Source organism: Centruroides sculpturatus, unplaced genomic scaffold (genome assembly GCF_000671375.1).
Source record: "Centruroides sculpturatus isolate CEXI.00-Female unplaced genomic scaffold, Cexi_2.0 scaffold1749, whole genome shotgun sequence".
Taxonomy (NCBI): domain Eukaryota; kingdom Metazoa; phylum Arthropoda; class Arachnida; order Scorpiones; family Buthidae; genus Centruroides; species Centruroides sculpturatus.
Genome location: NW_019392626.1, coordinates 73383 through 134912, shown reverse-complemented (window position 1 = coordinate 134912; position 61530 = coordinate 73383). Strand labels below are relative to the sequence as shown.

General features: G+C 31.3%; 3 protein-coding genes across 5 annotated transcripts in view; 2 read left to right on the top strand and 1 right to left on the bottom strand.

Moving 5' to 3' along the window:
* Positions 1-5362: 5362 nt before the first annotated feature.
* Positions 5363-33864, top strand: LOC111617769. The gene is made up of 4 exons (XM_023359057.1): positions 5363-5678; positions 24235-24575; positions 29785-29961; positions 30683-33864. The coding sequence occupies exons 2-4, from the start codon at positions 24243-24245 to the stop codon at positions 32201-32203; spliced, it is 2031 nt and encodes a 676-aa protein (XP_023214825.1). The 5' UTR covers positions 5363-5678; positions 24235-24242; the 3' UTR covers positions 32204-33864.
* Positions 12185-13121, bottom strand: LOC111617770. Its single transcript, XM_023359058.1, has one exon. It carries the CDS (start codon positions 12870-12872, stop codon positions 12381-12383), a length of 492 nt encoding a protein of 163 aa, XP_023214826.1. The 5' UTR covers positions 12873-13121; the 3' UTR covers positions 12185-12380.
* A 23672-nt stretch (positions 33865-57536) lies between the features above and the next one.
* The window catches only part of LOC111617767 (growth arrest-specific protein 8-like), a 71985-nt gene continuing 67991 nt past the window's right edge, over positions 57537-61530 (top strand). For all 3 annotated transcript variants that reach the window (XM_023359056.1, XM_023359054.1, XM_023359055.1), the window contains exon 1: positions 57537-57618. In XM_023359056.1, the coding sequence (XP_023214824.1) occupies positions 57616-57618 (3 nt within the window). In that variant the 5' untranslated portion in view covers positions 57537-57615. The remainder of the gene's footprint in view (positions 57619-61530) is intronic.

Genomic DNA, 61530 nt, shown 5'->3' with positions numbered 1-61530 from the left:
AATGAGACTTAATTTTCTAATTATGAGTGGTTGTTTGTTTTTTGAGCAATAAAATAATTTAAAATTAATATTTAACGATACAATAACGACGATTATTATTTTTTTAAAAAAATTTTGTTAGGCTTAACATCGATGAAAATTCAACGCGAAGTTGGTTAACGATATACTAATGTACTAATTAATAGCGATTTACTAATATACTAATTACATGGAATATACTAATATACTATACTAATAATGTATTTTTTCATTCTTTTCGGTTATCCGATTTTTTCAGTTATCCGACCAACCTGAATCGTTGACGTTGGGTCGGCTAATATTTATCATTTAGCGAAATTTGTTCAGAAATTAACTTTCTTCTATTTTTTTTCTGTTAGATCTGTCAATGTTTTCCATTGATAATATCATTGTCTTATAAATTTGACGAGTTGATTTTGAGTTTAAAACTAAGTAACATGATAAAATATATGCCATTATTATTGTTAAACCTTTTCTGAAGTTGGCATTAACGTAGAACCAAAAATCTGATATATCACATAGCAACAACCTCATATCCTTGGGAATAATATTAGGAATGGTAATTAAACATATACACCACGATAATGATAATACAATAAAACTTTTCTAGGGACATCGGCCAGGATAATAGTACAGCCCAACAATATATGCCGAAATCCGAAATGGTCGAGAGAAAGCATCCACATCCATAAAGTCGGAACTAGGACCCGTTGGGCGACTATTCAGCGTGATGAATCTATTATTTTTTGATCACCGTGAACATACTCCATTATTTTTATTTACGATTAAACCAGCACATTCTATAATTAGTTATAATAAAATTAAATACTGTATAACTAATATTAATTAAATTGAAATGTTATAAAATTTAATACTGTTTTTTGCATTAATCAAGTTCTTTATATTATTGATTATAACGTTAAAAAATGCTCTAACATACTTACAACTAATGGAATTTTCGTCGAGTAAACAAAGGAGGAGATGTTAGCTAAAAATGCAAAAATTATCAACGAAAATATAATATTACTGTTGAAGTTATTAATTACTGCAATAAAAAAAATCGTGAATTGAATTCCTAAAAAACATAACATCTGCAAAAGATGCAAAGATTTCAAAAGTTTATTAATCCAATAGATAAAGTTGAAGGAAGCTGATATAATTTTCAAAAAATCACGAAGTCGTATTTCTTCTTTCCTCAGTAATTTTTTCTCGAGGTTAGAATGAAATTGATTTAACACCACAATGCTTAATCTCGTTAATAAATATTGAAAATTTAAAAAGTACAATACAAAACTACATAAAATTGTCCCTACTGAAACTGTAAAAACACAACAAAAATGCTGATGAAGTGTTAAAGTTTCCGTATAATTAAGTCTTATTATCGTAGATATGATGGAAATTGTGATGGAAAACAACGCATTTATTATACTAACACAAAGAAAATATTTATCATTTAATGAAATTTGTTCAGAAATTAACTTTCTTCTATTTTTTTCTGTTAGATCTGTCAATATGTTTTCCATTGATAATATCATTGTCTTATAAATTTGTCGAGTTGATTTTGAATTTAAAACTAAGTAACATGATAAGATATATGCCATTATTATTGTTAAACCTTTTCTGAAGTTGGCATCAACGTAGAACCAAAAGTCTGGTATATCACATAGCAACAACCTCATATCCTTGGAAATAATATTAGGAATGGTAATTAAACATATACACCACAATAATGATAACACAATAAAACTTTTATATATTACGTGCAGTTTTCTTTTAACAGGATGAATTTCTTCAATAATAAATATTCCTATCATTTTCAGCGATTCCAAATTCGGTTGAATTAAATCCGATAAGGTCGACATAGAAATTTTTAACGTTTCTTCTTATTCCGTTTATATGGGCATTTATTGATCAGAATTCTCACTTATTTATCATATTATCTATAGGCTTCTTTATCTAGATATCGATTATTGAAACTTGTTTACACATAGTTAAGTACCTGGATGATTCTACTTTTAAAATAAGGGAAGATTATCAGTAAATTTTATAAGGTTAAAAAAAAAGCGAATAAAGTTCTACGCTAAACAGAAAATGCGATAAATTTTAATTTGGACATATTTTTTTATTTTTGGTTCTTTCTGTCATGTGAACAGTTCGAGAACCTTTTTCATTAACCGTTGTGGATTCAGTCAGGCTCACAAAGGGCGCAGCCGCGTGGCGAGGGATTGGATCCGACATATCCGGAACAGACTGCCCGTGAAAAATTCCTGGGGGTTGTCATTTCTCAAAGTGGTAGGTTGACGCCTTAATTAATAAATTCCCTTTACCTAAGCCAGTCATGAGTAATCCGTGGTCAATCCAAAACGTTCACATTAAGCTCACTAAACCATTCTATCATACTCTAAAAATCGTTCACGTGAATCACAAACGTTCTAGACCCTGAGTGAGCATTAATGTCATTAATTTATTCCGTACCGTGGCGCATATACAACATCAGCTTTTTCCTCCATGTGGCCAGCCCGTCCGAGCTAGGCGCGAACCCACGACCGAACTCCAAGTATTCAGGAACGAAGACCGCTCGGTCACTGGTGGGCACCAGGAATGTTGTGATTGTCGTTTATAATAAAGCCATAGACAAAGTTTAATATATTTATCTTATATATATTTATTTAAAGTTTTCAGTAATTCATTTCNTTTTTTTATTTTGTACAAACAAAATAAATATATTGAAAAATATAAAAACAATAAAAAATTATACTTCAGAAGTTAATTTAGTATCAAAAACGTAAAATATTTGAGTAGCCCAAGATATAGCCAAAGATTACAGCGCCATAGCACTGGCAAAAATTTAAATCTGTCGACTGGAATTCCTTCGGATAACCGACCTTCGGATAAACGACGCTCTACTGTATGTAGTGCTCTTTGTAGTATTTGTGTTTAGTAGTAAAATTATTTTGACCCAATTGAATTTAAATATTTTGGATCATTCCTTTATTATCTTAAATTAATAAAATAAATTAATTTTCTATTGCTATTTCTGAAGTTACATTTAAATGTAAGGTTTTAGTTTCAATTTACTAACGTAGGATAAGAAGGCAAGAGGTTTTCTATTTTTTTTTTTTTCTCTTGTTGTACTTACGTTAGTTTAGTAATTCACATCCACGCACAGAAACAACGACATGTTCGTCGCACCCAATCACCAACCATTCCATTCACATGCATTATAAACAACACCGTTTACAACCCTAACACGCTAGGCCGGATGGCCGAGCGGTCAAGGTAGCAGCTTACCGCTCTGGGGGACCCGGGATCGAATTCCCAGGAACTTTTCAAAGGGTGGTCCGTTCGAATATGTCGGGCCCCGTCCCTAACCACCCAGTCGCCCCATTGTGGGCCTGGCCGAACCCATAATGGGCCTGCTATAAGAGGCCCTCTTAGTGCCCACAGGGCGGAAAGAGTAGGGGGAAAACCCTAACACGCTTCCCAAAATTCAACCTCTGGGTCCACGTCCCGGGAAGCGGTAACATCGGTCGCAACGGCCGATGGCCAAAGAGATATTAAAATCTAAATTTGAATTGTTATAACGAAATCATTTATTTGCATCCAAATATTTTTTTACTGATTATATTTAAATGTTACTGTGAATGACCGCTATCTGGTGAATGTCAACAGTCTCCGGTGAATGTCAGCATTCACACAGTTGTTTCGTGTATGTACGAAATATTTGCTAAATATCATTACAGTATTTCTCACTTACACCGGCAAATGTCGACATTCAGCATGCGTTGATGGTAAATGTTGAATAAAAATACAGTATTTTTTGTTGAATTTTTCCGTCCGATGGTTGGATTATTATTAAATATATCAAAGACAAGTCTGTCCAAGAGGAATCACCATTTATTTTGCATTCCAGACTACACATACACATTAATGGCGACAGGCCTTCCTTTTTAGGCTTCATGCCGCCAAAAGGTAAAAAAAAAGTCCTTTAAAAAACACAAAACATCCAATTAAGGCTGCGTACACACTAGGCGTTTTTAAACGCGCGTTTAAAAACGCCTAGTGTGTACGCAGCCTAAGATAATTAACATTTCTTCAGGCATTGCAGTCCAACGAGATTTGCTGTTGCGATCTGGTTGGACTGCAATTTGAAATAATTGTAGACCCATAAATTTCCACTGTCGTCCATCCTCCATTAGATAGATGAGGATATGGAAGCCCCAATTAACTATATACAAACTAAACGAGCAATTAGGAACTCTACCAGTTTAATTATTCAAAATCAACACTTAAGCAAATGGAATACGGCTACGCATACAGAATGCTGTTTTCGTTAATTAATAATAACAATATAAATAAATTGCAAGTAACAGCACGTGTTCGATGAGAACTTTACAAGTTGCAGATAGATTTTATAAAAAAATAAAGCAGAATTCCTCGAATTGTAGCCAAAATTATTTCTAAAGTGACTCAAAAAGTAGTAAGTCTCCCAAAAGTAGTAGCCTAGAACCCTTCAAATATCTCAATCTGCTACTTATAGCCCAATTTTTGAGTCCCGAAACCCAGCCGTATTTTATGAAATAAGAGAAAAAAAAAAGAGGTAGTCCACATGTAAGCTGACATCCGAAAATGTGCTAACGTAAAAGCAAAGACATATTGACCAGATTAAAGTTTTTCTTGGTCTATTGTTCTCTTACAGCAATGTAAGCTCTTCGATCTAAACCAGGGTCACCAAACTTTTTTCACAGTGGGCCGCATAACTTATTTTGGTCAATACATTACACTGAATACACAAAAAATAAAGACAACCGACATATTTATTTACCAATACACAAACACGATCGCTGCAGCAAGCTCGTAATCTTAGAAACTTCCTTGCAGGTAGTTACACAAAAAGCGATCTGATATCCAAAGTCGCCGAATATTTTACAGTATAAGCAATTTTTGAATAAATTCTCCCTTTTTCTCTTGTATATTTTTTTATTTAAGTCACTTTTTAAAATATAAAACTCGTGAAAATAGCATTTAGTTTTGATAAAAGCACTGTCAGAGAATAATATAAATATTTATAGATGAAAATACATACACGAACCTGAACGAAACCTGAAAAATATGATTTTTCTTTCCATCCGAGTGGTATTTAAAATCTCTTTTATAACGCACATCCAATATTACGTTGGAAAAGAAATATAATTTTAAAATATTCTATTCAGATTTTATTTTAAAATTTTAACATAATTAATATAAGCCATTGTTAAAGTTACATACGTTTTAACTTTTTAAGCTGTTTTGTATATAATAGATATAAAAATAGTCTATTTACTCATAAGACTATGTATTGGATTTCGAAACAATTCCAAAACACTATTCTTCTAATGCGCATGTCGGAGGAGTTAGCATGCTATTTCGTATCTGAATATTTGCGGATTGTTAATCATTTTGCGATTTACTCTGTGATAACGAAAAGGGCATGCTACATCGATATAAACTTCATAAAATTATAATTATTATTCCAGTGAAACTTTAATGATTTCGCCGAACGAATATCTTTAGCTCGACAGTAACTGGTTTGACTTTTCTACAGTACTTGAAAAATGAGGGAGAAATATAACTAGGACATTCTTTTCTCATCAAGCAACATTCTATCTCCTGCATAAATGGTAAGTGTAGCATCTCACAATTAACATATAGTAAAATGCTATGAAATTATAAATATATATTCTATTGAAAAAAATACATTTAAAATTGCTATTGTAATTGAGTATTATATATACTCAATTACAATAGTACTTCCTTAGTAATAAGTCATCGTAGCGATAAGTTGACGTCGTATTAATTTTTAAACTCCATATATAACCGATTATAGCAATGTTTTCAAATAAATTTCTATATTCAGTATTAATATGAGCAATGTCTGAAACATATATATGTCAAAATAAACCTTCAGTTTTACAAAAATAAATTTTGTAATGTGTAATATATTAAATTATGAAATGGACAGTACAATTATTTACTTAGTTATATGTGTTATTAGGTTAAGTTTTTATAAATGAATTGTTGCTAATTTGAATAGATATTGACAAAAATATATGTTGTTTATATTTATCTCTGTACAGTGTAGTAATATATAAAAACAATAAAACTTTTGACATTTTAATATAATTTTCCTCATTTAAATTTGGTGAAGTATATGATGATAAATTATTTGCCATTGTATCATTCTAATATATTCTATATTCATTCAAAATTATTATTATTTTAATGAGAAATAATGTCTGTGCAGATTCAAAACTTTTCAAAAGTAAATACTATATACTTTTTATTTTGTTGTTGTTAAAATTGTAATTTTTGTTTATAATCTTTAAGCCTGTTTCCAGTTTTATTGTTTAATTTAATAGTAATTAATTTTATTTTATAATAATGAAATTATCAAAAACATTTTTTATATTAGTTATAAACTTAGAATTAAATTAGAAAACTATACATACATTTAAATATGAACATATTACAACAAAGTTGAAAAAATGATAGAAAAGAAATAAGGAAAATATATTATATGAACACAAATTCTACAATTGAATTTAAGAAAAAATATTTTCAAGTGTTTAAACTAAGTTGTCATGACATTTATGTTGTCTATATCTGCAAATTATAATGAAAGTATATACACATGATAACTAGTTGAAAACTAAGAAAGTAATTAACTAATATTATTTTAACTTTCAAGTTGAAAATTTATCGTTTTATTATAGTTTGTAGTTCTTGACAATGTGAATATCATGACAAGTTAGTTCAGACACTTGGAAAATTTTTTTTCTTAAATTCATTTGTAAAATTCATGTTCATATAATATATTTTTCTTATCTAAGTATAAAACTGAGAAAAAAGTAAATAAAATATAAAATTGAGGAGCATAAGGAACTTAAGATTTATACATGAGGATATCATTGATATTGATAATCTGATGATATAAACATTTTATGTCCAATCAATGTAAGAGCTAAATTTCTGTGCCATTATTTACTATTGAACTGAAAATTAATAATCTATTTTATACACATCTTTTGTTGACTATAGTAGTTTTAATGTACACAATAGAAGACTGTATTAAGGAAAATAAATTGTATTTGATATTAAACAAATCAAATGATGAAAATAAAAAGTGTACACCTCCTTATCTTGTTAGCATATAGTTTAATTTCCTCTATGGAATCGGTAGAAGTTAAGCAAGAATGTATTTTAATTCAGCATAGACTAGCATTTTAATAAATAATGACTCTCATTTCAATTAAATCATGTACTGTACTATAAGACATTTATGAAGTGAAAATGAAGTAATTGAATGCATCTATTTTTGTTCTCAGCCACTTTTGCTTTAAGATCTTGTTTTCTCAATTACTTATAATATACTGGATAAATATTTCAAGCCTTTCTGAATGAAAAATCTCTTTTACAATTTTTAATGCAAGAACTAAAAAATGACTGAATTAGATTCTCTCCTTCCTGTTCTTTGTCTTCTGTTGTTACTTCATTGTTGTCTTCATTGTGTTGGAATTCTTACTTAAACTATTTAAAAGTTATATTTCTCTTTTCTTCAATTCTGATTATTTGGTCAAAAAGAATGCAATCTTTGGAATTTATGTTCACTTCTGCATCTTCTACAATGACTTGAAGTTGCTGCTGGGGCTGAAGATCTTTGTCTTCCTCAGAAACTGAAAAGCTCTTCAATCAAGCCTTTTTAAAGCATTTTAAACAAGATTTTTCTACTGCTTGAGTGATACTATCAGTTCTTCAGTGGTATCCAATACTGGTTGCATTCAGCAGAGTCAACAGTTGTAACTGAACAAAGGTCTTTCAATCAGTAGCTGTTACATAGTTACATCTGCTGAACAATGAGTGACGTATGCATTGGAACAAAATGCAGCCATCATTGGTCAGTTTCAGGTAGCAATAGGTAGCATAAATGGAAGACATTACTAAATATGACGTTAAAATACCAAACATGTTCTGAAATAGTGCTACTGTAGAGGGCATTCAGCAGAAAAATACTCAACAGTTCTGAAACTGTTCAGTTCACTGAACATAGCCACTGAAAACATTGCAGATGTTTCCAAATTTCGGGTGTTGCTTTCAGCCTGAATCATCAATTGTTGATAATGAGCTTTAATAATGATCCCTTAATCTAAGGGCTGAAAAATTCATATAGTGTTGTTGGGAAAAAACACCGATTTAACATTTGTAATTGTTATGTGAGGACGAATGTAACATTATCCAGAAATAAAATAAAATTTATATTTTTCTATTGAAATTATGTAGCCAGTTTTCCATTGTGGTAGCTATCATCCAGGCATTTGCATTAAATTCCTATATCACTGACATTTTTTTATTAATTTTTCCAAAATACCTGGGTGATTTTAATTTTTCTGTGACTAATGGTTTTTCAAATTCATCTTTATATTGCAACATAGAAAGAGTATCTGTCTTTCTTTGGACATCATTCCTCCCAAACATTTTTCATGTCTTAGCACAATGTTGCTTGGTAACAATTCTCTAAAATAGTGTTGTCTCATTACAATTGTACAAATCATGGAGATCATATCTAAAAACAATTTAGTATTTTTTCCAAGTTGTCATAATTTCAGGATCAATATCTCTAGCATCTACACAAATTTTTAAAAAGAGTTCCATGTCTGTTTCTGAATTTTTCTTGCCATTTTGTAGAAACCTTAAAATCTGTCAAACCTTATTAATGAGCAGGCTCCAGAGCTTTTTTCTGTAAAATAGGTCCTGACAGTGGAATGTTTTTTGTTCTCATTGCTATGGACCATTCCTGCACACTGTTGTTCAGATCTTCATATAGCTTGGAGTGTGTTCCTATTTTTGACCTGCTAATTGAACTTTGTTTCCATTGATTTCAGACAGCTTCTTTTTTAGACCGAAGATTGTACTATACGTCTTGGTTTTATCAATTCTGTACTTTTCACATATTGTTTTTATATTAAATCTAGAATCTTTTCATTGAGTGTTAGACACACTGTAAATTATATAGCACTTATAATCTGAAAATGTTTTAAAATATTGTACATTACACTGATTTATAACTAAGAAACATTCTGTATTTACCTTTAAGTCAATGAAGTTATATAGTTCACTTGATGGTTCTTTAACCATTTGTAAATTAGTCTTGATCCTTTCCTCTGTTTCTTACAAAACGTACCTCTATAGCATTTTTATGTCAATGTGCAAGGCCTCCAAAAAGGTAGCTTTGATGAGTTTCCTGTCCTTTTATACCCTCATCCCTGGTTTTTTATCGTATTTCTAAGGACTTTCCTATCTCTTCCAATGAAAAGGGCTGAATAGCCAAATTACTTTTGATCCATTCTGTGGATGCCACTGAGTTTTCCCCTCTATCACCTGTCATATCTTTCTCCATATCATTACCCAAGTAAGTACAACATACCCTCCACTGGTCATGTTCCTATATGTAACATTAGTGGTCATGAGGGGTATATGTAACTCCTTTGTTATAATTAAAATATTTATCCATCTGTTTAACAGACATATATAAAATTTATTGTAAACATATGTCTATCAATCTTGAAATCATGCTGTCTTTCTTTCACTTCAGTGTGTTAATATAACTTTGTAAGAGGGTTGAGAAACAACAAGAACACTTGTTTTTTTAAGTTGCAGAGGCCTGTTTTTAAAAAGTAACCAAATGATTGAGATTATAAAATTTTTTATTTTATTTTTGCTGTTTAATAGTTTTTTACATTTAAAAGAAACTGAAAATTATAAAGCAGAATGTGTATGAACAAAAACATGTGATTGTTAGCAACATCAATTTTTATCTATTTATCACACACAATCATGGTCTGAAGCATTATCTGGTTTATCACTAGCACATTCTTCACAACAAGGAATAATATGATTAAGGCATACAGGTGGCCCTTGACTTTTGCACATAATTGATTCCTGAAAGTGTGTGTGAATGTTGAATGTTCGAAATTAGAGGGATGTAAAAAAATATGCACCAAAAACTGTTTTAAAGTGTTTATTTATTAATACGTATGCATAATGAAGTTAACAAGGTGTGTTTAAGTGCTTTTGGGCATTTTCTTTATAAACTTGTCAAGAGTTAGTTGAATACCACCTCTTTTTTTTCTTTTCTTGATAAAAATTTCTATAACATGCTGTGATATTTCTCATTCGCCCTACTTACTTGAGATATACATTCTCCATTGGGATCACATTCTTCCATAATAGTCAAAAATTTGTCAGGATGCATAAAGGCTTCATTCATCCTGACAAATGTTCAAAATAAAGTATTCATTTGACAGAGGTACTGAGTGAGATTCAATCAACTCATTAACATCTTCATTGTTGACGTCCAAGTTTAGTTCATTCATTAGGCTAACTATTTCATCTGTGATAGTTTATGGTATTTCTTCAAAATTTATAAAATCACTCATTATTTGTGGGCATAATTGTTTCCAGGAACCTTTCATTGTCGACTCTTTTATTTCAGCTCACGAGTCTCCAATATTGTTTATTGCGTTCCATATCTTATAGTTCTTCCAAAAATCTGTTAATGTTGGCCCATCTTCCCTGTCAGTTGCTTTGATGGCCTTAGTCAATATTGTCCTCATATAATATTGTTTAAATGTGGCTATCACCGTTTGGTCCATGGGCTGTATGAGGAAGGTAGTATTGGGAGGAAGAAACACAACATTGATTTCCATGTATAAATTCTGCAGAGATTTTGGGTGTTCTGGAGCATTGTCTAAGATTAATAATGCTTTAAATTGTAAATTATAATTTTTACAATAGTGCTTAACTGTCTGCATGAAATGTAAAGGGAATCAATCTTTAAATATTAATGCAGTAACCCAGGCATTTTATTTGATTTCCAAATGACTGGAAACAATTCTTTATCTTTACCTTTCAATGCTCTAGGATTTTCTACTTGGTAAACTAACAATGGCTTCAATTTTAAATCACCAGCTAAGTTTTCACCAAGAAGCAATGTCAATCGGTTTTTGGAAGGTTTATGTCCAGGAGCAACTGATTCTTCCTTCGATAAAAATGTACAATTAGGCATTTTTTTCAAAATAAACCCGTCTCATCTACATTGAATATTTGGCTAGGAGAATATTCTCCATCTACAATAATTTTGGACAATGAGGAAATAAATTTTTTCACAGCATCTTTATCTGCATCAGCCGATTCTCCAGTGAATTTAATATTATGCAAAGAATATCTCATTTTAAATTTGTCGAACCAGCCATTACTTGTTTGAAACACCTTGTTAGAATCTTCATGCAAACTAAGATAATTAGCTTGAATAATTGAAAAACTCAGAGGTACATTATTTTGATGTTGATCATCAATCCATGATGACAAAGATCTTTCATTTCATCCATTACTATGCCGTGTCTTTTGGAAACAATCTTTGAAGATATATTTCCACAATTTTGAACATATTCCTTAATTTTACTCTTATTTTTCAAAATTGAGCATATTGTAGATCTGTTTACATCATACAAATGTCCGATTGAAGCAAAAGATTTACTGTTTTCAGAACGTTTAATTATTTCCATCTATGTCTTGATCGTATGAAGTTTATGAGTCCTTAATTTCTTTTTGTTCGTATCAATACTGCAGTTTCTCTGTTTCTCACTGATGTTTATCAATTTATAAGGACGAAATATTTAAACATAAACAAATAAATTGGCAAAACACACAACATGTTGATGCACGCTCTAATGCAAGACTGAAACTGTTTTGACCTCTTGCTCGGATACAGTACCGTACACAACAACAACATAGTAGTAAAAAGGACAACAACACAGTAGTGATTACGATTCCAAGAAGTCCAATATTGCAGGAAGTAATGTGTCTGAGAATGTGGAGCAAGCTACCACACTTTATAGTGTATGAGTGTTCTGCATGAAAGCAAATTTTTTCATTATTGGCAAAAATATATTTAACCTATTCGATGTTAAAATTTTTATTTGTTGCCTGTGACGCCATGTTGAATTTTTGTCGATGTTAAGCCTAAAAAAAAATTTTTTTTAAATAATAATCGTGTTTACTGTATTGTAAAAAATTTTTTTATGTTTCACAAACAAAATAAATATATTGAATAATACAGAAACAAAAAAAATTATATTTTAAAAGTTTGTTTTAATATAAAAATTGTGACGCATAGCGACATCTAGTATCAAAAACGTTCCAATATAAACACGAAAATATTCGGGATCGCCCACGCAGGTCAATGAGGTCAGCACGAATATTTTCGGGAACAATGTAGGATAGGTTAAAAAGTTGAATTTTAAAAATGTGCCAAATAGCGAATTATGCTAAAGTTGAGGGCCTCCTGTAGATACTTTTGACACTTGTTGCACTGAAATCTGTTTTTTCTGTCTTTTTTCTTGGAAACGTTGCTTTTGTGATAATTTGGCAGGAGGTTGGTCATCTCTGCTTTGTTTTGTTAAACGTTTCAATCTTAGTTTCAGCTCAGTTGTGAGATGCTTGTTGCCTTGTTTTTGCAAATTATAAGGTTCAATAAGCTTCAGGCCCATTGCTTTGATGAAGGCCCTTCGGATCATTCCAGTTGCTGTATTATTTTCATAAACTTCTTGAGCATTTATTCCTGCTATATTCATCAATGCAGAAAACAAAGTCAAAAGCCAGTGCCTGCTGTTTCTGGCTATGCTATATGTAGCACATAACTGACCAACAGTATCTACACCACCTTTGGTGATATTGTAAAGAAAAATAATTTTTGGTTTTCTTTCATCACCTGTGATCTCATCAATTTTTGCATCATAATGCATGCTTGAGAGCAGCATCACTACTATTCCATTTTTTTAGGAACATAAGACACCAAAGTTATATCCTTTTGGAATCCAAAAAGACTTAATTTTTCTGCTGACCTTTTGCCTCTTTGAAGTGTGTTGGAATTTCTCTTTTGATTTTTTTCATTGTCTCAACAACCTGTCAGTTTATGGTCGTTTAGTAGACTTTGTACAAGTGGATAGCTTGTAAACTGATTGTCAAAAATAATGTTCCTCCAAGAGTCCTCTATAGGTGAGATCAATCTTTTTGATGAAAAACTTAGAGCACGTGATATTTGTGGTTAGTTGTTTCCAACTTTATCATAAAGATCTTCATCATTGGCAGCATCTTCTGATTTTGAATTGTGTTCACTAACACTTTAAAAGCAACATATTCACATTTGTATATTTCCATTATACTGTATAGAGAAAAATAGGATGAAAATATGGAAAAAATTTTTTCTGTTTCTGGATAAGAGAGATTCTGTGAAATAGAATACAGACAGATGAAAGTCTGAAAGTGTTTACTTAAAAGTTAATTTAAATTAAAATATGCAACCAAAAAACCAAAATGGAACTTTAATGCAGAAACAAACATTTTCTACCATTTTGGTCATCATCAGGTTAATTTAGTTTAAAATAGAATAAACATGATGAAAGATACAATTATAAAAATTAGAACATTGCCATTGATTGGTAATTTAAAAAAATTGAACTCCATTAAAGCTATATATCTAGCTGGTAGAAATGAAATTTTCCATTATGATAAGATTTCCATTGAATGGAGTGTCCATTACATGGAGATTTTATTGTATTAATTTTAGTGATTTTGGAAAAATAAAACTCATGGATTGTATTTTTGTAAAATTCATTTTTGTATTTATTAAAAAAAAAGAACTCCTTTGAGTTTTTTTTAATAAATACAAAAATGAATGTTCATTTACAATTAAGACTTGGTCTACTCAAATATGGAAATACCCTTTTTTAAAATGTCAAATTATATATTCTGAAATTTAATATCTAAGAGAATCTTAAAATCCTAGAATTTAAATATTATAGAACTTATTATATAGATTAATAGTCTCAATTTAGAAATTTGATAACTTTTGAAAATAGATTAGATATTTAACTTATGATTCTATTAAAAAGAAACAATCAACTATAATTTTTAAAATTAAATATAGCCTACTTATTATTTCAAAATCTGCAAAGAATATTTTAAAACATATTCATTATTATAACATATAAGAAGTACTCGCTCCTAAGACTGATAGTGATTCATTTATGTCAATATTAATATTTCATACTTGTCATTGTATATACAGAAATAGCTCAGATTAGAATTAGACATTTACTAGAATGGCATGAAATATTCTGTTATAACTGTTATTAGAGAATTAATTAATTAGGATTATAGTTGATAATTAATTAAGTGTAATAAGTTGAATAATAAAATCTATACAACAAGAATTTTATGCTATTAGTCTATAAAATAGTCAACACATTAGTAATAATATCTTAACTCACTATTGCAGTATTATTTTACACTTCTTACAAATTTAAAAATCTTCTTACGTGAATACTGGAAAGCATATAAATGACCACTCCTAAACCTTAAAAGTCCAGTAGTAAACGTTTAATAGCAAACAAACATTTTCGACCGTACTTTCAGTCTTCTTCAGGTTTAAAAAACCAGTGAGATTCAAACAAGTGAATGTGTAGAACAAAGATTATGAAATTATTTTCACTTCTACCCAAGCTAAGAGCCCTATGTTTAAGAAAAGCGATACGAACAACAAGAAGGATCATATTTTCCAAACTCAATGGCGTAATTAAAGTGGAGAATCAGCTGCATGACGGAAATCCTGCATTACTTTAGGAAGTCGACAGAAGGGTAACCATCTTTCAGGAAATGCTCGAATGAAGCCTTACCAAAAAGTATCAGAAGAAATTGGCATGGATTCTGGTAAACAAAAACCTCAGGATGCGTTACATAGCTGCTCCTTAGTTTGCTGGGACAACATTTCACCCCCGAGATTTCTCATCTGCACTCTAATGCATAGTCCTATGTACACACCGGGTGATTCCATAATACAACCTGAAAAGGTAATGCCTGACATTGAAAACCTCATCACAAATATGACTGCTGTCCACAAAGAATATTATAGATGGAAAACTGCTTTCAAGATCCAATCATCCAACAACCAGAACCAGAATCACGGTTTCTGGAATCTGCTCTCAAGATCCAAGAAATGGTTAGCAGAACAACACATCATCGTCCTCCAGGCAGATAAAAGCAGGGCCCTTGTCTTATTGAAAGAGGACACTTATAACTTGTTAATGCAGACATACATAGTGGACACTGACTGTGAACCCATTGATGAACTGTATGTAAATAGGCTATAAGCACAGGTATCCGTTGCTTCCGCCCCAAAAATACCACAGTTCTTCTCGAGCCTCCATGTTTCACAGAGATTCCAGGCTGGGAATCTCTCTATCATCCTATTATGTATTTTTGAAGCGTCAGTCCCAATTAACATCCACCCTTACCAGTAGCTGTTCACTAGCTCATCAAAGAGTGCCCTATATTCACCCTGATGGCTAAGGTTGACTTTCTGATAGGCTGTGATATTTAACTTTTGTTGGATATGTGTGGTGTTAGTCAGGACCCTCCTTTGCCAATGGATGAGGGTGGTGGATATACCAATTTGACTCAGGTATGAGAAAGCCCAAGACACATAGGGCTCCTGGAACCAGCTCCAATTATAGTACCCGAGGCACTTTGCAGTTGAAAAGAGCCTATAGAGGGAACTGTAGGGGCCGTGCGAAATGTGAGCTGTTTTGTGAGTGACCGTCCGTAGGTACTGTACAGCCTAAGCTTAAGGCCAATGTACCCAGTCTCGGTGTATAAGGATAGAAGCGGTGTGGTTTGAGGGATCCCAAGGGCCATGCGAAGAGTGGCATGAATTGGTTTTTCTATTCTTTGGATGGTCATTGGAGGTGCATCGTCCAAGAGCGGCACTCCAAATTCCACCATCGGGAGGAGGACCATATTGACTAACTGAAGTAATTCTGCTGTGTGGGCCCTGGGATGTGAAATACCTTAGATATGACCCCGCCCTTGTGAGCTTATTCCATAAGAACTGTTTGTGAGAGTGCCACGTAAATGTGTGGGAAAAATGAAGCCCCAATATCCTGATTTAGGTCTTCTGGGGGATGGTGCCTGAGAGAAGCTGGAGTGAGACCAGCAGCCAGTGTCTCTTTGGAGAGAAATCTATTGTCGTGCTTTTAGTAGCCGAAAAGGCCATACTCCACTGCATCGCCCAGTGTTCTAGATGTTCAAGAGCTCTTTGAGCTCTGTAGGTTGCCATAGTTGGCTTTGTACTGGTGGCAATCAGGTATAAGTTGTCAACGTAAAGAATTGCTGTGATATCTGTGGGAAATGCTGTCCATAGGTCGGCCGTGAACAGGAGAGAGGCTAACACACTCCCCTGCGGTACCCCTTGGAGGAATGGGTGGGGGAATGATTTCACACCGCTCCACTTGATCTGGTACTCTCATTGTAGGAGGAAAGAGGACAACCACTGATAAGGCTTCCCTGCGATCCAATTATGCTCCAGTTTGGCAAGCAGAACGAGCTGATATACTGAATTGTACGCCCCCTCTAGGTCTATGGGACCATGTACACCCATTTCCGTTGAGCTCTAGCTACTGCTATGGTATGGTGAATCAGGATTATGGCATCCTCTACCCCCTGATAGGGGATAAACCTGAAGTGGTTCCTGTGAAAAAGGGTTGAGGCCACCAAGGAATTTTGTAGACGATTTAGGATCATACGTTCGAACAAGCTGGTTTGAGGATCGGTATCATATACACAAGTTTCCACTCAGAGAGACACTGCCCCATGGTCCATATCTGATTTATAATACAGAGCAGGGCTGCCTGGCCCTCCTTGGGAAGTGCCCTCAGGGCCTGTGCCGTTGTGCCATCCAGTCCCAGAGTTTTATTCCAGAGGCCACGGAGGGCACACTGAAGTTTTATTATGTGGAAGTCTGCATTGTCAACCCGAACATTTGTTGGGTGTGGGGCCCAGAGAGGGGCAAAAGTCCCAATCCGACAGAGCGCCCAAAATAGGAAGCCAAGGCTTCCGCCTGCTGGTCCGGAGATGTAAGTGTGATGTCAGCTTGAATGACATGGTGGGAAATTGACGGGCCAAGTGGGACCCGCAATCACCTAAAAATGCAGTAGATCATAGACCGTGTTGGGAGATGCGCACACTTTCCCCCACCACTCCCTACATGCCTGGCAAGCGGTCCACCTAAGTAAAGCTCCTTGCTGTTTATATTTGTTCCATCAGAGAAGAGATCCATGTTGACATGCCTTCTGGAATGCTCTCTTCCTGGCTCGGATTAAGTTGCATTTTGGCATCCACCTCCCTGAGCTGGCCGATGAACATGTTGTACTCCTTGGCCGAGCACTCTCTGGTGCCCAGCGGCGTTCTAAGTGCACCTGGTACCTGCCCCATTCCATTCTCCTTAGTATCTGGGGCTGCGTCTGTGCTCCATTTTGGTTTGGGAATGTCAGTGTGAGTAGAATAGGAGCGTGGTCGTTTGTGAGTGTGTCTTGACTCATCTGCCAGGTGGCGGAACCAAGTAGGTCCGGAGAGCAGAGCATCAGGTCTATGGCCGTTGTCCCCAAGGCATGAAAGTAGGTAGGGTCTCCCGTATTCCAGCAGCACAACTCTGCTGTTGTCAGCCAGTCAAAGAGTACATGCCCAGATGCGTCAGGGTGGGTGCACTCTTTATTTCAGAGGGATGGTGGGCGTTCCAGTCCCCACCTATGATCCATGGGCTATAATTATCTTGCGTAAGAACGTTGAGCTGAGTTGGCTCCTGGATCCCTTTGGGGGCATACACGTTGAGTAGGGAGAGGAGAGTTCCTGAGAAGTACACCCACACTTCCTGGATTTCCATACCTGTTATGTCTGGACCTGGCATGAGGAGCCTTGCTGGCCACCAATGAGCTATTGCTGAAAGTGCGGTCTGATCTGAAAATCATGAAATTTGGGAGGGCAAAGGCACTCTCTGAAGTGAGCCACATCTCCTGGACCATTATGACATCCGCCTCTCTAAACCACTTGCAGCCTTCGATCTAGGAGAACCCTCCTAGATCGAAGGCTGCAAGTGTTCCAGTGCACTATCCAGATTTCCTTCATACCGCTAAGGGAGTCAGGCATTCTGTGCGGTGTGCATTGAAGAGCACTGGTGAAGTTTGGCCTGTTCCGCCTGGGATGCAGCGCAGCTATCCACTGGGAGGTCTATCTGTGTTTGGCCTATCTTGGTGACAATTTCCATGTCGGAGGGCTGGCCTTCTGAGTCCGATGTAGCCGAGGGAGGCTCTAAGTTCTTTCTCCCCTGTTTTCTTCTTGGAAGGTCTAGAAGACCGTGCCTGTCCCTCCACGAGGGGCAGGCATTTGAAGGTTGAGAGAGAAAGCACAGGTTGGACCCAAGGACCCTCTGTGTCCGCCTGCGGCAACTTGGGAGCCTCCGTTGGGGGGCTAGGCCTGTTGGGCCTTCGGAGTTGTTTTTGACTGTTCTTCTGTATCAACATTTTTGAACTGGGGACCCATGTCTTATTGCCTGTCACTTATTATCTTGTCCAAAACTGTCAAGACTGAATTTTGTGATTATCACTGAGCTTCTTTGGAGCCCATTGTACACAAACTTTGCTATACTCAAACTTTTCTGTTACAATGTGGTAGAGAGCTGATCTTGATATTTGAGGGAATTTATCAGACAGTTGGAAATCATGAACTGGTACCTTTCTCAAACTACTTGATCCACTTGGTCAACATCATTGTTTAACATCACAGATTTTCTCCTTTGATTGTCTCATCATGAACATCATTACATCCTTCTTGGAATTTCTTGTACCATTCTTGAACACAGCCATTGCTCATGAAATTGGGACCATACACATTACTCATCCTGCAATGAATTTCTGCTGCACTATGTCCTTCAGCTTGGAGAAATTGAATGACAGGATGCACTTCACAACTTGGAGGGCAAGTCAATTGCACTGGACATGTTTATATGCTTGCTTCTCAGTGAGAAATGACTAGAACAGTTTGCAGATAGGCAGTGCAGTGTAGAAAGAGTGCTGAACAGCATTGCTGTAACCTCATTTCTGTATTACATCAGCTTTTTATTTGCTGGCTTAAACTAGAGGTTGAAAAAATATATCCTTCATACTTTTAATTTTTATATTATGCTATAAAATAAAAATAGGTTGGGATGAGAGACAATTTGTTAGTACAAAAATTTTGGGAGGCTATGTCCTCTCTGTCTCATATCGATTACTGATTACTCATGTCTGTATATATGTATATAGTTCTCATGCTAATAGAGATCAATTTCCTTCAACTTGTATTCCTTCCTTCCTTAAGTAAAACATCCTTAATGGACACTTCTGAAAATTAATGAACAGCCAGCTTCATTAGACTACATTAAGGCTAATTAATTAATTAATATATTAAGTAATTTGGCTAGAGGTAGGTGGTTAAGCTGCCATTTTATATTAAATTTAATAATTAAAATAAGTAAATTTTAAAAGTAAGTTTTGTACTATTAAAAATATTTGGTTAAAGTTTAGAATTTAGTGCTCATTTTTAATCTATTCTATTATACAGATATCTCTTGTATAACACAGTAGATACATTCTGAAAAATTGCCATGCGAATCTGTGCTACATGAAACAAAGAACTAATGCAAAACAGGTTAGGTTCCAGAAGTTAACAAAAGTATACTATTCTTTTTCATTACTAAGAGAAATATGTTTATTAAAGCAATCAATACTTCATTTCCAGTCGATAATTAACTAACAAGCACAATTAAAATTACTGTTAATATAGTTAAACAAGAGTGTTTTCTTTTTTTACAAAGTATTATTGTAATCTGAGCTGAGTTTTGTTGATCTTATCATAATTTTCTATGGATGACAAAAAAAAATAAATATGTTATTAATCAATAATTTGTTCTAGCAGGTTGCATTTGTTCAGTTGAGCACCGAGTGATCCCCCCAGAATTTGTGCTCAAATGTCAAATTGTTCCAGTTGAGAACAGTTCGAGTACTGAGATACCACTATATTTTGTTCATCATTTTTAGAAATGATTGCTTACCTGCAGTTAAAAAAATTTTAATAGCATTTATCTAAAAATGTTTAAATATACTTTACTAAATACAAAGATTAATTTATAAAAATAAAACATGACAGTCTTAAGGGTTAAAGTCTGAAAGCAGCAATAATGACACCTGGTTGATAGGAAAGCTAGTACAAGGTAGAAAAAATTCTACCTTGTACTAGCTTTCCTATCAACCAGCTGTATTATCAGTTTTCATTAAAGTAAACCTGACAAAGGACACAAAACAAATTGAAAAATTCAATATTCTAAAATCTGTGGGCAAATTTTGGACAATAAGCATGCTTGCTTGAATAAAAAAAAATACTGAATAACAAAGTTTACACTTAAAATTTGTGAAATTTTGTACAGAGGATTTCCAAAACCGTGTTAATCATGTTATTTGAGGATATCCCCAATTTTCAAACCATGTCAGAGCAAAATCATGTTGTATGGAGGATACCTGTATGATATAAGATTATTTTACCACATCCATTTTGTACCTTTGATCATTTTGCACTCATTATACTAACACAGTGTAGTGTAGAACAGCAATTTTCCTAAATATAGGGTTGAGACACCCAAGTGGGGTAAAAAATTCTGTGGTTGCATAAACACTTTTTCATAAACATTATTTCTCTGCTTAACACATTCACGGCGTTGGTAGATAAACATTTAGGCAGCTGCTGGACGTTACGAGTCACCCGTGACTCGTAGTCTATTTTAATATAGGGAGGCACGAGTCACCTGTACCTCTTACTATTAAATTAATATATTTTATTGCAACCATACTTAATATATTGATATTATTTTATTAATGTTTGTAGAATTATGTAATCAAAACATATGCACCTCCCCACAGAAAAACTAGCAATTATGTCTGTAGCCCTAACTAGACATGTGCATACGAGTCACATGTGACTCGTAATGCCATGAACGTGTTAAAATATCATCAAGAGTGTTGTGTATATATGTATTTTTTGACAGCCAAAGAAAAATAAATAACACTTGATTGAAGAATATTGACAATTAACAACAAAAGAAAAAAAAAGGATTACTGGATTCATATACAGTGGTACCTCAGGATACGAAATTAATCCGTTCCGACACTCAGATCGTATCATGAAAATGTCGTAAGGTGAATCATTTTTCCCCATACGATTACATGTAAAACCAAATAATTTGTTCCAACACAAAAAACACACTCAAATTAAAGCTAAAGTAATAAATTAAAAAATAATAATAATAACTATAGTAAGGAAAATACTAAAAAATGCGTTTTGTAGTTGTAAATGTATAAATAACTGTAATAGAATAATAATTGATAAAAAAAAAAATGTAGTTTTATTTGCACTTTACCTTTGAGGAGAGACGACGATGGAAGTGTAAACTAGTGGCGGAGGAGAGGGAGAAGGGAAATGATACTAAAACTTAACTTACATAACATAATGTAACAATAACTTAAAAATAATAGGCCTATAACACTAATTTTTTTATCTTTTCTGTTTTATATATATATTTTTTAAATATTTTATTCACTGCTTTTTGCTTTCTTTCCTTCACTTCCACCAACACTTCCACTGGATACAGGTCGCTTGGTAAAATATCTATCCAAAGAGGTTTGGCTTTGCCTACTTTTTAAAATGTTTCTAAAATGACTTAGGCAAATGTCATTACTCTGACCAGCAATACGGCCAGTGTGAACCTTTCCGGGATGTTTCTTTTCAATAAAATCAGTCACTTTCTGATAATACTTCGAGATTTCCTTTATCGAGCGAGATCCTTCCACGACGAAGCAAACACGCGGACTGAGACCGATGAACAGAAGTGAATAAAAAATGGCACTGAGAACTAATGTAATGTCGTATGGTGAGTTTTTGTTCGTATCGTGGAGCAAAAATATGTTCAAATTTCATGTCGTATCCTGAAAATTTCGTATGCTGGGGTGTTCGTATCCCGAGGTGCCACTGTAATTGTATTTTCACATATAATTTCATACCTAACAAGATAAAATCCAATCATCCAATCGTTTTTTTTTTTTATTTTAAATACATAAAGGATTCCTTCTTTATGTATGTTTGAGACATTCTGAAATAAAAGCCTGTATCAGGTGCTTATAGTTAAATAGGCCTATTCTTGACTGCACTGTAAATACTGTCAGATTTGTATTTATAAGTACCATTTACAATTACATCATCTGTTTTTGGTTTAAGTAATTGTAAATGATAAATTTTGCAGTTTATATGGTATACAGTCAAAATAGGGAGATGAAAATTCCACCTTATTGTACTGTTCTCCTAATTAAAACAAAAATTTGGCACAAAATCTCATGAATAATGGCAGTATTTGCATTTGTAGATGATGCCTCCTAATCCATTTAGTCAGTGATCACTTACAGTAATAAGATGTCAAAATAATTCCTTAAAAATCTCTTCCGAATTCGGTATAAATTTTCTAAATATGGATTTGTTCATCAAAAATGTCTCCCTGAGTTCCCAGGTAACACTGGACATTCTTCACTAGTATTTTATAAAATAACAATACCAACACTATTACTAATAAAGGAGTACAACTTTAATAATGATATGATTGATAAAAATGTCTTTTATGATTATTTATATATCATTGTCAGTATTCAAACAACTAAATTGAACATATGTTTAAACTAGAATTCCAATCCTGCTCTTTTCAAAACCACCTTTTGAACATCTCTGTTTTTATCAATTCTAACATTATTAAAGTTGAATCCTTTATTATTAGTAATATTGTTGTTGTATAAGTGTAACAGGATTGATAGTGATTAATTAAGGACAAAATTTATAAAACAAAATATACAGTATTTAAAAATTAATGGCCATTACCCCAACACCATGTTTAAATACATGAAAAAATAAATTGATAAGGGTTTTTGGGGTTAACTAATACTTTATTAATTATTTAAGAATAAAAACAGCTGGCAAAGCTCTTGCTTGACTTAGCCAACACTCAAACAGGAGGTTAAGTAGGTCAAGAAGTCTGATTATTTTCAATTATACTATGGTATAAAATTTAAATAATAATAAGAAAAGATGTAATTTTGTTAAATTACTTTTACATCCATATTTAAAAATAAAATATTTAAGTTTAAAAAACACTAAGGCATTAGCACAAAGTTAAACTTGTTTGTGGGTCTTCTATTATGAGATTTTATTTTAAAATATTTATTAATTTTTTATTTTTATTAATTATTTTAAAAATGCAACAGGCATAATTTTGAGGATAGTGATGAGTTTTAAAAAATCGTAAATGTCAATAATGAGTAAAATTTTCATTAAGTCTGACCCTACTTGAGACATGACACAAGATCTCTCTATCTCTCCATTCCCTTGAACTTTTAACCACAAAAATTTAATAGCATTATGGCCCATATATATAGAAATAATTCTGCCAAGTTTCAAAATTTTGGTTCATCCAATCCTGAGATATAATGCAAAATAGATACCCCATATACACACAATAAAATATCGTAAGGGATTTTTTTTACATTTTTGGGCTCCTGGAGTGTTAAAATGCTGAGAAATCAAAAACAGGGGATTAAAATATGGCTGATCACCATACTTTATGTATTATATAACAGCCAGAAAAGTAAATGATGAAATAATTTAACAATAATTTTTTTAGGAAAGCTAGTACATAATAGTAAATTTTTCCAGTCATTGAAGGAAGACACAATCATTTATGAAAGATAGTCTAGCAGTCCAATGATAAGGGCATGACAAAGAAACGTTAAAATTAATAAACTTCAAATTTTTTCTGACACATTAACTATCATTGAGTGCTAATGACAGTACTTTGTGAAGGAGTAGACCTTAGAGATATATCATTTGATTTGTAACCATGATAATTAGTTTTTTCATTTTTTTAAACAATAATTGAAGTGAAAGAGAAAGTAAAATAATATCTGATGTGTTTTAAATTTAAGTTTTATGATTAAGAAAAACTTTAAACTAAAAAAAAAAAAATAGGGAAGAAAGCAATTTTTGGAGCTTTTTGCATAAGTTTCTGCAATAGTTTTCAAAAGATGGCTCAGATAATAGCTTTTTTAGAATAAGATATGTTATAAATTGTTGTTATTTCATTTATAAATTATATAATATTTTGTATTTTCAACAATTATTTTAATTTCATTGAGCTACAATTTCTTAAATTATATTTTACAGGCGTGGTAATGTCTCATCAAGTTAACTACTTGAAGATGTCTCGAGGTGAAGAAGTACGTCAGCGAATATGCCAGAATCATTTGGCGTATCTTAATCAAGAAGAAACACCTACAAAATTAGAACAGAGATGTAATTTGGAGGGCCTTATTGCTGAATTTTTGTCTTTAGTGCCTCATAACCAAAAGTTCAGTTGTCCAAAAATTGGAGATGTTTTACATCGGAGTATTCAAGAAAATCCAAATTTTAGTATTTATAAAGGAGCTACAGCTTTTCAAGCCTTAGAAAAATATGCTACTAATTTATTAAGTCATCCCTGGAGGAAGGAATATAAAATTGTTAAGGTGAATTTTTTCAAACTTCTAATTAATTCAATAAATTGAAAATAAAAGCTTCGGAAGTGTGTTTAGTAACATTCAGATTTAACTAAAAATTCCCAAACAGTAGTAGTATTTAGCTAAAACAGCTTGAGTTACATTAAATATGTGAATAGCAGTGTTCCAAGTGATACAATACAAGTATTGAAATCACATTGTTACTGATATAGATTGGAATGATCATATGATATTGCCAATATTTATATTCCAATGATTGTGTTGTAATTTGCTAATTGCTGGAAAATACTTAAAAATTATTTCTGATTTCTTTTAACACTTTTATTAACCATTTATGAAATTATCTAATTAAATTAGGAAATATATCTTGTGCATCATTGTTTAATTCAGGGGTGTCCAACCTTTTTGTTCCTCTGGGCCACATTGGAAGAAGTCATGGAGTTTTGGGTCACAAGTATATATAATATATTTGTGACTCAATCCTTAAATATACAAGTATATTTAAGGATTAACAAGTCTAGATTATAGTAATAAGTATTAAAACTTTATCACGAAAAAGGATATTTTAAAAAATTACTTCTCCAAACACTTTCAATTTTTACTTAGAAATAAATAAATTCATTTGTTATGAAGGAGATAAACAAAAATTTATTTGAAAAAAACAAATATTTGCTTTATTTGGGTCTCTAATTAATAAAAAACGACGAAACACCATTTTAAAGTGCATTTTTATTTGACTAATATATTTATAAATAATATGTAGCCTAGAAAGTAGCCAATGAGCCAAATGATAATTTTTACGCCAAACTAAAAAAAATGGTAGCCAAATTTGGCACAAAGTAGCCAAATATTGCAACACTGGAAGGAATACTAAATAATGCTGGAGTTGGAACTCAAAGGATTATAGACCCAAATTTGAGAAAAGGAGAGAAAGACCAAAAGATAAAAAGTAGTGAGGAAGGTTGGAAAATTAAAGGTCAATATTTGCATACCCTTAAATTAACATTTAACCTTTCTCACCTCCTTTTTATCTTTTGGCCTTTCTCTCCTTTTCTCAAATTTGGGTCTATAATCCTTTGAGTCACAACTTCAGCTTTATTTAGTATTTCTTCGTCATCCACACATCTCCAAGTATTTGAAAATATTTCCTTTTCACTCAAAAATAAAATATGTATAAAGTTTACGGCTTTGTGAAACTTCTTTTTTGAGTTTATGCCGTTGAAATAAAAAAATAAAACAATTTGTTGGTTTTGTTTACACATTTATTGGGCCGCATGCGGGCCACAGGTTGGACATCCCTGGTTTAATTCATATATAAATTTATATTATGTCATTCATTTTAAAATATCTGATACAAACTGATTTAGATGATGAGTGGTCAAACATTGAAAAGATTATATTTGTTACTGATAATCAACATTTGATTGTTTAAGCAGCCTCCCTAACCAATAAAAGATCATAAAATTCTTATGGTTATCAGAAATTATTTTCAATATAGCTCATATGAATTTTATTTATTTTTTTATATCCTTCCATCATAAATCACTCAAATCAAGGACAAGTTTTTTTTTCATTTTTTGATTAAGTTATATTAAAAACCTCCCTTACCCACCATCTTGAATTTACCATTTTTCTGTTCCCTGTCTTTAGATGATCTGATAAAATGACAGTAAAAGCTGATGATTGGTTAGCTGAATTATTATTGAAAGTTGAAATATTTTCATCTACCGACAAAATAAATTCAAAACTGCCACTTCATATCTACTTTATAGCGATTTGTATGCTTGAATCCTGGTATGAATCTAGCTTTATCTAAAACTTGAAACTTTTTAACTGCAATATTAGTAATTGTATTGGAACAAAAGAGGTGTGTCTCTTAAAACCTTGATGAATATTGTTTAATAGATATGAAAATAACCATAATTTAAAATAAGGATCTGAAACTCAGTCAGCCAATTGCAGAGACAGAGTTTACGTTAAACGACATTTATCAACGGTCTATAGAACGGCCTATAGACATTGGCTGGCTGAACCACGGTTTAAAATGCATTGCAAAGATGACGATCATCTATTTCTGACTGTTCTCTAAATGAACTTTGGCAAAATATTGGCTCTTACTTACTTCGCTATTACTCCCCTGTTTTAGTTGTTCGGCCAATCGGGTTATTTGTTTGTGATGTCAGAAATGGTCGCCAGCTATGTTCTGAAAGCTTCCAGAAAAGCCATCAAAACCATTGTTCGGCAATTAATGACAATCTTTTTCCATTTCGATATTTAATTTTGTCGCCAATACAGTTTAAAATATGAACAAATCCATATTTAGAAAATTTATATTGAATTTGGAATAGATTTTTAAGGAATTATTTCGACATCTTATTACTGTCGAAATGAATAATTTTAAATATTTTATTATTAATATTACATTTTTTTATATCTATAAACAGATTTCTGTAATTATTAAAATTGTCTCATTTGTTTAACAGTACAATGACTCCAAAATGCATTAACGTTTTATAACTGACACGATACTCAAATTGTAAATAAATGTATCTGATTTAAATTAATTGTAGTTTTAAGTCTTTACCCATTTGAATATTGGAATTGGAACATTTAAAACAAATTTAAAGTATTTAATTTTGTTATTTTTGCTCCAAGCAATTAATTAATTAATAATTTTGTCGAATCGTACCGTTTACAACATTTATCAAAGGAACGATGTCTATTTTTATCTAAACTTTTCCACGAACAAAGCTATCACTCAAATTGAAAAGCCCGCTGTCGAGTGAGTCTAGAAAGTAGGTCAAATAACTTGTTCCTAATCGCTGTCTACATTGTGGCAGGCGAGAAACGCCATCTCTGCAATGAAATTTTTCTGAACAGCGGCCTACCCGATCTGTAAACTGCCGTCGGCCTCTAAATGCTCTCTCTGCAATCGGCTGAGTAAGTTCAGTGACAGAATACTGATTATTAACTTTTGATCATCTTTCTAAAAATTCCTAACATATATATTCAGAATTACCAAATATTTAATTTAATCGCTAATGTCATGGAGGGAAAAAAATTTAAGATAGGAATCATTCTTAGTAATATTATCAGAAGTTTATAAACAAATTTATATCTTATATGAGGCAGCAATAGAATACGAAAACTGAAAGTAATTTATCCTGTAAAAAACATTTATTTATAAAAGCATGCATATTTGAAGAATTTTAAACAAAAATGAAAATGATTTCTTTATTACTTCTAGATGCAAACATAAATTGTGCACTTAGATGTTACAGAAATTTACAATAAGAATATTAAGAAAACAATGGCTAGGCTTATTTTCATGTTATTTTTTTTTATAATTTTGGTGATGTTAAAAAATTAAATTTAGAGTCTGTGATTTTTTTAAAATTGTATTTCATTAGTAGAAAAAATAATATACATTAAAAATCCCAATAGATAAATAAGAAATAAAATATACAAATGCAATATAAGTTAACTTAAAAGCCGCTAGTACTTACAGGAAAACAAATCTATCATTGTCAGGCAAAAATGGAAAAAACTAGGGTTAAGCATAAAGAATCTAAAATGATATTAGAAGATAATAATTTTAATAAAATTTGATTACAGTTTTTATTAGAAAATTTACATATTTATATATTTTACACTTTTTCTTTTTACATACAATCATTTTCAAGAACTACCTGAACAATCTGAACAAAGAACAATTTGAAAACTACCATATATAAAAAGAAAGATTCAAGATGCACAAAAATATCCAAATATTTTCATTTTAAATATCTGTCAGGAATCAAAAATTCTTATAATACACAAACATCCAGAACAACTTAAGAAAAACTGTTCAAAAAGGTAAAAAAAAAACACTCAAAATATAAAGTTAAACAGACAATAACATTAAAAACAAGAATGAATTACTATGATGATAATTAAATGATAAATGGACTCAAGATGTTCATCAAATTTGTTGACAATAAATATATTATTGTAATACAGTATTATGTATAAACATGTATAAATATCCATTAGAATATCTACTCCCTTGAAAATATTTAACCAAGAATATAACTATCCATCTACCTTCTCAGCAATACTATCTATTTAATAATAAACCACACACACCTGATTTGTATTTGCCAAGTTATTTTCTTTATTCATTCAAATGTTTTCGGCCAATTTGTATAGGACATCTTCAGGTTTTAATGTTGTTCGTTCCAATGGAACCAATAGTTCGAAATTCATTTGAATTTGATTACATTTAAGATTATATTTTATCATATATTTATTTTAATTTACGTTTTTCATGTTACTGTTAAGTTGCAACAAGTTTTTGATATTATTCTTAAATATTTATTTATACACATACATTGTAAAAAGTTCAAATTCAAATGAATTTCAAACTATTGGTTCCATTGGAACGAACAACATTAAAACTTGAATATGGCCTATACAAATTGGCCGAAAACGTTTGAATGAATAAAGAAAATAACTCGGCAAATACAAATCAGGTGTGTGTGGTTTATTATTACAAGAATATAACAGAACAGAAAATTGCAAAATAGTTCAAAATTGTTTTAAATCTTTTTAAAATTTTATATTTTTTAAAACATTAACATTAAAAGCTTGTTGCTTTTGTTTAGTAACATTTACTGTTTAATCTGTAAGGATAATCATAAAATGGTTCGAAAATAGATAAATAAAAATATTTTTTAAATCTTATCAATATTTCTTAATTCTAAGTTATTATTATAAATAATAATAATTTAGAATCATATTTTTTCTAATTTCTGTTATAGTAATTGATTCTTTTTGTTATATGATAGAAATAATATAATTGTTTTTGCTAATCATTTATCCTAGCACATGTTAATTTTAATTGTTAATGATGGGTAGCTGATTTTGCACAATGTTCCTATGAGTTATAAATTTCATATGAAATCTGAAAGTCTGCATCTTGCAGTCTACTTATATTGTTTTGGAAACTATTTTAAAAATGTTACTTTTATAATTAAAATAGTTCTAAATTAACTCTATGGAAAAAAGGCAAATATATTTTCTGAATTTAAAATTTATTTTGTTCTAATTGTATATGACTATTTCTTTTTTATTTAATTTTATTTTGTACATAAAATTAGCATACATGATTTCAAATTATAATACATTATCTTTATCTTTTAATTATTGCTTCATTTATAAAAAAAATTTTTATTTACAGTTATACAGTGGATATTTTAAGCACACTGTTGACACACAATTACTTAATGCAGAATCAATTTTTATTTTATTGGGATATGAAAAACATAATGAAGTCCTCTTTTTTGATGGTCCTATTGATCCTGATCATGTAACTCAAGTTGCACTTGATTGTTTAATTGCATATGTGGAATGCCAGGTAAAGTCATTAATGTTGTTAATACAATTTTTTTTATAATGTGGAGATCTCTGAATATGAGTGTTTGAATATATTATCAGTTAAAGATGATTCTAGTTAATGTAAGTTAATAAAATACTCAATATATAGACACTGTGGAGAAAATTTTCATTTTTCTCTTTGCCTTTGTTTTGTCTTGCAGATAGAACATTCAGATTTAAAAATGTTAGATTTTGAATAAAAGTGAAAACTATGATAAAGGAGTTTGTCAAAAATTTTCTTATTTTTAACAAATTCTGATTATCTTTGTTTTTAAAAACATATTATTGTGAAATATGTTTTTCCCACTGATATTAATTCATAATTTTTATAATATATCAGTGTAAAACTACATAGTTTTTCCAGTTGCCAGAAAGACTAATATTTTAACTTTTGAAAAATATTACTCTGTAAATATAAGTACATTTTAAAAAAATAATGATTCTCACATACTTAACATATAGGTTAATATGGAAATATACTGTATATGTAAAGTTGTAATAACTTTTTTATTTTAAAATAATTCAACATAATGTTCTTTATTCTTTTGTTTATAATCCATTATGCTATTTATTTCTATATTATATTTTGCAGTTTAATATTTACAATTATATAAATGAATTTAATAAATTACTGAAATAAAATAAGTTTCTAAATAATTTTTTATGTATTATATAATTATATGTTTATTTTCTTTCATTAGGTTATGATACAGATATGTGAAAAAATTACAAATTACAAGTGTACTTGGGATGAAGTACATCAAGTACGTGAAGATTATGTTTGTGGAATAGATGAAGCTGTTCGTATTTTACAGCAGTTAAAACGAGCAGAAATGGCAGAAGAAAAACATTCTTTTGAAAGACAGCAGTTAAAAAATGCTTCAAAGGACTATACGTTGTCCAGTCTTAATGTTTCTCAAAGTATGCCACATACAGGAATTTTAGTTGATTTATCAAATACTTGGCCAAATCTTTCTCATTCAGATATGATTCCGCCACCACCTTCACTACCACCTAGTCAGTTTGATAGTGTTTCTCATCCTACAAAACAAAAAGCTGAAAGAACAGCTGTTTCTCATTTAAGGTCACCTTCTTGGAGTGAAGGTGTTTCTTTACAATTGGATAGACAACGACAAGTAAGGAGAAAAGGTTCACGATCTGATGAAATTGATGACTTATGGAGCCCTATGTCAAGTTGGTCAGGCCCTAATAGAATAGGAGATTCATCTATGGACAGGATAGATGATTCTCTAGATCTTTATATGCCAATTCCGAAACCAAATTTTCAAGAAAATAATTACATTTCAGGATTCACAGATTTTGATAGAAATGCTGCCAGAATGAGTTATAGTCAACCACCACTTTTCAAAAACGTATATAGTAATCCATATGATTTTATGCCTCATTTTCATCCTCATGCTAATTTTTCATTTATGCCTCATCCAGATATTTTTATGAATAATACTAGGCAGTGTCAATGTTATACATGTTGTGAACAATCAGCAATGTATTCTCATAAAGATAAATTAGGAAACATTGAAGCAAAAGAAAAATATAGAAAAATGGAAAAACAAGCATCACCTTGTGTTGCAGGAGCTTTTCACCAGCTATCTTTAGATAATTATCAGCAGCTATCTAAACCTTGGAAAATGCCTTCTGATAAATTGCAAAAAATTGAAAACCATAACACAGTTGAAAGTATTATTAATGATGATAATTCTATTAATTCTGATGTAAATAATCGAAAAATGCATAATACAAATAAAAGAACAAGTTTCTATGATAATCTTGCTCATGATGCAGAACTGTCATTTACTGATATTATAAGTACTAAAGATGATGATGGTGTTTCAACATCTCATACAAAAAATGTATCATACAAAGGAATTTCTGAAAAATATCCTAATTCAAGAAATAATAAAGTGGTTTCTGCAGTAGAGCTTCCAAACAACAGTGTCTTGCAAAATACGTTGGATTCTAGTTCAGTTCCTCAAAAAGAATTGGATTCAAATAAATGGTCATGTTCCTTTTGCACATATTTAAATTCATCTGGTAAAAAAATCTGTGAAATGTGTGGACACAGCAGGTTTACTGGAGCTGAAAGTATGCCCTTAGTAAGTGGTGGAAGAGAATGTCCACAATGTACACTAGTAAATGATAAAGATGCTAAAATTTGTTCTGCATGTGGTACAAGTTTAAAAGATTCTCCAACATACATATAAAATAATAAATAATTTACTATTGGATTATAATTATTTAAATAAAATCATACAAATAATATTTCTTAGATAAAAAAAAAAGTTGCAAAATTATTCATCTCATTTTGAGAAGAAAAATAAAAAAGAACAATATTTCTTCATTATCTTCAACTACAAAGTATTATATGTGATGTAAAATTTCTGTAATCAATAAGTAATGCAAGACTCAAAACAAATTGTGATTTCATTCATTTTTTATTTTTTTGTCTTGTGAAATTTTAAATTATTTTGTTCCTAAAAAAGATTATAATTAGTAGTTTATTTTGGAATGTTTGCACATGAATATTTTTTATTTGTATTATTAAGTCTTCCATTGAGTGTCTGTTGAGATAGTTGAATGATTCATTGTCCAGTATTGAGGCACAAAACTTCTCTACAATAAAAGAGTGAAATATTTATTAGAACTAACAAAAAAGGCCCTTAATATTAGCAGTGCCTTTTTGTTAAAACTTCAGAATATTTTTTTGTGCTTTTAACAGGCCAATAAAATTATAAAAAGTTGTATTATTTAACAGAGATTTTTAAAATGTAAAATCTATTTAAAAAATGTTATGAATTTATTATGAAAAGTAAACTTTGTTGTAATTGCAATGTTTTGTTGTTATGCCAAAAGAAAATGTTTAGATAGTTTTGTTTATATATTGTATATAAAAATTTAGTTTGATTTATGAATATTAAAAAACAGTGATTTCTCTCTCTTGGAAAACAAACTGTTATAATAATATATTGCTTACCATCTCAAATTCAAACTGAACACACAATCAATGAATCAAGATGTGGAATTTGAAATGTTCTCTCACGTGAAAAGTTTAAATAACTTATTTCAGTTACATGTGCAATTAATTTTGCCATAATATACACTTTCATGTTGTGTTATGGCAAAATACCAGGCACACAATAGATATAATAAATATCTAGAAATGTTTAAGGTATTTAACTAATCTTTAAATATTGAAGTACAGCCAAGATGGTATTAAATACAAGGTGTTCCAAAAAAGATGATAAAAAGTAAATGATTACCAAACAAAAACAACAGCAAAAAACCACACAAAACCAAATGTAGTGATGATAGAAGTGATATTAGCAGGTGTTCAGAATATTTGCAATTTATAGTTAGTTTTAATCAGGTCCAAAATTCTGTTAGTACACAATAGATGTCAGAATTCAGTGCATTAATCTCATGTAATGATTAATTTGAGATCCTCAAGTGAATTGGGGGCATTCTGATAAACTATCTTTCGGATAGTCGTGCAGATTAAGGTCTGGGTTGTATGGGGCCAGTAAATTCCACAATTTTTTGGAATCCAATGTAATGGTGAACTCATTGAATGCTGTTTTCAGCCACAAAAAGACATTACTCTCCTGTGGGGATGAATTCCATCCTGTGTGAACCAACATTGGCGAATCATGTTGTGACAATAAGTTTCAGATGCAAAGTCTTGTTCCAGCAATGCATGATATTTTTATAAGTAATTGTACCATCTATGAATGATGGACTAACAATTCACTTTGATGAAATGGCACTCCATAGAGTGATCCCTTGTGGATGAAAAAGCAAGACAAAAATTTTCTTTAAATAATCGTTCTTCCAGAGTCCGGGATTCCATCTTCAAAATTATTCAAACCTGAAAAAACAATCTAGCAGAACTAGCATCTATCAATAAACATGTAAATTGTGAGGATCACATAGTTTTTATCATGTTTTTTGGACCACCCTGTAAATATACAAAAAAAAAATAGCATTAATTACCTAGGGTAACATATTGGGTCACGTGAGCAAAGTTTAAAAAATATTTCTAATGGTTCCGCGACCCGAATGTTTATAATATAAAATTAAAAAAAAAAAAACAGGTAAACTATAGTCACTGTTGTATATTATATAACGAAATACAATTATGCATTATTAATGATAGCATAGGTGTGAAATAATGTAACATTAAGTACATTTCTGTTAAGAGCATTTTACGCCAATTTCGAGCAGTTATTTCTTAACTTACTTCAATTTCAGTTACAGTTTTATTATTGAAATTTAATTAAAATCCAGCAACGAATTGTTTAACTTTTTCGGCAACATTTAAACTGCGTATGTAACATCTGGTTATGATATNTATTATTAATCTCGTTTTGCTAAATTTGTCTTTACTAAGCATTAATGAATCATATAGCACTCATAAGCATATGTTTAGTTGTTTCGGAAAATCATGATATTTTGGTCAATAATGAGATTCTGTAAATTGAAAATGAATCAATCTTATTAATAGATGGAAGTTCCATTGTGGAACATCATTAACTTCTAAAAGCTATATTTTCTATCTTTATAAGCCTAGTATCTGACAAAAATGACTTATTCTGTCTTCTGATAGAAAAATAAGTCTGTATATTTGACGTTTTGTTACAATGATCTATGTTTTTGGTTAAAGTCCAGATACGTATACCGTCATGCGGCTCATCTCTGATTCCAGCAAACAGTGGGGACGCACGTTCTAACCTAACCTAACCTAACCTATTCTAATAAATTACCATAATTATTACCAACCAAATTATTAGAATAGGTTAGGTTAGAACGTGCGTCCCCACTGTTTGCTGGAATCAGAGATGAGCCGCATGACGGTATACGTATCTGGACTTTAACCAAAAACATAGATCATTGTAACAAAACGTCAAATATACAGACTTATTTTTCTATCAGAAGACAGAATAAGTCATTTTTGTCAGATACTAGGCTTATAAAGATAGAAAATATAGCTTTTAGAAGTTAATGATGTTCCACAATGGAACTTCCATCTATTAATAAGATTGATTCATTTTCAATTTACAGAATCTCATTATTGACCAAAATATCATGATTTTCCGAAACAACTAAACATATGCTTATGAGTGCTATATGATTCATTAATGCTTAGTAAAGACAAATTTAGCAAAACGAGATTAATAATATTCCTGAGAAACAATTTGTGATTCAACTAGTCAAATTGAGTATACATAAATAAGCATTACACACAAAATCTATATCTAGCAAGAAACTACAAAACTATATAAAAGCAAACACTTTCATCCATATTAAATAGTCATCATTCATCATTCAACACAGTTGAAAATGTTTGCTTTTATGTAGTTTTGTAGTTTCTTGCTGGATATTAGATTTATGTGTAATGCTTAATTTGTGATTGTTATTAAATTTGTCTTCTTTAATAAAAGCTTCTTGTCCTGGTTGTATTGACGTCTTCTATGTGAGCATAAAATTCTATAATGGACTTGTACAGAAAAAATTTCAAAATGGTGTAAAATTAAGTTTTAATTAAACAGAATATACATTTTGGGTATTATACCCCACTGTTTATGGTGTATCTGGTAGTACAAAAATAGTCTTAAATTATGCTATTTTTACAGTATTATACATTTAGAATAATAATTATGGTATAACAACAATTATAATTAGAATAGTATAGTCTTATGACTTAATAATTACCAGATATTCAAACCGAAAATTTGTTTGCTCGCATAGAAGACATAAATCTATTTTTTGTTTATTGATAAACAAACATTAATAAGAATTGTGAAATAGTATGTGCCACAATAACTTTTGTAATTCTTCAAACATATTTTATTGATAAATTTCAACATTATGCATAACAATAAAATAATAAGCCATGGTAATGAGTCTTGAAAATTTTCTTGGAAATTTATGTGAAATTATATTACCTGAAAAATTATTTTTGTATTTGTAAATAAAATAGTTTAAAGGTTTAGAGAGGATATCTTCACCACTTTCTTGACTCAGTCATAATATACATACACTGTTTATCAGAAAAGTTTTAGGAAGAAGCTCGTAAAAAATAGAGAATTGCAATTACCAAGTAATGCTCCTGGCAAAGTAGTCTCCTCAGCTATCTATACACAATTTCCAATGTTTCTGGAGGTGTTGGAAGCAAGCAAAGAAAGCTTCAAGTGTGATGCTTGTTAGCTCATTTGTCACATTCTGTCGGATGTCTGCGATATCTTGACGAAATGTCAGTTGCTTTTTCATTCACAGAAACAAGAAAAATCACACTTTTCTGACAAAGGGTTGCAACTGAAAGGGATGTTTTGTCAAGATATCTCAGACATCCAACGGACTGTGACAAGTGAGCTAACAAGCATCACATTTGAAGCTTTCTCTGCTTGCTTCCAAGACCTCCAGAAACATTGGAAATTGTGTATAGATAGCTGAGGGGACTACTTTGCCAGGAGCTAGGATCATTACTTGGTAATTGCAATTTTATATTTTTTACAAGCTTTGTGCTGGAACTTTTCTGACAAAGGGTGTATTTCAATTTTAGGAAATATTCTTCAAGCAAATACAGAATGGAGACAATTTAATTCTTATAAGTAAAGAGAATTAAGTTATATTAATTCTTACTTGCATAAAATAATTTACTAAAGATGTTTAAAAATATGTAAATAACTTCAATATATATTAATAACTTCAATAATATTAGGCATGTAAAATGACAGTTTACATGCCTAATATTACAAAAAAATTTGTGAAACCATTTTAATATTTAGTCAATTGATTATTATCAAACTGCAAATTGTAGACATTAATATTAAAATTTATTTTATGAGTAGCATAATGTATAACATTTGCAATCTCTAATACTGTGTTATTTGTGAATTACTGTGTTGCCAATATATTTTATTGTAAAATGGAAGTAGATTTATATAATTTTTTTTTAAAAGTAACTTATCAATATCCTGTGGCTTTTATTTTTTTATAATCATTTGTTATAAATCTTTATTTGTGGGTAGGCTTATTAAAACAAAATGTTAGACTGTCTGAAAATTAATTGAGAGATCAATTGGACCTTTGTTGGTAATAGGAAAGTGTAAAAAATCTATTTGTTTTAAAAATGTGAAATCTCTGTTCAGTACAAGGCAAAGAAAAAGGTACAAATGATGATGATTTTGTTTGAATTGTACATTTAGAAGTTATGTTGATGGTAACAATGACAGAATCAATTATTTCACAATTAAAATAATAATCAATATATTTTATGTTTATTTTGAAATATTTTAAACTTAACATTTAAAAATTTGTATTAAATATGTTAAAAATAAAAATCAGAAGTTATTAAAGTATTCCTTTTAATCTTTAGATAAAGGTTACATAACACAAAACAGAGAAAATGAAACCAAAACATCACAAAACTTCAGAGCACCATCTGAGCTCTAAGAAATATATTAAAATACAACAAAATAATGTTGGCAGATATACAATCAAATTATTCAAAAAAAAAGTTTAAGATAAAGACATGTTCAAATACAGGAATTAGTTTTAAGATTTTTTTGTATGCTTCTGTACATATAACTGTAGGAAGTGGATTTTTAGGTTTTCACATATTTTTTTTGTGCAATGGCCTTGCATTGAAAGTTCCAAATCTGCGATTATTTCATTAATATGGGCATCTGGGGCTGAGTTATAAATACTTTGGTAATAAAGCCTAAAATGCATATTTGAGAATATTTTGGTATAAAAAACCCTAAATTTGGCATATTTTACCAATTACCAAATATTTTACCAAGTTGCTTCTCTGTATTCCCAATTAATTTACATAAATAATAAGGCACTTTTCCTCAGACAAAATTATAAATGAGCCAAGAGACTGAGACCATCATCCTGAAACTGGGACTTTCCTGGTCCTAGACAAAACGTATGAAGATAATCAAACTACAATCACCAACAACTATGACATCTAAATAAACTTAAAAATAAAATTATAAGTATATATTGTATATATTTGGCACTTTACATGAGTGTTTAATATTTAAAATTAGCTTATAAAACTTGATAATCCTTAGATTTTATATTTCTTTTTAAAAAATCTGTACTGTATTTTAATAAGTCAAAGCAATTACAATATTTTATTATTCATTAATTTTATTCTTTCAGCCTCCAAAAAAGAAAAAAGGAAAAAAATGGGGAAAAGAACAGAAAAAATTGCTAACTATAGATGGAATCCCTTTAGCAGATATGACAAGAGAGGAGGTATTTTCATAAAAAAACTTTTTTAATAAATAATATTAAATCCGAGTTTTTGTAATGTGGAAAATTATTTATCTAATAGTATAAATGATTTTACATATGATACAGAACAAATAGCATAATGATAAAAAAAAAATACAATAATAATGAATATAAAAAAAATTTGATATAAATTTTAGTATAGTACAATTGAGTCCACTTAACAGAGCATTGTATACATTGAACAGTTTGCTTAAGAGAGCACTCTTCTGTGTTCTTGATTTTCTCCTCTATGTTTTATATTAGGTGGATTCCTGTTAACAGAACAATGGATGATAGAGCAGTCAATTTATGAGTGCCATCTTGGTAAAATTTTTAGAGCAGCAGTCAGCATAAGGGAGCAGTATTCTAAGGAAGATTTATAAGGGTCTATTTTTAACACATTAAATGCCATGTGTTGCAAAAATGCAACACACGCTATACATTGAAATCCGTACTGTGTTACTTTGGAGTCATATAAACAAAGTGGAAATAGCTAGAGCAGAACCTGTGGTATTGGAAATTTGCAATACCACAGGCTATGAACCACAGGCTTAAAAATTTATTGGAAATTGACCCAATAAATTTTTAAGATAGAATGCTAATAAAAATTTAATTTTTTCTCCTATATGAAAAATATGCAAAATTTGCCTTTTCTAATGTCTTGCACAGTGAACATGAATAAATAGAATGTCATGAAAATATAAAGCATAAAAACAAATATTCAAGAAACTATCTTTATTTTTAATGAGTGAACATAAACAGTAAATAAAACAGTAGGTATATTATTGATATTTTAGTGATTATTCTGTTTTTCTTAAATTTGTATCAGTCCATTTATGCAATCTAGAATATATGCATTTATGTGGTAGAAGTTCTGTTGAATTTAAAATCTGATGAGCATACAAGATGGCATAACATGATCAAAAAAAAAAATCATTTAGACCACATTTTGCAATTCTGCAACTGTCTAAAAATCAAGAAGAAAATGTTTTTTCAACAATGAAGACAAAATTATATTAAGTGGCCATAATTGACAAGACTATGTCTTTTTTATAAGTGCCTTCGGCTGGAGTACATGTCAGGAGTTGCAATTTGGCACAGAGTATTTGGTGCCCAAACCATGCCCACATTAAAAAAAATCCAAACTTGTAGGTAGTCAGAGGACTGAGAACTGAGTCAAAATAAAATACAAAATGGTGACATCTTTCTACAAACAGCTACTTGTGCGAGATTTATGCATGCATTGCTTGTTGGGAAGTTGGAAGTGTGAATGCACAAAATCAAATTTTGACAAACGAATCTATGAAAAAACCCATTTATCTGTCCTGTGTTATTCCCGTCATATCTCTGGTTGTGACCAGTTAACCTAGACCAGTTGACCTGAGATATCTCATTTCAGCATCAAAATGTTTTTGAAACTAGATGGCACTAGTTGTTATAATTTTATATTAAAACGAACTTCCGAAATATAATTTTTTTTTGTTTTTATATTTATTAATATATTTATTTTGTTTGTGCAAAATAAAAAAATAATAATAATTTTGGGCGATACAATAGCCATGATATTTTTCAAAAATGGGAAATTTTTGTTAGGCATCAGCAAAAATTTAACCCGGGGCGACACGCAACTGAGAAAAATTTTGACATTGGATAGGTTAATTTAACCAAAAATGCCTTGTGGACAACCTCATGGCCATGACTGGTGAAGTTTGAATGATCACATTCAAAACCAGCAATACCAAAGAAGATTGGAGAATGAGAATGAGATTTGCCGTGAGCATCAAAGTGATCCCACTTACCATAGCCAAGAACAGGCCATGACAATACAACCTGTTGTAATCACTGTGGCAACAAAGCCCACTATAATCTACGCCAGGACCCCGAGTACTGTCGGCTTTTCCTCATTGGTTAGTGCTCATTTTTCTCTTTTCCTTAGAAAATGGTGCCTGAGTCTCTGAGACATAGTCTTGTCCCAAAAATGGCTTTGGTGTTTTACTTGTTTTTGTGCTGTTTTGTCCATAAAAATGAGCATGGCCCAGTAGAGCAGTCCCCCACCCAAGTGCATGTTGACAGGACTCTTTATACTATAATATTTGTTGAGATTTGGTGTAACCTTCCATTGGTGTGTTTTTTAATAAATGGACATTCAAAAAAATCATGATGAACACACATGAGAAGCAATTACATATTAAAAAGATATATAAACAAACAGTGCAAATTGTAAAATGCATGTATGTCTCATCTTGGAGACAGGGCAAGAAGTGATTAGTGACTATATTTTAGAGTTCATGTGATCTTATTGTATTTACTTGTTTTTATGCTATACGTCCCATTAAAAAGCATTCAGAAGTTTTGGAGTGAGGATGTTCACTTCCAGCTAGGCCTCATCCTGTATATTTGGGAAGAAATGAAAGTAATATGACTGGTAAATATACTTTATTTACTGATCTGTAAATTTTTATATATTAAATGTAAATAACGCTGGCCATGAATTTTATTATTTTTACTTAAAAACTATTGTATGTATTAGCTGCATAATGACATAAAAATTGTTCTTATATATGTTTAAATTCAGTAAGGTATAAAAAAAGTTTAAAAGTGAGATACCATATAAATTTTTTATATTTGTAATTTTTAATCTGAAATGATTGTAGTTGTTCATATTATCTGAGTTTTCAGTTATCCAAGTATTATTGGTCCATATTACCTCAGATATAAATGATTTTACATATGATACAGAACAAATAGCATAATGATAAAAAAAAAATACAATAATAATGAATATAAAAAAAATTTGATATAAATTTTAGTATAGTACAATTGAGTCCACTTAACAGAGCATTGTATACATTGAACAGTTTGCTTAAGAGAGCACTCTTCTGTGTTCTTGATTTTCTCCTCTATGTTTTATATTAGGTGGATTCCTGTTAACAGAACAATGGATGATAGAGCAGTCAATTTATGAGTGCCATCTTGGTAAAATTTTTAGAGCAGCAGTCAGCATAAGGGAGCAGTATTCTAAGGAAGATTTATAAGGGTCTATTTTTAACACATTAAATGCCATGTGTTGCAAAAATGCAACACACGCTATACATTGAAATCCGTACTGTGTTACTTTGGAGTCATATAAACAAAGTGGAAATAGCTAGAGCAGAACCTGTGGTATTGGAAATTTGCAATACCACAGGCTATGAACCACAGGCTTAAAAATTTATTGGAAATTGACCCAATAAATTTTTAAGATAGAATGCTAATAAAAATTTAATTTTTTCTCCTATATGAAAAATATGCAAAATTTGCCTTTTCTAATGTCTTGCACAGTGAACATGAATAAATAGAATGTCATGAAAATATAAAGCATAAAAACAAATATTCAAGAAACTATCTTTATTTTTAATGAGTGAACATAAACAGTAAATAAAACAGTAGGTATATTATTGATATTTTAGTGATTATTCTGTTTTTCTTAAATTTGTATCAGTCCATTTATGCAATCTAGAATATATGCATTTATGTGGTAGAAGTTCTGTTGAATTTAAAATCTGATGAGCATACAAGATGGCATAACATGATCAAAAAAAAAAATCATTTAGACCACATTTTGCAATTCTGCAACTGTCTAAAAATCAAGAAGAAAATGTTTTTTCAACAATGAAGACAAAATTATATTAAGTGGCCATAATTGACAAGACTATGTCTTTTTTATAAGTGCCTTCGGCTGGAGTACATGTCAGGAGTTGCAATTTGGCACAGAGTATTTGGTGCCCAAACCATGCCCACATTAAAAAAAATCCAAACTTGTAGGTAGTCAGAGGACTGAGAACTGAGTCAAAATAAAATACAAAATGGTGACATCTTTCTACAAACAGCTACTTGTGCGAGATTTATGCATGCATTGCTTGTTGGGAAGTTGGAAGTGTGAATGCACAAAATCAAATTTTGACAAACGAATCTATGAAAAAACCCATTTATCTGTCCTGTGTTATTCCCGTCATATCTCTGGTTGTGACCAGTTAACCTAGACCAGTTGACCTGAGATATCTCATTTCAGCATCAAAATGTTTTTGAAACTAGATGGCACTAGTTGTTATAATTTTATATTAAAACGAACTTCCGAAATATAATTTTTTTTTGTTTTTATATTANAAACTGCGTATGTAACATCTGGTTATGATATTTTATTATTAAATTTTTTATTTTTAATTATTATAAAATGGTAAAAAGCTTAATTTTGAGGGTAGGAATGGGTTTTATAAAAAATTTAAATGCTAATAACGAGTAAAATTGTCTTGGTCCGACTCTACTCGAGATATGACACAACCCCTATATCTCTCCAATGCCTCAACCTTTGATCACCAAAATTTATTAGTATCAATCCCCCTAAAAAACAAACCTTCCTGAAAAGTTTCGGAGATTTTCGACAAAAAGCAGAGGAGTTATTACAGTAAGCTTCAAAGAGGGTGAACAAAACCGTGCCTGCCACACACTAACATCCATACATTTAGCGGCCGGATGGCCGAGCGGTCAAGGTGGTAGCCTACCGCTCTGGGGGCCCCGGGTTTGAATCCGAACGGATCGAAAATCCCCAGGAATTTTTCGGGGGTGGTCCGTTCGGATATGTCGGGCCCCGTCCCTCACCACTCGGCAGCCCCATTGCTGCCGGGTGGCCGAACCCATAATGGCCCCAGGCCTGGTCGAACCCATAAAATGGGCTTGCAAAAAGAGGCCCTCTTAGTGCCCACAAGGCGGAAAGAGTTAAAAAAAAGAAAAAAAAAAGCTCGTAAAGATCGTTCTCAAACTGTTATACAACACTACATAAGTTATTTAAAAAATTATAGGAAGTAAGAGTGAAAAAACGACCTAGAAACCAGTGGCGTTCTGTCCATGGACGCTGTGGAAGCACCACTTCCCTTGTATTTTCTAAAATATAAACACATATTGTACGATTATTTTCATATTCTAACGTGCTTTGTATTACTTAAAATTAATATTTATTATAACCACATTGTGTATTTTATTACGAATTTCTTTACATGTGAAAAACAATGATAAGATTGCTATTGTATATACAATATAAATTTGTATATGCATATTTCCATTGGAAGCACCGTATTGTCGAATACAGGACAGCTTCCACGGCGAAAATATCTGAATCCTGTAAAGCAGCCAGATTGCACGCATTCGCCATAGGTTCTAACATCGCAGGTGGGTTATAAACACCAAAATATCATATAACGCTTCCAAAAGTAAACACACCCATAGATAAAAGAAGCTGACTAGCTAGAATTCTGGCGGTGGGAGGAGTTATGCATTAGCTAGAAACGAGTTCAACATCGCAGCATAACTAGATTTAGGAAGAATTCTGCGTTACTGAACACGGCCCTGTTCGGGTCCCGAGAAGGTTCGCTTCGGAGAATTTACCCGACACCATCCGTTAACTCTGGACAGAAGGTGTTGATGGGACTTTGAACTTGCGCTCATTTTACATCATTGTTGTCTAGTTTATGACATCTTAGAATTTTAACGACCTGACGCGATGTCCCCTTTTATAATTAACCTTTCCCCTCTTCGAAATTTTCTATGTTCTAATTATTTGTATACGGGCCATCTCAAAGGTTCATCTCTATTGGAGGACGTCGTTTACATTTATTGCGTCATGTTTTACATTAATTTTTACGTACCATCTACGAGTGCGACTGTTGAGCGCAGTTTTTCAACCATGAAGCGAATTGGTACATTCGCAAGAGACAATCACAAGTCAATCGGAGGAAAGATTGTCATCGATAGCGTTGCTTTCGATAGAAAAAGAGTTTTTAAATAATTTGATGGAATCGACGACGAGCGATTTTTATGATAAAGTAATTAATTAACGAGTTTGCGGAAAAAAATTGCCGAAGCGAGTTAGTTTATAAAAAAGAATAAAAACAAGTTTTTATATCTTTGTTTCGTGTCAATTATCTATTTTAGAATTAAAATAAATAAACTGTTTATTTTTGTCATTTACAGTATTTGTTTAAAATTTTCATGGAAACACAGATTCCCTATCATCAAATGTCACGGCAAGCCACTGCTAAAAACTCTCTCAGCGCCACAAATGCAAATCTACATAAACACCACATCAAATTTAAATGTGTCTAAATCAGCTTTACCAAATGTTCATACACCTAGAAACCGATTCTGTAAGAAGTTACATTTACCTAAATTAACAGCGTGATATAAAAAGAAACGAATGACAAAGAATTGTTTACATTACAATGACGAAAACATTTAACCTCGACGGTCCAGATGATTCTTGTTAATATTGGCGCGATTTCAGGATAAACCCACAGACATTTTCCAAGCATCAATATGGAGGGAGATTTTTTTTTCATGGTATGGATATTTTCATTTAGCTGGAATGGTACAACATTTGTAGCCTTTATCAAAGGATGAATGGTTGATCAAGCCTAATAAAAAGTCTTCTCTGAAAATCTTTTGTCGCCTGCAAAGAAATTACTAATATTCTATACCTTTTTTTCTTTTTCCGCCCTGTGGGCATTAAGGGGGCCTACTAAAGCAGCCCATTATGGATTCGACCAGGCCCACAATGGGGTGACCGGGTGGTGAAGGCCGGGCCCCGACATATCCGAACGGACTATCCCCCGAAAAATTCCTGGAGATTCTTTGACTTGTCCGGATTTGATCCCGAGTCCCCCAGAGCGGTAGGCGGCCACCTTGATCGCTCGGCCATCCGGCCTAAATATTGATACCATGAATATTTCAATAAGATAATGCTCCTGTTCATAAGGCAAACAGTACGAAAGAATTATGATCATTGCTTTTTGTCCTTATTTTAAGTATTCTAAAAACATTCATTTAAGGATTTGTTACTTCAAGGAGAAGGAGCGCACAAAAACTAGAGGACGACAATCGTTTTTCAGGGATGGCCGGATAGCCGAGCCGTCAAGGTAGCAGCCTACCATTCTGGGGATCCTGGAATCGAATCCAAACGGGTCGAAAAATCCCCAGGAATTTATGAGGGGGAATCCGTCCGGATATGTCGGGCCATGTCACTCACCACCTGGCCGCCCCATTATAGACCTGACCGAATCCATAATGGTCTTGTTAAAAGAGACCCTCTTAGTGCCCACAGGACGGAAAGAGTTTTAAAAAAAGTGTATTAAATGTAAAAATGGGGGGGGTCATTTTTTGCCGGATCGCCATACTTTTCCTTCGTATAACAGCCGGGAAAGTAAAAAAACGACTTATTGGCAAATTTGAAATGATCTATTTGGTGTTAGCAATTAAAAATATTCGATTAGAACAGTTTAAAATATTTTCATATTACTGAATATGTATNTGAAATTTTTTCTGTACAAGTCCATTATAGAATTTTATGCTCACATAGAAGACGTCAATACAACCAGGACAAGAAGCTTTTATTAAAGAAGACAAATTTAATAACAATCACAAATTAAGCATTACACATAAATCTAATATCCAGCAAGAAACTACAAAACTACATAAAAGCAAACATTTTCAACTGTGTTGAATGATGAATGATGACTATTTAATATGGATGAAAGTGTTTGCTTTTATATAGTTTTGTAGTTTCTTGCTAGATATAGATTTTGTGTGTAATGCTTATTTATGTATACTCAATTTGACTAGTTGAATCACAAATTGTTTCTCAGGAATATTATTAATCTCGTTTTGCTAAATTTGTCTTTACTAAGCATTAATGAATCATATAGCACTCATAAGCATATGTTTAGTTGTTTCGGAAAATCATGATATTTTGGTCAATAATGAGATTCTGTAAATTGAAAATGAATCAATCTTATTAATAGATGGAAGTTCCATTGTGGAACATCATTAACTTCTAAAAGCTATATTTTCTATCTTTATAAGCCTAGTATCTGACAAAAATGACTTATTCTGTCTTCTGATAGAAAAATAAGTCTGTATATTTGACGTTTTGTTACAATGATCTATGTTTTTGGTTAAAGTCCAGATACGTATACCGTCATGCGGCTCATCTCTGATTCCAGCAAACAGTGGGGACGCACGTTCTAACCTAACCTAACCTAACCTATTCTAATAAATTACCATAATTATTACCAACCAAATTATTAGAATAGGTTAGGTTAGAACGTGCGTCCCCACTGTTTGCTGGAATCAGAGATGAGCCGCATGACGGTATACGTATCTGGACTTTAACCAAAAACATAGATCATTGTAACAAAACGTCAAATATACAGACTTATTTTTCTATCAGAAGACAGAATAAGTCATTTTTGTCAGATACTAGGCTTATAAAGATAGAAAATATAGCTTTTAGAAGTTAATGATGTTCCACAATGGAACTTCCATCTATTAATAAGATTGATTCATTTTCAATTTACAGAATCTCATTATTGACCAAAATATCATGATTTTCCGAAACAACTAAACATATGCTTATGAGTGCTATATGATTCATTAATGCTTAGTAAAGACAAATTTAGCAAAACGAGATTAATAATATTCCTGAGAAACAATTTGTGATTCAACTAGTCAAATTGAGTATACATAAATAAGCATTACACACAAAATCTATATCTAGCAAGAAACTACAAAACTATATAAAAGCAAACACTTTCATCCATATTAAATAGTCATCATTCATCATTCAACACAGTTGAAAATGTTTGCTTTTATGTAGTTTTGTAGTTTCTTGCTGGATATTAGATTTATGTGTAATGCTTAATTTGTGATTGTTATTAAATTTGTCTTCTTTAATAAAAGCTTCTTGTCCTGGTTGTATTGACGTCTTCTATGTGAGCATAAAATTCTATAATGGACTTGTACAGAAAAAATTTCAAAATGGTGTAAAATTAAGTTTTAATTAAACAGAATATACATTTTGGGTATTATACCCCACTGTTTATGGTGTATCTGGTAGTACAAAAATAGTCTTAAATTATGCTATTTTTACAGTATTATACATTTAGAATAATAATTATGGTATAACAACAATTATAATTAGAATAGTATAGTCTTATGACTTAATAATTACCAGATATTCAAACCGAAAATTTGTTTGCTCGCATAGAAGACATAAATCTATTTTTTGTTTATTGATAAACAAACATTAATAAGAATTGTGAAATAGTATGTGCCACAATAACTTTTGTAATTCTTCAAACATATTTTATTGATAAATTTCAACATTATGCATAACAATAAAATAATAAGCCATGGTAATGAGTCTTGAAAATTTTCTTGGAAATTTATGTGAAATTATATTACCTGAAAAATTATTTTTGTATTTGTAAATAAAATAGTTTAAAGGTTTAGAGAGGATATCTTCACCACTTTCTTGACTCAGTCATAATATACATACACTGTTTATCAGAAAAGTTTTAGGAAGAAGCTCGTAAAAAATAGAGAATTGCAATTACCAAGTAATGCTCCTGGCAAAGTAGTCTCCTCAGCTATCTATACACAATTTCCAATGTTTCTGGAGGTGTTGGAAGCAAGCAAAGAAAGCTTCAAGTGTGATGCTTGTTAGCTCATTTGTCACATTCTGTCGGATGTCTGCGATATCTTGACGAAATGTCAGTTGCTTTTTCATTCACAGAAACAAGAAAAATCACACTTTTCTGACAAAGGGTTGCAACTGAAAGGGATGTTTTGTCAAGATATCTCAGACATCCAACGGACTGTGACAAGTGAGCTAACAAGCATCACATTTGAAGCTTTCTCTGCTTGCTTCCAAGACCTCCAGAAACATTGGAAATTGTGTATAGATAGCTGAGGGGACTACTTTGCCAGGAGCTAGGATCATTACTTGGTAATTGCAATTTTATATTTTTTACAAGCTTTGTGCTGGAACTTTTCTGACAAAGGGTGTATTTCAATTTTAGGAAATATTCTTCAAGCAAATACAGAATGGAGACAATTTAATTCTTATAAGTAAAGAGAATTAAGTTATATTAATTCTTACTTGCATAAAATAATTTACTAAAGATGTTTAAAAATATGTAAATAACTTCAATATATATTAATAACTTCAATAATATTAGGCATGTAAAATGACAGTTTACATGCCTAATATTACAAAAAAATTTGTGAAACCATTTTAATATTTAGTCAATTGATTATTATCAAACTGCAAATTGTAGACATTAATATTAAAATTTATTTTATGAGTAGCATAATGTATAACATTTGCAATCTCTAATACTGTGTTATTTGTGAATTACTGTGTTGCCAATATATTTTATTGTAAAATGGAAGTAGATTTATATAATTTTTTTTTAAAAGTAACTTATCAATATCCTGTGGCTTTTATTTTTTTATAATCATTTGTTATAAATCTTTATTTGTGGGTAGGCTTATTAAAACAAAATGTTAGACTGTCTGAAAATTAATTGAGAGATCAATTGGACCTTTGTTGGTAATAGGAAAGTGTAAAAAATCTATTTGTTTTAAAAATGTGAAATCTCTGTTCAGTACAAGGCAAAGAAAAAGGTACAAATGATGATGATTTTGTTTGAATTGTACATTTAGAAGTTATGTTGATGGTAACAATGACAGAATCAATTATTTCACAATTAAAATAATAATCAATATATTTTATGTTTATTTTGAAATATTTTAAACTTAACATTTAAAAATTTGTATTAAATATGTTAAAAATAAAAATCAGAAGTTATTAAAGTATTCCTTTTAATCTTTAGATAAAGGTTACATAACACAAAACAGAGAAAATGAAACCAAAACATCACAAAACTTCAGAGCACCATCTGAGCTCTAAGAAATATATTAAAATACAACAAAATAATGTTGGCAGATATACAATCAAATTATTCAAAAAAAAAGTTTAAGATAAAGACATGTTCAAATACAGGAATTAGTTTTAAGATTTTTTTGTATGCTTCTGTACATATAACTGTAGGAAGTGGATTTTTAGGTTTTCACATATTTTTTTTGTGCAATGGCCTTGCATTGAAAGTTCCAAATCTGCGATTATTTCATTAATATGGGCATCTGGGGCTGAGTTATAAATACTTTGGTAATAAAGCCTAAAATGCATATTTGAGAATATTTTGGTATAAAAAACCCTAAATTTGGCATATTTTACCAATTACCAAATATTTTACCAAGTTGCTTCTCTGTATTCCCAATTAATTTACATAAATAATAAGGCACTTTTCCTCAGACAAAATTATAAATGAGCCAAGAGACTGAGACCATCATCCTGAAACTGGGACTTTCCTGGTCCTAGACAAAACGTATGAAGATAATCAAACTACAATCACCAACAACTATGACATCTAAATAAACTTAAAAATAAAATTATAAGTATATATTGTATATATTTGGCACTTTACATGAGTGTTTAATATTTAAAATTAGCTTATAAAACTTGATAATCCTTAGATTTTATATTTCTTTTTAAAAAATCTGTACTGTATTTTAATAAGTCAAAGCAATTACAATATTTTATTATTCATTAATTTTATTCTTTCAGCCTCCAAAAAAGAAAAAAGGAAAAAAATGGGGAAAAGAACAGAAAAAATTGCTAACTATAGATGGAATCCCTTTAGCAGATATGACAAGAGAGGAGGTATTTTCATAAAAAAACTTTTTTAATAAATAATATTAAATCCGAGTTTTTGTAATGTGGAAAATTATTTATCTAATAGTATAAATGATTTTACATATGATACAGAACAAATAGCATAATGATAAAAAAAAAATACAATAATAATGAATATAAAAAAAATTTGATATAAATTTTAGTATAGTACAATTGAGTCCACTTAACAGAGCATTGTATACATTGAACAGTTTGCTTAAGAGAGCACTCTTCTGTGTTCTTGATTTTCTCCTCTATGTTTTATATTAGGTGGATTCCTGTTAACAGAACAATGGATGATAGAGCAGTCAATTTATGAGTGCCATCTTGGTAAAATTTTTAGAGCAGCAGTCAGCATAAGGGAGCAGTATTCTAAGGAAGATTTATAAGGGTCTATTTTTAACACATTAAATGCCATGTGTTGCAAAAATGCAACACACGCTATACATTGAAATCCGTACTGTGTTACTTTGGAGTCATATAAACAAAGTGGAAATAGCTAGAGCAGAACCTGTGGTATTGGAAATTTGCAATACCACAGGCTATGAACCACAGGCTTAAAAATTTATTGGAAATTGACCCAATAAATTTTTAAGATAGAATGCTAATAAAAATTTAATTTTTTCTCCTATATGAAAAATATGCAAAATTTGCCTTTTCTAATGTCTTGCACAGTGAACATGAATAAATAGAATGTCATGAAAATATAAAGCATAAAAACAAATATTCAAGAAACTATCTTTATTTTTAATGAGTGAACATAAACAGTAAATAAAACAGTAGGTATATTATTGATATTTTAGTGATTATTCTGTTTTTCTTAAATTTGTATCAGTCCATTTATGCAATCTAGAATATATGCATTTATGTGGTAGAAGTTCTGTTGAATTTAAAATCTGATGAGCATACAAGATGGCATAACATGATCAAAAAAAAAAATCATTTAGACCACATTTTGCAATTCTGCAACTGTCTAAAAATCAAGAAGAAAATGTTTTTTCAACAATGAAGACAAAATTATATTAAGTGGCCATAATTGACAAGACTATGTCTTTTTTATAAGTGCCTTCGGCTGGAGTACATGTCAGGAGTTGCAATTTGGCACAGAGTATTTGGTGCCCAAACCATGCCCACATTAAAAAAAATCCAAACTTGTAGGTAGTCAGAGGACTGAGAACTGAGTCAAAATAAAATACAAAATGGTGACATCTTTCTACAAACAGCTACTTGTGCGAGATTTATGCATGCATTGCTTGTTGGGAAGTTGGAAGTGTGAATGCACAAAATCAAATTTTGACAAACGAATCTATGAAAAAACCCATTTATCTGTCCTGTGTTATTCCCGTCATATCTCTGGTTGTGACCAGTTAACCTAGACCAGTTGACCTGAGATATCTCATTTCAGCATCAAAATGTTTTTGAAACTAGATGGCACTAGTTGTTATAATTTTATATTAAAACGAACTTCCGAAATATAATTTTTTTTTGTTTTTATATTTATTAATATATTTATTTTGTTTGTGCAAAATAAAAAAATAATAATAATTTTGGGCGATACAATAGCCATGATATTTTTCAAAAATGGGAAATTTTTGTTAGGCATCAGCAAAAATTTAACCCGGGGCGACACGCAACTGAGAAAAATTTTGACATTGGATAGGTTAATTTAACCAAAAATGCCTTGTGGACAACCTCATGGCCATGACTGGTGAAGTTTGAATGATCACATTCAAAACCAGCAATACCAAAGAAGATTGGAGAATGAGAATGAGATTTGCCGTGAGCATCAAAGTGATCCCACTTACCATAGCCAAGAACAGGCCATGACAATACAACCTGTTGTAATCACTGTGGCAACAAAGCCCACTATAATCTACGCCAGGACCCCGAGTACTGTCGGCTTTTCCTCATTGGTTAGTGCTCATTTTTCTCTTTTCCTTAGAAAATGGTGCCTGAGTCTCTGAGACATAGTCTTGTCCCAAAAATGGCTTTGGTGTTTTACTTGTTTTTGTGCTGTTTTGTCCATAAAAATGAGCATGGCCCAGTAGAGCAGTCCCCCACCCAAGTGCATGTTGACAGGACTCTTTATACTATAATATTTGTTGAGATTTGGTGTAACCTTCCATTGGTGTGTTTTTTAATAAATGGACATTCAAAAAAATCATGATGAACACACATGAGAAGCAATTACATATTAAAAAGATATATAAACAAACAGTGCAAATTGTAAAATGCATGTATGTCTCATCTTGGAGACAGGGCAAGAAGTGATTAGTGACTATATTTTAGAGTTCATGTGATCTTATTGTATTTACTTGTTTTTATGCTATACGTCCCATTAAAAAGCATTCAGAAGTTTTGGAGTGAGGATGTTCACTTCCAGCTAGGCCTCATCCTGTATATTTGGGAAGAAATGAAAGTAATATGACTGGTAAATATACTTTATTTACTGATCTGTAAATTTTTATATATTAAATGTAAATAACGCTGGCCATGAATTTTATTATTTTTACTTAAAAACTATTGTATGTATTAGCTGCATAATGACATAAAAATTGTTCTTATATATGTTTAAATTCAGTAAGGTATAAAAAAAGTTTAAAAGTGAGATACCATATAAATTTTTTATATTTGTAATTTTTAATCTGAAATGATTGTAGTTGTTCATATTATCTGAGTTTTCAGTTATCCAAGTATTATTGGTCCATATTACCTCAGATAATTGTGTGACCGTAGGATCGGTGTCTTGTTGACACCACGTCAGGATGTGACACCACTGAGTCTCTCAGGACTCGGAAATCGCAACTTTATGTCATGCGAGCAGTATCGGTTGAGCAGTGGGCTTCGGAGCAGAGGTGAAGAGAGAGACGAGGAAGTGACTCACTCGGATTCCATATTAACTAACAAATAACAATTTTAATAAGAACCAAAGAAAATACAGATATATTCAATAGCGGGCATGCCTAAAGTTCCCCTAATTATACTAGGCCATTCGAGAGAGAGAGAGAGAGAGTTTACAAACGAATTGCGGGTTGATAAATACCTTTCTTCTGAGTCAAAGATCTGTAGTAAGATGACACCGCCGATGGAATGTTCGATCAAATGTTTCTGGGTCTTGTTCGTTAACAGGAACACGGAGGTGTGGAAGCACGGAAGTGGGGATGATATCCTTAAAGAGGCACAATTGTCATGGTTTTAATTCTGGATTCTTGGTCACGATATTAATCCTTGAGGACGACTTTGGTGGAAGGACTTTGGAAGATGACTGACTTTGGGTGTTTTTTTCCGTTCTCCCTTGTTATTCCTCTTGGGTTTTTCCCATGAGATCAGGAGGTTGTTGTTAAGGGTCTGGTATCCAATGTGGGCACTTTATCGAAAGTTCCGGGTGACACATCACTGACTAGCTAGATCCTCTTCAACAAGGAACCAACTCTGTGGGAAATAATTTTTATGGCTTTTAGCCTAACTTGATAAAACGCTCGAAGTTAAGAATTTCCCAATAATTAAAGTTTAAAATAACACTTTATTGCGGGTCTGTTCGTCCCTCACAATTGGTATTTGTGTCGCTGTAAGTAATTTACCAGCTGGATGTCAAAAAATGGTTTAAATCCAAACTAAATTTTGTGACTACTTACAAAATTATTCTTTTTGGCAATCCTTATGCTCTGTCACATGCAAAGTGAGCAAACCATGCACAACTTGGCTAATTGTCAGAAAAAATTTTCTGTAAATGAACGATATCCTGCTCAGCAGTGTGCAGTCTCTACTGATAGGCTGCCAAAGATATTTACAAAAGTAATCTTCTGTGCACTTAAATTGCATTGTTGTCCCTGACCATGTTGTTTTCATTATTAATATTTTCATTAGTAAAATTTTTTCATTTATCCCCCTCTCAATTAAATTTCTGACACTTTTTAAATTTATAAATGTTCATTTCTCTTTTGCACGCCAACAACATATATGAAAACCACATTGTGTGTCAGAATTACATTTCACCTAGAATGCTGGAAAATTCATTCAGAATAATATTGCAATACATGACAAATAAAAATGAAAAAAAAAAAACATTCAATGGTCTACAGCTTCTAAATGTAGAGAAGTTTGAATGAGGTTTTCAGTAGATGACCTAATCACACATGTATGGAAAAGAAAATTTTTTGCCAAATTATGCCAATAACAAAACATGGATAATAACAGTTTAAAATTTAACTTTTTCAAATAACTTTTGTGATTATTATGCAAAGATAACTGAATTGTTCAGCTGCAAAAGAAATGTTCAGTATTATACTGGATATTTTTCATAAATTACCAACATCCTTAGGAAAGATCTGAACCAGGGCCAGAGAAACTCCAAGTAAATAAAGGAAAAATACAGGAATTGCCAAGCAGAATTACATTCAGAAGAAGAAACTAAACTACATGGCAAGTAAAGTTTTCATTGTGCATCAGGATGGCAGAATTGGGATCATCAAATAGTTGTTTAGGGAAATCATTTTTCAAGTTTCGAGGATGTACAGACAATGGAAGACAGGGTTCATCAAACAGTTGTATAATAGTTCCATCATGCAATTCAAATTATTAGATTTGTGGATGTTTAGAATATGCTGAGAAGGATAATCAAAATTTTGTGTAGTAAATATGTCACATGATCCGAACTTAAAATTTTCGAGATGAATGGATGATGGCAGACAGGGATCACCAAAAGTTGTATAATACTTCTATCTCTCAATTCAAATCATAGAGTTTGTGAATTCCAAAATGCAATGGCATAACTATTGATTATTGGCCAGTTAACCAAAAACAAATTTTTTCCTTCTTTTAATCATTTTCTGCCCCCTAAAAAGCAAAGCCCCATTTCTATTAAAAACCCTCAAAAGATTTATTCTCTTTTTTGATAAGTTTCTTATCTATGGCTCCCACAAGATCATCAGATATAATATTTCAATTGTTTTCTTCCTGATTGAAAACAATCAAAAGAATGCTTTCATGGTGAATGAAAAAAAAAATTTGAATTGTTTGAACTTGAGCATGATACACTCAAGTAACAAGGAAGCAGTTGCATACAGTTGACTGCAGAATGTTGTACTGCATGCATATGATTTGCCAAACAGAATACATCCTTACTTTCATAAGCATAACATTTTTATTAAGTCAGTAGTGGTATCAGTATTATATTTAAATTTTAAAGTTTATTTAATGTGAGTTTATAACTGTTATTTGCCTGAATCAAAAATTTTTTTACTTCTTCTCACTTGCATATTTGGAAATAGTCACTTAGGCACTTCTGCAGATGGCGGCTTCAATTAGATTGTGCAATTGTTTGTTGGAACACCCTCTGACAAAATGCAACTCTATTGCAATGGTTTTTTTCAGATAAGGCTTGGACTAACATGATATAATATAAATGAAAATGTATTGATTTCAAAATCCAATGCATAGTTGATCTAGATATTCCTACGTTAAGATCTGTTTGTCAAAGACTTATTTTTGGATAATCATGATTCATTGTCAAAACTGCCAATGCACAATTATCCATTGTGTAGTTGTCGTGAGATATCAATCGGTTTATCCAATCTCATGAGGCGTAAGTAGGGTTGTAATTTATTCGGTGCATTGCTTACTATTTTCTGTATCTCTGTCGGCTCTGTTAGCATACTTTTACTACTAGAAAACAAACATAAAAAAGTACTTCTATCCAAGAACCATTCGCATCTTTTATATTTCATAGAAGAAGTAAAGAATGTCAGCTTTTTTGTGTAGTTGCCATTGATGCTTTGCATTTTGTGTCTTTCTAGATACAGTAAGACCTATCAATTTGTCCCAATTGAACAATTGAAATGTTTAGATGACTTCTCTATGGAAAATGACTTTGATAAGCATAAGTTGTGCTTCTGTAATTATGTTGACATTCTCTAAGTACTAGTAGAATGTCAACAATTTCATTTGCAGAATAATCATGAATTATTGCAGCATGAAAAGAACCAAGAAGAATGCTTAATCAGCACGAATAATTTATAATTTAACAGCTGTGCACTGAAGTGAAAATTAAGAAAAACTTGTTTTTGCTCAACTTGTAATTGTTTACAAGAATCAATCTAAATAATTTTCTATTTATAAATATGACTAAAATATTAAATTAATAGGATGCATTTCCATTTATTATTCAAATTGTACTATGAAATTATGCAAATAAAACTCTAGCAGTTGAGGTTTAACATAAGACAACTCAACCTCAAAACACAAAATAACTGAAACAAATTGGAAAATGAGTAATGTAAGTAACTTAATATAACTATAAATCAAAAATTCTTTCTTGCTATTACACAAGATTAGTACCAATTATTATTTCACATTTTTTTTAGTAAAATATATTGTTTTCAAAAATTAAAAAAAAATTTTTTGAGTAGATAATATGTGAGGATTTGAACTCTTTTGGGAGTTTTAAAAAACTTAAAACATTACGATATTTTTTTATCATTATTTCCCTTCTTTCTCCAGTTCCCAGAAGGACCTTTAACCTTGATTTTAAACATCACATCAATAATTGACCTTCCCTACTTTCAAAGTCATTTCGAACGACTGCCAATTTCGAATTATCCCCTCTCCCGGGGATAATTAATTTACACCTTCGTTGCAATTTACAAACTAACTTGCCAATTAGCAAAAACCTCAAATCGTTTACGATAGAGGGTAACCTGGAAGGTCACCTGCAAGTGGAGTCCGAACCAAACCAACTCACTCACTTCTTACTTCATCCGATTTTAATAATGATAAAACCGATCGGATAATCCACCAAACAAACAATTATTACTAAGATTGCAATATATATCCTAACCTTAGTCACCTCTAGCCATTAATTCTGTTAGTTTGACACCTGTTATCAAATTTATGAGTTAGAAAGAGTGACAATATGGGATAGCAAAAGTAATAAATCTGCCGAAATGTTTATACTAATTATCGGAAATCGAAACTTTTCTCGACCAGTCAAACTTGCGTGGAATTGCATCAGGATGTTCCCTGAACTTTTTCCTCCTACAGGACATGAATAAAAAGGGGTTGCACCCGCACCTCGGGACGATCTCCAAGGAGAAGACTTCAGGCTGAACCTCTTCAATTCCCTGCTCTGTACTCCAACATACCCACTTCCAAAATCTTGATCATCGTGGTGAGAAAGGTAATCCTTTCGCGTCTTTATCTCTCGCTGTCTCGGTTATAGATTCACTTAGTTAAACTTAAAGGATATTATGTCTTGTATAGGCTAGATGTTAGACGATACATCGATGACCATATATTCTTGTCACGATTCCGAAATATATTTGGATTATTCCCTTTTTGTAGTCTTGATTTGTATTCATTTGTTTAATAGTTAATTAAATATGTTATTCTTATAACTAAGTCTGTGTTATCCATAAGTACAACCGACGCCTTATCGTGACCCCGCTGTCCCTCCCACTCACTTAATCGAGTCCATCCCTGACATAGAAGTTGATAAGTGAGGAGAAGCTTGGCACACTATCCCCTAGGTTCTCACATAATCTTTTCACTTAGTCTTTTCAAATGCACANATTTTCATATTACTGAATATGTATCAATTAATTAAAAATTTTATATTTAATCTTTTTTTTTATTTTTATTATCTGTTGTCATGGCAACTTTAAGGATCGAGGGGTAAACAAAAGTCAGTCTGCTATGAGTTTCTTTATTTTGTTGTAATATTTTTGTACCGTAATGGTAGGTTAAATTAATATCTTACGGATCAATAAATTTTCTACTAATGTAATTAATAAGTTTCATTTCTTTGAAGTAACAAATATTAGAGAGGTTGAGGCAGACGTTTTAAACGTGTAAACGTGTAGGACGGACGTTCGGTGCCGCTTTCCCGTAAGCCTAGAAGTTTGACGATGGTGTTTGGAATGTTGAGCGTGATTCCACCGACTATCCAAACACCATTGTCAAACTTTTAGGCTTACGGGAAAGCGACGCCGAACGTCCGTCCTACACGTTTACACGTTTAAAACGTCTGCCTCAACCTCTCTATTATTATTATTTTTTAAACTTTTAACTTATTTCCAATATTCATGTGTTAAATTACTTTTACGATTATGCAAGTTATTAATTCACCCTCAACTGATGTGCGAAGTGTTAAAAACATGGTTAAAGTCCAGATGCCTGTACCGTCATGGTGGCTCATCTCTGATTCCAGCAAACAAAAGAAAGGAAACAGTGGGGACGCACGTTCTAACCTAACCTAACCTAACCTATTCTAATAAATTACCATAATTATTACCAACCAAATTATTAGAATAGGTTAGGTTAGAACGTGCGTCCCCACTGTTTGCTGGAATCAGAGATGAGCCGCATGACGGTATACGTATCTGGACTTTAACCAAAAACATAGATCATTGTAACAAAACGTCAAATATACAGACTTATTTTTCTATCAGAAGACAGAATAAGTCATTTTTGTCAGATACTAGGCTTATAAAGATAGAAAATATAGCTTTTAGAAGTTAATGATGTTCCACAATGGAACTTCCATCTATTAATAAGATTGATTCATTTTCAATTTACAGAATCTCATTATTGACCAAAATATCATGATTTTCCGAAACAACTAAACATATGCTTATGAGTGCTATATGATTCATTAATGCTTAGTAAAGACAAATTTAGCAAAACGAGATTAATAATATTCCTGAGAAACAATTTGTGATTCAACTAGTCAAATTGAGTATACATAAATAAGCATTACACACAAAATCTATATCTAGCAAGAAACTACAAAACTATATAAAAGCAAACACTTTCATCCATATTAAATAGTCATCATTCATCATTCAACACAGTTGAAAATGTTTGCTTTTATGTAGTTTTGTAGTTTCTTGCTGGATATTAGATTTATGTGTAATGCTTAATTTGTGATTGTTATTAAATTTGTCTTCTTTAATAAAAGCTTCTTGTCCTGGTTGTATTGACGTCTTCTATGTGAGCATAAAATTCTATAATGGACTTGTACAGAAAAAATTTCAAAATGGTGTAAAATTAAGTTTTAATTAAACAGAATATACATTTTGGGTATTATACCCCACTGTTTATGGTGTATCTGGTAGTACAAAAATAGTCTTAAATTATGCTATTTTTACAGTATTATACATTTAGAATAATAATTATGGTATAACAACAATTATAATTAGAATAGTATAGTCTTATGACTTAATAATTACCAGATATTCAAACCGAAAATTTGTTTGCTCGCATAGAAGACATAAATCTATTTTTTGTTTATTGATAAACAAACATTAATAAGAATTGTGAAATAGTATGTGCCACAATAACTTTTGTAATTCTTCAAACATATTTTATTGATAAATTTCAACATTATGCATAACAATAAAATAATAAGCCATGGTAATGAGTCTTGAAAATTTTCTTGGAAATTTATGTGAAATTATATTACCTGAAAAATTATTTTTGTATTTGTAAATAAAATAGTTTAAAGGTTTAGAGAGGATATCTTCACCACTTTCTTGACTCAGTCATAATATACATACACTGTTTATCAGAAAAGTTTTAGGAAGAAGCTCGTAAAAAATAGAGAATTGCAATTACCAAGTAATGCTCCTGGCAAAGTAGTCTCCTCAGCTATCTATACACAATTTCCAATGTTTCTGGAGGTGTTGGAAGCAAGCAAAGAAAGCTTCAAGTGTGATGCTTGTTAGCTCATTTGTCATATTCTGTCGGATGTCTGCGATATCTTGACGAAATGTCAGTTGCTTTTTCATTCACAGAAACAAGAAAAATCACACTTTTCTGACAAAGGGTTGCAACTGAAAGGGATGTTTTGTCAAGATATCTCAGACATCCAACGGACTGTGACAAGTGAGCTAACAAGCATCACATTTGAAGCTTTCTCTGCTTGCTTCCAAGACCTCCAGAAACATTGGAAATTGTGTATAGATAGCTGAGGGGACTACTTTGCCAGGAGCTAGGATCATTACTTGGTAATTGCAATTTTATATTTTTTACAAGCTTTGTGCTGGAACTTTTCTGACAAAGGGTGTATTTCAATTTTAGGAAATATTCTTCAAGCAAATACAGAATGGAGACAATTTAATTCTTATAAGTAAAGAGAATTAAGTTATATTAATTCTTACTTGCATAAAATAATTTACTAAAGATGTTTAAAAATATGTAAATAACTTCAATATATATTAATAACTTCAATAATATTAGGCATGTAAAATGACAGTTTACATGCCTAATATTACAAAAAAATTTGTGAAACCATTTTAATATTTAGTCAATTGATTATTATCAAACTGCAAATTGTAGACATTAATATTAAAATTTATTTTATGAGTAGCATAATGTATAACATTTGCAATCTCTAATACTGTGTTATTTGTGAATTACTGTGTTGCCAATATATTTTATTGTAAAATGGAAGTAGATTTATATAATTTTTTTTTAAAAGTAACTTATCAATATCCTGTGGCTTTTATTTTTTTATAATCATTTGTTATAAATCTTTATTTGTGGGTAGGCTTATTAAAACAAAATGTTAGACTGTCTGAAAATTAATTGAGAGATCAATTGGACCTTTGTTGGTAATAGGAAAGTGTAAAAAATCTATTTGTTTTAAAAATGTGAAATCTCTGTTCAGTACAAGGCAAAGAAAAAGGTACAAATGATGATGATTTTGTTTGAATTGTACATTTAGAAGTTATGTTGATGGTAACAATGACAGAATCAATTATTTCACAATTAAAATAATAATCAATATATTTTATGTTTATTTTGAAATATTTTAAACTTAACATTTAAAAATTTGTATTAAATATGTTAAAAATAAAAATCAGAAGTTATTAAAGTATTCCTTTTAATCTTTAGATAAAGGTTACATAACACAAAACAGAGAAAATGAAACCAAAACATCACAAAACTTCAGAGCACCATCTGAGCTCTAAGACATATATTAAAATACAACAAAATAATGTTGGCAGATATACAATCAAATTATTCAAAAAAAAAGTTTAAGATAAAGACATGTTCAAATACAGGAATTAGTTTTAAGATTTTTTTGTATGCTTCTGTACATATAACTGTAGGAAGTGGATTTTTAGGTTTTCACATATTTTTTTTGTGCAATGGCCTTGCATTGAAAGTTCCAAATCTGCGATTATTTCATTGATATGGGCATCTGGGGCTGAGTTATAAATACTTTGGTAATAAAGCCTAAAATGCATATTTGAGAATATTTTGGTATAAAAAACCCTAAATTTGGCATATTTTACCAATTACCAAATATTTTACCAAGTTGCTTCTCTGTATTCCCAATTAATTTACATAAATAATAAGGCACTTTTCCTCAGACAAAATTATAAATGAGCCAAGAGACTGAGACCATCATCCTGAAACTGGGACTTTCCTGGTCCTAGACAAAACGTATGAAGATAATCAAACTACAATCACCAACAACTATGACATCTAAATAAACTTAAAAATAAAATTATAAGTATATATTGTATATATTTGGCACTTTACATGAGTGTTTAATATTTAAAATTAGCTTATAAAACTTGATAATCCTTAGATTTTATATTTCTTTTTAAAAAATCTGTACTGTATTTTAATAAGTCAAAG

Excerpts from the sequence above, each read along its gene's own strand:
- LOC111617769 (XM_023359057.1), top strand. The coding sequence starts at position 24,243 with ATGTCTCATCAAGTTAACTACTTGAAGATGTCTCGAGGTGAAGAAGTA. Across the intron at positions 24,576-29,784 it reads AGGAATATAAAATTGTTAAG|TTATACAGTGGATATTTTAA; the intron begins GTGAATTTTTTC and ends TTTTATTTACAG. Across the intron at positions 29,962-30,682 it reads TTGCATATGTGGAATGCCAG|GTTATGATACAGATATGTGA; the intron begins GTAAAGTCATTA and ends TTCTTTCATTAG.
- LOC111617770 (XM_023359058.1), bottom strand. The coding sequence starts at position 12,872 with ATGCTGCTCTCAAGCATGCATTATGATGCAAAAATTGATGAGATCACA.